The sequence below is a fragment of the Vigna radiata genome, chromosome 10, assembly GCF_000741045.1.
Source record: "Vigna radiata var. radiata cultivar VC1973A chromosome 10, Vradiata_ver6, whole genome shotgun sequence".
Taxonomy (NCBI): domain Eukaryota; kingdom Viridiplantae; phylum Streptophyta; class Magnoliopsida; order Fabales; family Fabaceae; genus Vigna; species Vigna radiata.
In genome coordinates, this window is record NC_028360.1 from 19,961,335 (window position 1) to 20,030,412 (window position 69,078).

Consider the following 69,078-nt stretch of genomic DNA (forward strand, 5'->3'; position numbering starts at 1 on the left):
ATTTTGAAATATATATACTTTCTGAAAAAATTATTCCAAAATTCTTGTTTTAAAAATTTCAAAAACTTGCTATGAAAACTTTTCAAAACATATACTTCAAAAATCATCTTTAAAAATTTTGGGAGGACAAAAAAATTATTTTCAAATTACAAATATTTTAATGGTTCCTTCCAAAAATTACAAAAATGTCATTTTCAAATTTTTCAAATTTTTGAGAGGAACCAAAGAAATTGTGGAAGTGCAAAAAGTGAAAGTCTTTCTCTCATAGCAAAATTCATGACTTACAACAAAATTTTCTTCACATTTTTAGGAAAATCCAAACTTTTAAAATACCCACCACTTCTTATTTCTCTTCCTTTGGTGTGTTTGTTTAAGAGTGTGTAGTGTTTGCAAGGAAAAAAAATGGGATGAAAGTGTAAATTTCAACGAATAAAATAACAACATTGAAAATCATAATACATTCACCTTTCAAACTTTCTATGCATTTTTGAGAAAATTTGAAGAGAAATTGTTGTGCAATAAATTAAATCTAATTACTGAAATTTTAAATTAACTTTATTATATATATATATATATATATATATATATATATATATATATATTTAAGAAAAACTGTCAAAACAAATGTATTAGTTATATATGAGTTTTAAAAAATTGAATTCAGACTCTAACTCTATACTTGATGCATCTAATTTTTATTTAATTCATTAATTGTAAACAACTAAAACAAATTATGATAGATTTAAAAGAATAATGATACTTTAATAATATTTTTTAACAAATATTTTAATCTCGTTTATATATTTTTTATGTAATTGATCTAAAATTATTTGATAATCAACAATAATAATCATAAACTCGTACATGAGTCATCACAAAATAATATTAAAATGTTATAAAAAATATTGTTAAAAATATCTTTACCGATTATAAAAACCAACGAGAAACATGATAACCTATATATAACAAGTTCCGAGAAATAACATGTATGTAAATTTTAAAAGAATAAAAAATAAATAAGAAAATAAAATAAAAAGAGTGTCTGTTAAGCAGTTACAAATAAGTGCTTTTCAAAACGCAAAAAGTTAAGCAAAAGGAGATATGCTGGATTAGACCTTAAAATGAAAGCATTTGATTGGTTTGAAAAGAAAAGGTACAGTGGGTCCAAACGGTTTCTCGCTTTCCCATTAAGAAACCGAAGGCAACGGTCTTGAAACATATTAATCTTAAATTTCCTAAGATTTTGGTGTTTGAAAATTCCTAAATGACAACTCTGTCCTTTTCTTTGAGACCAAGCCATCTTGAGAGTGGATGGAATGATATGATGTCCACACCATTGTTCCATTTAGGGTTTCTCTCTTTCTTTTTGGTCACTAATCACTTTTGTTTATGGCAAAAGCAACTAAGAGGTTGAGTATGGTGAAAACTCTACATGAGCAAGCCTCCACTCAACTCAACAATAACTATTATAATATGTATTATTCTCTCTAAGTCTTATTCCCATCACTTTAATTTCAATTTTAAATGTAATCAATTTATCCTGTTAACATCATGCCACTTCACAACCAATACTCATTCATAAAAAAAATATATTTGCATCTACATTTAATAAATGTTTAGTTTTATTTAAAATCTTTATTTATATTTTAGTTAAACTAACTAATCATTTTTAAAATGTGTTTATTTTATAAAATAATAAAAGATTAGTTTTATTATTATTGTTATGTTATTCGTGGAAAATTATTTGATGATAACTGTCTACTTATAAATTTAAATAAATTATTTGATTATACATAATATTGTATTATGTCTCACTCACTTAATATACATAAAAATTATATTTACAATATTACTACCTGAAATTTGTTAAAATGACCTTATTAAAATCGATTACTACATACTTTATATTTATTTTTTCAAGTTTTTAATTGACTTCCAATTCATTATGAAAATCTCACGTTACTCTATATTTGTTATATATATATATATATATATATATATATATATATATGTAAATTTACTGGGACCGAAGTACTAACCTCGAGGACGTCTTCTTCTATGCTTCTGCCCGCTTTTCCTGATTTCTGACCGTACGTCTTTACGTTGACTTCAGCCGTCCGGTGGTCTTCTAGCTTTGGCGGGGGGAGGAGGTACCTGAAAAGGCACTCCGACGCTCAAGTTAGGCGTGTATCAGAAATTCTCTGTTGGAAGAGAACTGATGAGAGATATGTTGTATGCAGTGTGAGTGAGGTGTATTCAGAGAGCGTACCTTGTTTGGAATCCTTTGGCCTTTATTTATAGGCTTTGGATTGATATAATATTAACAGTAATAACAGTAATATAAACAGAATAAAATATAATCTTACTTGACATATCTCTGTTATAATATCTTCGCAAGATATATCTGGTGAATATATCTGAATGATATATTTTTATGAATTGGGCTTTGAGCCCAGTGAGAATGTGGCGCTATAGTGGGCTGCTTGTCCACTAAGACCGTTCGGTTTCTAAGTATTTCCGNATATATATATATATATATATATATATATATATATATATATATATATTTCAAAAATAAAATCGCATAACATTTCAAAATAAAACATGACTGTAATTTTAAAGAAGTAAAAAGAAAAATTGTATCATCACACTTTTTTTTTTTTCCACAAAACTTGATAAGATGGGTGAAAATTGACCAAAATAAATATATATAATTAAGTGTCTTGGGATTGTATATAGATAAGCGCTATTAAATTCTTATCTAAAACTATCTGGTGAAAGACCAAATGCACCTTTGTATTCATTCATTTGGAACTAACCATGTAATCTTAAAAGAAATTAAAAATATAAATGATAAGGGTGTTTATAATGTATATACTATTTAAGATTAAAATAAAAGAAGTTAGGACTTATTTGTGAGTTAAAAAAAGGGTATGATATTTATATTGTAAATAGATATATACAACTCATTTATTTTATCATAAATTTTGCTGTGTATTTCTACTTTTGCATATTCAAAATGGATTATTGTAAAATTTATGATTAATAAATGAATATGATTGAATTAAATAAATTAGATGATATGATTAATTGGGATGTATGAATGTGTAATGAATAGTTAGTGATGAAATGATGAATAAATATTTATTATTGTAACTATAAATCCAATAATAACTTACTTGGTTTTTATCATAGGACTTTGGACTTAACTAGCATTTTTGTAGATCTTAACCTTATAGACTTATAGAAACATACATTATGTTGTTATATCTTAAAATATGTTGGAGAAAAACTTTCAAGAATTTTTTGTTAAATATATTGTAAGTTTTAAATATGTATCTATATTAAATTAAAATAAAGTTTTAATTATTGGTATTAAATGTTAAATTTAAAATTCTTTATTACTATTAGTAACACCCAAAAGAAATGTTACATAAAATACTAAGGTGAAAATGTAAGGTTTAAAAGTATTAAAAAAAAGGTGAAATTAGTATCACTCAAGACATTAAAATATGTTTATATTTTTATTTTTGTATTCATTGTTCTGAAAAAGAAAATATCAGGAGAGCATTGTAGATTTGAACGTGTTTACTTGTCAATGTATTTTTTAAAAATAAATTAAACACATGGGTATCTTTTTTACTTTTTTGAAACATTTTGAAAATAATTTTGAGATCTTAAAGAATATAATTTTCCATTTAATATTACATGAAATAGGAATATATAGATAAGTATATACTCTTACGTGGAGTATGATAGGATATAAAAAGAAAAAAGAAATGTAGAAAGGGTAACATAGACATTTTATAAAAGAAACCATTCTTAATTGTAGAAAGGGAATTTTGAGGATTGTTCTGTTCCAATCCTTGGAGGTTTGGGTGAGTAGAGCAACAGAAAACTCTTAATTTTTTCATTTTCGTTAGCAACTATGAATCTAGCTTCACGCGCGGAAGCAGCGCCCAAACTCCACGGCGAAGACTTCACAGGGAATACTTAATTGGGACCCGGTTTCTTACAAGAGAGTGTATATCACGCTTCATAAAACACATGTGAGCATATTATATTTATATTAATATTTATTTAATAAGAATAAAAAAATAAAAGGAAAAAGAATTGCAGAGCAGAGTGTTTGTTTGTTCTTGATGGGTGATAGTATATAACAGGAGAGAGAAAGAAAAAATGAAAGGGGAAATAGAAAGTGTAGAACAGTGACTCTTCTTGTTCTGCAAGTTTAATGGTGTGTGAGAGAGTGGGCACAGTACAGCCTCAGTAAACGAATGAGAATGTTTAATCTTTGCATGCTTCACCAACTCCTCACAGATAAAGCCTAATCACCCAGATGTGATATTTTTTCTTTCTTTTGTTTTCAAATGCAAATGCGATTGTGAATCCCATCATATACACGCCACCTTTGATTGTTCTACCTTACCCTAAGGAGGTCGTATTAATGGCGTCTTTTTCTTTTTTGGTGCTGTTCTTATGTGGTTCTGGATCCTCTGAGTGAACCACTTTTGTTGTTTTTTTTTTTGTTTTTTCTTTTGGTGAGATGGCGAGAGAGACCATAGAAAAAGTTAGAGGAGATGGGGAACTGGAGGATGAGTTGGAAATGCTGCTGGGTGAGATCCCTCACGCCACTTCGCACAATCTTCATCATCGCCGTCATCACAATCGGCATAGGCATGGTGTTGATGTCGATTGCGATTGCGTTTTTGGTACGAAACAGACACCATATGGTAATGGTAACTGTAACCGTCACGATTATGGTAACAGTGTGTATTACGATGGTGGCTTCAAATCCCCCGTGAGTGGGTTCTCTCTACAATCTGATGATTCTTCTTCCAGTTTGTTCTCAATGTCTCCTCCTCCTTTGGAGGACATCAAATCCAGGGTGGCTTCTAGAAGTTCCTATTATCCCAACAACCATCACGACAACCTCTACCTCAATTCTATGATCCCTGATTGCACTGTGAAGCTCAATGAGACTGAGAGGTTGGTTCATGAACTAGGTCTCTGCTCTAATTTCGGTAAAATGTACATTGCTGATAATACACACCAGAATCCTAATTTTGTTAATAATCTTCCCAACACGTGTGGTGGTGGTGGTGGGGACTGTGATAATTTTGGAAGAAGGTTTAGTGATTCTGTGGGGTTTCAATCCCCTGTAACCAGGGCAAGGAGTTCTGTAGCTGGTGTTGCTTCAGCATTGTCAGGATTGACTCAGGATGATAAAATGAGTAATCTATTTGGATCATTGCCGTCTTGTCCTGGGTTGCATGAGCACGAAATGCTCTCCCAATTAAATGGATTTAGTGGTGGTTCGATGGATTCTCGTAGGCGTGGAAGACCGCTGATGAGTAACTACTTTGAAATTGAAAGTGTGGTGCCGGGGATTTCTGGTTCCTTGAGCCAAAATTCAATTATTGATGCTGCTTCACTTTATGCACAGAAATATGGAATTAACTTATTGGAAGAAAGGGGTGTGTCAAGACCGCCCAACAATTCCGTTTGTCCTAACGTTAAGCCTTGTATGAGTGTTCATGAGTTGCTACAGTATGGCCTTTCTCAGCCTAATGCAAGAGTTGTGCCACTTTTGAAATCTAGAATTCCCCGAGGAAATCTTGATGCTATTAGAAGTGAGGGGAGTTTCATTATACAGGGGGAAGGTTTAAATTATGTTGCTAGTAGGGTTTCGGATCATTCAAGGTGTCAGCGTGCTGTGCTCGAAAGTGGCTTTGCTAAGCAGCTACACCCATCAGAGCTAGACATCCGACACCAGATTGTAGGATATGAAAATCCTAGGAGTCCCAGGAATGTGTGCACACTCCCTGTGCTACCTAAGTATAACTCCCTTGCAGAAGCTCGAGGGTCATTATATTTAATAGCCAAAGATCAACATGGCTGTAGATTCCTCCAAAGAGTGTTTGATGAGGGTACACCGGAAGATGTTCAAATGATATTTAGTGAGATAATTGATCATGTAGTGGAACTTATGATGAATCCTTTTGGAAATTACCTTATGCAAAAGTTGTTGGATCAATGTGATGAAGAACAGAGGATGCAGATCATACTTGCGGTTACACAGGAGACAGGGCAGCTTGTCAGAATCTCTTTAAACACTCACGGGTACTTATGCAACTTATGATAGCATTGAAATGATATATTGACTATCTGATACTGAATTTGACTTTACCTTTTATCTTTTTTCCAGCACTCGGGTGGTGCAGAAGCTGATTGAGACTCTCAAAACTAGGCAGCAAATTTCATTAGTTGTATCGGCTTTGCAACCAGGATTCTTGGTCCTCATCAAAGATCTTAATGGAAATCATGTGGTTCAACACTGTTTACAATGCCTAAGCAATGAAGATAACAAAGTATGACTTTTACTTTTTTCTTTAATTGTCTATTGAGTGATTTGGATTTATCCTACATTTGATAGTTATGGGTTAACAGAAACTGATCTGCTTAAATTACTTGCTACTATGTTTTCTTTGAGCTTTTGGATCAATCCATGATAACTTTACATCTTGTGTGAAAAAGTACTTTGGTTGTCTGCCAATTTTTCATTTCGTTCTCAAAAGTTTATATAGCTTATTCCCGGACTTGCAATAGTGTATAATGATGTTCTATTAATTGAAATTTCAATTTATTGCATCCTTATGCTTAAATTTGAATGCATGATAAATAAAATTTGAGCAGGCTTTTTTCTTTTTGTTATATTAGTGAACTTCTTAGTCCTTTTTGAAAGGAGAGGGATCCCAGGAAGCATTATGGTTGCTTGCTGTTCTGCATGATAGATAAATGGAACAACTTGGCCAAATTGTTCAAACTATCTTGTGTTAACCTGATCAGGAACTTGTTTTTATTATTCCTACGTATGTAAGTTATTTAGTGAAAAGTTGTGTACTCATCTTTCTGATACGGTCCGCTGTGTAGAATAATTATGTTTTTATCAGGACTATGACTTTACAAGCTACTAGTAATACCAAGTTCATTATCTCAAATGGCTAGTTTTGATACTTGATATTAAGAATATACGTCATGGTATCAAAGCATTTGAAACTATTTTTTATGATCACGTACTTGACACTCTTCTCTTGCAGACAAAAGAGACTAAGACAATTTTAAATAATTCATCGTACATTGCCATGCCTGTTTGTATTTTTCTTTTCTTTTCAGAAATACAAATGCAGTGACATAATTGCTCTTTCCGTGCTTTTGCTCTTCAATTTTCTTTAACATACTGTTCTATTTTTCGAGATAGAAATTTTAATAGCTCTTAACGCTGGAAATCCAATGTAGCAGTAGGTTATAGAATCTTGTTAGAATTTAGGTTTATATTTACATACCTGAGACTATCAAGAGCTTATTTAAAATAATGGTTGCATGAAAATGCTAATAAACACTAACGGTTTACCATCTGAAACATAGTTCTTTATGGGCTAAAAACTTCAAGATTTAATCCAAATGCACTCGTCTGTTGGTCTATACAGTGGAAAACGGCCTATGAACCGTGGTTGATGTTGATTATGCCGTGGAGCATATTGTAAGTGTAAGGCTACGTATATTTTGTGCAATGAAAATGTTGCGCAAACTAAGTAACAAATATCTGCTAATTGATTCAGGCAGATCACAGTCACAAATGTAATTTCTTCAACATATCAATGTACGATGAAATTGCAGAAAATGTATGCAAATATGAATAAGAGTTACATTTCCCATTCTTTGCATTTGTCAGTTCATATTTGTTGCTGCTGCCAAGTATTGTGTTGACATTGCCACTCATCAACATGGGTGTTGTGTTCTACAAAGATGCATTGGTCATTCTCGTGGGGAGCTTAGAGAACATCTGGTTGCAGAAATATCTACTAATGCACTTCTGCTGGCTCAGGATCAATATGGGTAATTATTTGAAGCGTATTACTTAAAGTATATATTATATCTTGCATTGCATGGATGTTTTTTTCCATTAAGCCTGTCTACCTCCTTGCCTACAGACATTTTTTTCCTGGGACAAAAAGTCTTAGCTGTAGCAAATTGTCTCTTGTGATTGGTAAATAAATTCTTAGCCTATGGACAGACTTTGTGGAAAGGTGGGTGGTCATGAAACATTATTTTGTTTACACCTTTTGCAAATGAACATTCCATGTCTATATTGGAGATGGTGCGACTATGGAAGAGAGAATGTCAAATAACTTGACCAAGGGGGTAATCTTTTTTAACAAATATTATATTTAAATTTGAAATAGAAATCCATCTATGATCATCGTTTTTTTTTTTTTTTTTTTAATTAAGCCATTCGTGAGACTCCTTAAACCAGATGGCACACTACAATCCAGGGTGTTTTTCTCTGTTTGTTCCTGTACGTTTTCTTTTTCGCGTTTTTCTGCTTTTTTTCTGTGCTTGGGACGGGCAATTAACGAATACATTTTTAACGGAGGGTTTATCTACAGGCAGGTATTTGGTCATATATAGAAATAATATGTTATTTTGAAACAGATAAATTTTTGTTTACCTCATGATTCTCCACTATATGATCTATTCATTCTTTTTGTCTTCCTCAGAAACTATGTTGTTCAATTTATCCTGGACTTGAGGATTCCTTCAGCGACTACAACTTTAAGTTTGCTATTTGAAGGTAAATATGTGCACCTGTCAATGCAGAAGTTCAGCAGCCATGTCGTTGAGAAATGTCTTGCTGTATTCAATGATGAGAACCGATCAAGAGTCATTCGTGAACTACTCCGTGCTCCTCACTTCGAACGGTTGCTTCAAGATCCACATGCAAATTATGTTGTTCAATCAGCTCTGCGACATTCTGAGGTTTGTAACATGACTGCTTTATATTCCATTCTCTTCTATTGCTGCGTCCTGTATCCTTAAGTGCATGAAATTTCCACAGTCGTGTCTTAAGCTTTTTGGGGCTTTGTCAATGAACATTTTTATTCCTTTTTCATATATTTGCTCGGTATTTCTTTTCTCACATTTTCCCTTTACTTCTAAACTAGGGCCATGTGCATAATTCACTAGTTGAAGCAATTGAGTCCCACAAAGCAATTTCACGGAATAGCCCATATTCCAAGAAGATTTTCTCGCAGAAGCTTTTGAAGAAATGATTCATATTCCTCCCCGTAGTAAGCACTGTTGTTGTTCTACTATAAAAATCATTTTGGAGTTTGCCACTGAACAAATGCATTTCATGGTTATTTAACTGTAAGTCGGGATGCTAATAACCATACAAAGGAGTTAGTCTGTTTAGAAAAACTTATCCTTCTGCTCAGATAATATGTGAAAAAATGGAGAATAAGAAAGAACAGACAATTTTGCTCCCGTCTAAATTTTAGACTTTTGAATGTACAATGTTGTCTTGTATCTGTACTTCTTGGATATTATTATCATCCTGCTAATTATGGTATTCTCACTGGCTGATAATGTACAGTGTATATATAGTATTAGGATGTTCGTTGTTACTGTAAAATACTATGAAGAATCCCTCAGAATAACTTCCCTTGTCTTGTGTGCAAGGGAATGAATTATGGCTGCTGTCTAGTTGTATTTACAATTATTATATATTATATTATAAATTCCCTGTTCTTAATTTTAGAACCTCATTTGCTGTTAGAGAGCTGATATTGATATTAGAAAAAGTAGAAAACATCTACTTAGAAGTTCAATAAATTAATATTTTAGTTGTATGTATATTTTTATATTCTTTAATTTAAAATACTAATATATATTATAATATTATTACAATAAGTTGTCAAATGAATGTTTTTATTTTAGAGAGTATCAAAGTGTTTGTTTTTTTGTTATACACTAGGCAAGCATGCCGAGACATATCATTAAATAAAAATGTATAGAGCAAATATTGTAACCTCTAGTCTGAATGACCATATGCATTTCTATTGAAGTGAGTAATAGTGAAACGAGGGAGAAAACTTTTAGAACAAATCTATTTAAGGAGTGAGTTATGAGTTAATTATATATAAGAAACCATACACTATATTCAATCTATTTTATTAAAATAATGAATTCGTAGAGCTTTCTTTTTATATATATTTAATCACATTCATCTTCATTCATAGTGGAATTCTAACTTCTAAACTTGAATTTCTCATTTCTAATAGAGATATCAGATAGAGTTTAGTACTTCATATGAAAATTGAAAATATAACAAGTCTTGAATTATGAACTACTCCCCTATATGGAACCTAATATAATTTTCCACTTAAAATGTTAAGACATTAAGTATTAAATTTAAGAGGTTCGTTCTTGTTGGTATTTTTATTTTATTTGAAAAAGTCCTGAATTCATTTTTTTTTTAAATTTTGATTTAATTTATTCTCTTAATTTTGTTTGATTTATATTTATTTGATATATTTTTATTTCAATATTACATGAAAAATATATTTAAAATATTTGGTTAAAATAATTAAATTTATACAATTATAAAAATAAAAACTAAAATTGTTCAAAAGTTTTTGAATTAAAATAATTTAAATTTTTACTTAAAAAAACTAAAAACATATTTAACTTTTAGTTTTATAATATATATATAGATAGATATAGAATTCAAAAAGTGTTTAAAAAGCGGAATATAATAAATTTATTTATTTATTTGCATTTAATATTGACAGGGTCTAATACTTAATGACTCATTACTTGCTTATGAGATAATTGGAAAATAATTAAGTTATAAAAAATTCTTTTACTGTATTGTAATATCTTTTTTCAGAACTCTTATTTTATTCAATTAACATTGAATAAAAAGACTCCTTTCATTTGTTTACTTATATCAAGACAAATTCATTTGTTATACAAACTATTAGCTTCTAATTTTAATTATTTAAATAGATTTTTAAATTGATTAATATTCTTCTATTTAATGAAGTTGACTTTTCAAAATTATTTTTAAATTAATTAATATCTATGTTTTTTTAATCAGAATAATACATTTATTGAAGATTTATAACTATTTTGATAAAAAAAAAATTCTTTCTAATTTTTCTTTTATCTAATATGGGTGAAAGCCCTAAACTATGAGAGGAAGCTAAAAATATAATGAATAAGAATAAAAAGAAAATATTTAGAGGTAGCTTTATTATGTAAATTTACCAATGATAGATTATTTATAAGAGAATGTTGGATTATAAATGCAAACAAAAATGTATGAACAAAAATAGTTAAAACAATAATATCCCAGCAGAAAGACAACATGTCTCACAACACAACAAAAGCTGCTCACTTTGATAAATAACACAAAACAAATAATTTTTATCCAATATTCTTTTATTATTTTATTATACACAGCATTATATATATATATATATATATATATATATATATATATATATATATATATATATATTTAGTTGTACAATCTGACTATTTAATAAATAAAAATAGCTTATCTGTTTAATAAATAAATGATTAAACAATTTATTTCAAAATAACTAAATAATTTTCTTTTTAAACAATTATCACATGATTTTTCAATACCATTTTTATAAAATTATATTATTCAAATAAATATAAATATAAATACACGTATACATACATGTGTATATACGTGTAATGGCTAGTTTTTATAGCAACATTATCTGCATATTTATTCAGGATTATTTAGCAATGTGGCCACACTCTTATTTCTAATTTCTAGTGACTTTCAATTTTCTTTACAAAAAACATTAAAATCAAATTTTATGAGTATTGCCATAGATGTTCTAAGTAAATTATTTAACAAAATATAAATTGTCAGAAATAATTCCATGGCAAAATAGTTTTAAAGATCATACATAAAACAATAATAACTTTTTTTTTTAAATATTCTTGTCTGGAATACAAACAAAAAATAATTTAAATTTTGGTCTTCACTATAAATCTATAAGAGATCTTTTTTTATATGGTTTTTATTCTTTATAATATAATTATTAACTACATCTATATATCTATATATAATATCTCATTTGATGAAGATGAGTTCTTCTTTAAGCTATTAAAATATTCAAATTTTATTAAGTAATTTAATATATCAATATATATACATATATATTATTTTTATTTTTTAGTTTTATAATAGTTATTTAAATTACTAAAATATTTATAATTTATTAAATGTACATATATATAATTTTCAGTTTTTAGTTTTATAACCTTTCTTAATTTTTTAGTTATAATATATATATTTTTTAATTATTTGACTTATCATAAAATCAATGTACATTTTTAAGATAATTTTCTTCTTATCATAATTATTTTCCAATTGTTTGGCTTATCGTAAAATCAATTAATATCTCTAAAATATTTTATCTTTTATCACGTAGTTATATTCAAATGATATATATAAATAAAATATTTTTTTATGTCCTGCATTTTAATATTTTTACTTTTTTAATAATTTTATTTATTATTTATCTTCTTTCCTTAAGAATGTTTATTAATAGAAATTCTTTATTTAATATGTAATATAAAACATTTATTTTAATTATTTTTTTATTCTTAATTTTTATTTCATCTTATCAAATATATAATTATTTTTATTTGTGTGATTTCATTCAATTCAATTGTATATTAAATTATTTTTTAAAAACTCATTTAACCTTTTTTCAAATATTTTAATTTATTGTTTGTTTATATTGTATACAATATTGTTTTAATATTTTTTATATAATTATATTTATTTTCCAACTCATTATCATAAGTGTTACTATAATTATATAAAGAATGTAATTTAATATAATATAATAATTTAATATGATTTTTGTTAATTTTCTCTATCAATATTTAATATATATCAAAGTTCAAAAAATAAAAATTTATACTAAATTTTAATTATTATTAATTTAATATTTGTTTTTTTGCCATATAAAAACAATACAGTTCATTAGAATTTAAAGAATGAAAATAAAAAAAATATTTTAAAAATTGATTATTATTTTTATTTTATATTTTTTTGAAATATTTTCACATTTATCAACTTTATTTTATTAAATTTACAAATTTAACAAATAAAAATTTTATTTGGTATTCTAATTTGAAATATATATAATTATAATTTAATTTTTTTCTATTTATTCCCATCATCATTTTAAGATTGAATATTTAATAATTTTATGTTTCATTTACAAATTTTTTTATTATTTTATAAAAAAAATTCATACATATTATATTTGAACATGTGAAAGAATTTTTTCTTTCGAAATGAATATGAATAAGCTAAACCCGTTGGCATTACCATCTTTTCATTCTCATTTTATCTTTTATAATAAAATTATTAAGTGATTTTAAAAAAATATAATTATTAACTAATTTATTTTTTAGAAGGAACTGTATTTTAAAATATTTTGTATAAAACCATCATAAATTTATCTTTTATTTCTCCTTTTTTATTATAACATGAATTTACCTATTATTGTTATTATTTTTATATATTAATTTAATTTTTGTACATATATTATTAATTTATAATATAATATAAATATTTAAAAAAAGGGGTACATATACATGTGTTTACACTACTTCCATAAAGTGGAGAAAAGCTGAATGGAAGTCTGTAAGTGGGAAACTGTGTGCCTAAAAATATGTTTATATATTTATTAATTTATGATTTGAACCCTCCAAATATATATATTTATATATATATATGTGCAAGAGGAGGTTCCAAAGGCGCAGAACAAAGACAAGTGGCACTGACGGTTGGATTGAAGTATCGGCACGTGCCTGGCGTTGTTAGTGGGTACCCGACACGTGTGAGGTAGCGGAAGCCAAACTCGTCGTGGACCAATAGAGAGACAGTAACTGATCGGATCTCAAGCACCCACCTCCCATCCACGAACCTGATTTCATATCAATCTGGGTGCCACGTGTCGGTTTTTGCGTGATACCTTTTGGTCACATTAATTAATTAAAAACAATATTATTTTTAGAGAGAAGAAAATTGTGGGCAAGTTCAAGTTGGACAGTAAAGAAGGGTCTGGAAAGGAATCCCCACGCGTGAGGTGAACAGAGCACGAAGCCTTCTTACTTCAATTTCTCTCTGTTTTCTTTCTCTTTCTTTTCCCAAATTCTGCGATTTCAAACCAATCTTCCTTCTCAGGTCAGTTTCAATTGCTTTAGGTTCTTTCGTCATGCTGATTTCTTCTTTCGCTAACTTTTTCCCTCTTTCTTCTTTAGTCTCTGCATGCTGTAGTGTTTTACTTTCATCTATACCGAAACTAACCCTCAAATGGAAAATACCTCCTCAACAGAACTTCTTCACGCTTCTCTTCTTCTCTTTAAAGGTTTATTTTGTAGTTGTAGGATGTAAACTACACCAAAGTCAGTTTTAAAATTCCTTATCAATATTATGATAATTATTGTTTTTCAGCAACTAGCAGGTTGTTGTCACCTCCACATGCCTTCTAGTATATGTGATTTTTATTTTTTAATTTCTTTGATTTTCGTTTTTTATTTTAATTTTGGTATTTTGGCGTTTTTTTAGTATAACTTAACAATTCGGTTGGGGCAATATTTGTCAATTATGGGAATGGTGAAAATGATATTTTTGTTTTCTGGATCTTCAAATTTTTGGGTGTCACTCAATCGTTTTGTGTTTGGTAAGCTGATTTGTTCTGGATTTATGGTGTATTTTACTGCCTAAATTCGTAGTAAGTTGCTAAATAAGATGAAGTTGTATGAATTTTAAAGTTAAGAAGAGAACAACAGTGGCTGATTGATAAGTTGAAGGCATGAGGGCCTTAAGGGAATGAGATTCTGGGATCGCGAAAGTTCAACATAGGAGATGATAATTATACAATAAAGAATATCCTTAGATAATAAGTTCTTTTTGTCAAACTGGGCTGGTTAATGTTTTGGCCATCATGATCTACTTTACCATAAAAAAAGAATAAAGAATGTTTGTCAAGCTGTTAAAACTTGAAGCAGGAACCATTTGGATTCCCTTTTATAATTTTGAGACCTAGTATGCGTAGTGTGAGCTGTAATGCCTGTTATATGTATTTTTTGAACTAAAATACTTTTATTGGAAAATTAATAAAAATTTTAAATTATTGGCAAATTACTTTTATATTCAAAATTTCCAAATTTGATGTTATCATACTTATAGTAAACAGAGATGAGGGGATTGGTATTGGAAATTTCTAATGGATATAGAGATGAGGGGATATCTGCGTGTTGTGGTAGTGGTGATACAAGTACTAGCTGGCCTTGCTAAGACTCACAATGCCATAGCTAGTGTGTTAGCCTAACATTAAGAATTTACTGTTGGCTGCTGTAGCCTGTAGGTATTAATGGTAATTTCTATTCATAATTTTTAAGCTCCATGCATATGCTAGCACTGATTAGCATTGGTTCTGTTTCAATGATTTTTCAAACTTATGGTTTAAGAAGTTAAGCCATGTTTTTTATTTGCATATTCTGTAATTGAAAAGCCACCTTTGGACTTTGATGGCAGATATAATTATAGTAGCATGATATTGGATCAACCAGTTGAATGTATCTTTAATGGTGGATAAAAAGTCTCAGCGGAATATCAAACATCTGTATGTACGAGGTATAGACTATTATAGTTAAATTCAACTCCACTATTTTAAGTATAATATTCTTGTGCCATAGTAAACTGCTACAGTGCAATGACTTGTATTAATTTTCTCTGGTTCAAATTCCAATCTTTACATTATGCAGAATATATATTCGGCCAGGTTCCCAAGATTTTCATTTCTTTATACATCACCCTAAAGCTATGCACTCAATATTGAACAGTTTGTTGTGAGCTGGAAGAAACATGACTGTACTATAGCTAATACTCAGTGGCAGATGTATGTGATAACTGAAAAATGTTCTTTTGTTACTTGTATAATGTGAACCATTCTGTAATGTTATTGATTATATCTGTTTGGACTTCCTTAGATGTTTTTGTTGAAGTAGTATTGCTATTTCTGATTGAATATCACTGTTATATGAAATGAACTTTCTGTCTGTAGCATAATCTTATTAGCAGGCTGTTGTGCAATCCAATCTCAAAACAGCTAGATATAAAGATCTGGCTTGATAATTATTGATAAACTTCTGAAGTACTAGCCTTGAAAAGGTAGATGTTGATTTGTCATTGGTGGTGGGGGTAGCTAATGTTACAGTTAATTTGAAGTGCACAGTACTTGTTAATGATAAATTTGAACACTAAATCTGTACGACATTTCTTCTACTTTTTGCCGAAATCAGCAGCATGTGTTTCCTTGTTTGAATAGCCCTGTATCGGGCCTGAGTTAGGCTTTTGTTGAATTTCAGTTTGAATCTTCGATGACAAGGTTCTTGTTTTGTAAGGTGAACATTCTATTAAAAGTTATTCTAGAACTTATCCTTTTTTATGAATAATGAAAAAAGTTATGGTTGTACTGTTATTTATTGTTTCCTCTTTCCTGCCAATTCTAACAGAACGGTGGGGATTGTACTTGTATGTGCTTTAACAAATTTATATGTCTCGTGCTTGTTATTTCTCTCTTTATCAGGTTTGATGTCTTATGTTTATCTATTTGTTACAATATGTGATGCGTAGTTATTTGAGTATTTCTCCTATATTGTGCCTTTGTTTTACAGCTTGAAGATAACGTGTGGGATGGATTTGGTGAATGTGATGATCATACAGTGCCCCATGCCGGTGACAAGCATAATAAACAGTTAACAATACAGGGAGATATCTGTACGGATTCACTTCATAAATTACACGGTATCGGAAGTAGTGATTCTGCTAATAGCTATGGTACTCAGGATAAGGAGGAATTGTACTTAGAAAATATGACTCAGAACGAGAAAATGCTAGAAAAGGATTCCTGGTCTCATACACCGGAAGCTGTGTTTTCTTCTCGTGTTGGTGACTCAAGTAAAGAAGCCAAAAGGCCAACTTTAGATGAAACAGGCATGTCTGATCAGTGCTTCAAGAGCAGCAATTTAGATTCTGGTGGATGTGAGCTCTGTGAAGATGATACTATCTTGGGAGACAAGTGTGTGGTTGGAAATGACAGTGTCTGTCAATATCCAATCAATCACATATCCCAAGCTGACAATGAACTCAGTTTTCTTGATAATGATGGGTGGTTAGATATAGGAAACTTTGAAGATGTTGACAGGATGTTGTAAGAAACTCTCCTATTTGGCAGAAATTTCCTTATCTTTTCCTTTGTTTTGAAATGCTAATCAATTCATTGCAATCATCCTTTTAAATATAAATATCACTTTTTTAAATTTCAGAAGTTGTGATTTAACGTTTGGAACTGGAAGCCTCAACAATGAAGAAGAGTTCTGCTGGCTCTCATCTTCTCATGGTGCTGAAGGTTCTGATGATGCATTGAAGTCTGACTTTAAGTTTTCATATGCAGAAATGAGTCCATTGAAAAGTATAACAGATTATAAAATGGATTCTAAGGAAAATTTGGTAGGTCTTTCAAAAGATTCCAATGAAAGATCATCTCCTCTTGATGAAAAAAACAGTTCTCAAATGGATGTTATTGACGATAGTGTACCTGTTCCATTATCAATGTTCAGTGAGAATGAGTCAGATATGAAATCTGGTGATATAGTTGACTTGCTACCCAAAGAAAAGGTTGGTTACCCATTCATTTTATTTCATTATATTTTCTCTATCTTCTAATATAGGTTCTGAATTCCCAACTTTTTAATTATGGAGCAAAAACACGTGATGCGAATTCTTTTACCTAAATATGGGAAGTGGGGGAGGGTTCGGGATTGTTTGAACAATCTTCTGTAGTGGTCTTCTCAAAGTATGTTTTGACACATGCCTGTGACCTGGTAAAAATTATTAATGCCATTAAATTCAACTATTGGATATGGTAATACAAGTCTATCACGAGCTTTCGCAGAACTGATTATATTTGACATTTCAAGTATAATAATGTACCGCTGTTTGATATAGATTATGTTTTTTCATGTTACACTGCTTTTTATTTTCTGATTAAAATTGGGTTCGAGACCTTTATGTTATACTCAAAAAATCATCAATTGTTTCATTTCACTTTCAAGGGTAATTTGTTGGATTTACTGGGTTTCGTTGTAAGTTGTAATAGTAAACTGAAATATTCCAAATCCATTTTATTAGGGTGAGCCCTTAAACTGAACTAAGTTGACTCCTAACTATTACATCACCTATAATTTTTGTTTTACAGCCGCAGAGGAAGCTGCCAAAGCCATCAGCGGGAAGGCGAAAAAACTGTTACCTACAAAATGGAGGTTCTGTTCATCCTTACGCACCTCCTGAGCAATATGCAGATACAAAGCAACCGTTTGGAACGTCTTCCAGTGGAGTTACATCTCTTGATAGCATCCAGAAACATAAGGTGAATGTAGATTCTGATTCTCTAGGGTGTATACAGGCAAAAATTCCTACAAGACTCCCAGACTATAGTCATGCTCCAAATCACAGTTCCCTGTTTCCAACTTTATCTGGATCAAGATCTGAGCATGACGGACATCTGTCTCCTTCTGTTAAAGAGTCATCGTATGCGTCAAACATTGAATCTCATGGTCATTCTTTGGATGCTGCCGCCTTGAAAACGTTTGAAAACAGAGAAAAGTTGTACCAATGCTGTGATGGACCTCCGTTAACCAGCAGTTTCAAAAATGATAATACGCCAAATCAAATACCACTTCATAGTCCTGGTTCAGCTCAGCAAATAGGTCACCAGTTTGAAAATGACAACGAAGGTCATAGTGAAGTCCAGGGAGTCAGCCTAGGCTTTTCACCAGAAATAGATTCTTCAGCAGTGCAGGAAAGCTCATCCATGGGCTCTGTTCTGGACCAAACCTCACTTGAAGCAACTAGCTTTTGCCACCTGCAACAGATCATGGATCAGGTATCTGAATCTTATTCAAGTTTGCTCCTGTTTGTTCTTTACATATTTTTTATCTTGAGAGGAATGAGTATATTATATTTATCTGCTCAACACTGAACTCTAAACATGTATTGAAATGGTTAGCTTTGATTTTGACCACTAATACTTAGTAAGAGAAATAGCATTTAAGTTTATAGTTTATCAGTTGGCAATGTTTTATTTGCAAATCAAGAAGAAGTATTTTATCCTCTCAGGCAGATTCCATTTCTGGGAGAAGTATTTTTTCAAGTCTAGTCATAGGTTAAGTTTGGCATTGCCATCCACGTTTTTTAATATTCTATTACATATAAAGTCATTATGTAGTTTCTCCAAGGGGTATTGGATCGGTTTATTAGATGTATGAAGTCCTTATCTTGCACCCCCCTAATAACTAAAGCTCTTAGGGTAGAGTTGATGACAGTTTGGAATGGTTGAATATTGGGCATTGCATACAGTTCTTTGAAAAAATGAAAAAACTTCGATCTAGTGTTTAATAGCAATTACCTGTTAATGGTGTTTAACACATTTCCTAATTGATTTCGGAAAATATATGATGGTAATGTTTGAAGAATGATAGCTGCAATGATTTCCATGTACCCAAAGTGTTTTCTTACATTAGGGTGTCAGCCTGACTAAAAAAAAATTATATTCTTGATATAAATGAAGGGGGAAAGGTTTGTAGTTGTTCTCACAAGATATTCAATGGAAGGAACGGGAAAAAATCTACTCGGGGTTTAAGCAGCAGAAAGGATTATCAAATTTATTATTTTTACTGTAATATTCAAGAATTTAAGGCAAAGCCTGAAATGAAGAACTAAAGATTTGTACTTGTCATAACTATTAGTTTTCAGCAATTTTTCCATCTTTGTTTATTGTGCAAGTTTTTGTTATGTTCTTTAGTTGGAGTTGCTGTCATGTGACTAACAGCTCACAGGTTTGAGTTGTGGTGACATCCTCTGGCAAATGCAAGGTAAGGCTGCGGATAATAGATCTTTAACGGGTCACGGTTGAATCTATATAGCAAGCACTAGGTGGTTGCCTTTTTTTGCCCCTACCTATACAGGGAGTCGGCTGATATAATGCTTATTTGATTTACATCGTTGGACCTGAGTCTGCTTTGGATTGGTAACATATCAGCGTATGCTGTGTTTAATAATTTATTTTAAGTGGTGATGTTGCATACTAAATAAACAAAGCTGATGCCACGAAACTAGTAGTTAGCACTTTTCAAGAAAAAAGAAAAAGAAAAACTGAAGATTCGAAGTCATGATGCTAAGTTTACCTGCATGTGACTCGTTACTGGAAATTGTGGCTTCATTGATTGTAATTGTCTATCACATCACACCTAAAATTTGCTTGATGCAGTTGGATATTAAAACCAAACTGTGCATAAGGGACAGTCTATACCGCTTGGCTAAGAGTGCTGAGCAAAGACACAACAATAATGCTAATGGTTGCATTGGAGACAATGAAGCATGCAAAGCAATGATGGTGCAGGATGCAAGCAGGTATCACTCACTTTCTTTGCTTCAGACTTATATTTTTCTTCACTACAAGGTATGACATGACTTAGAATGTTCGTAGTTTTGTATGCTACGTATCTGGCCTTTGTAATGTTTCCAAAGATGTATTATGCTATTATTTTATTCACGTACTGACGTTATTTATTTTTTGGATCTATCTCAAAATACCATGTTTATGAATTAATGTTTTGGATAACACATAGCTTCATTCAGGTGTACCGGATTAATGGACATGGAAACTAACACAAATCCCATCGATCGGTCTGTAGCACACTTACTGTTTCACAGGCCTTCAGATCCATCAATTTTGCTTCCTAACGAAACTTTACCTTTCAAATCCGGAGCCACGGTATGCTTTCATGAATTTTTGACATTTTAGTAGAAAATTACAGTTTGGTCCTACTCTCATTTTCTAGTTTAATTGGCAGATACATCATGGATCAGTGGTCAATCTACCAGTAAAGACTGAGAAACAAGTCTGTCAAGAAGATTCTTCAGCCGGATTGGAGAACAAGTTTTCCGGGGGAAACAACACCTAATGAAGGTGAAACCAGCATTGACTGGTTTTGATGTACAATTTTTACTTTTCCAATCATCGTCGTACATGATGATGTATAATTATTTCGGGCTTACTCGGATCCCTTAGTTAATTTTGTAATTCATTTTTGCATTTAATGCCATAATACTGATGTAAATTTGTGCTAATCGTCGTCATAAGGTAGCATATACGATGATTTAGAGCAGTGCCACGCTCGTAATTATTTTCATCCGAATTGTCACTATCATCGCGCAGCCCACCAACTCATCAGATTAATCTGAAAGTAGTCTCTCTTGAATGTACCATTTATTTTTCTGGAAGGAATCACTTCTTTGACCTTTTTTCAATAAAATTATGAGACGTGAAATGGACTCCAAGACTTCAGTAGTAACTTGACCTTTTTTTGTTTTTGTAAGGTCTACTTATTTAAGTTCTTGTGTTTTTTTTTTATTGTCTGTCACTGTTATTTGTTTCCAGATTACCGATTATTGGACTCCCTAGTGGCAACTTTTAATCAGAATTTTACTGGATTTAAATCTGTCTTCCACCCTTGAAAGTTGGAACCTAATTGGGTTGCAACTCATAAACCAACTTTTAATCAGAATTTTACTGGATTATTTTGGCTATCTTACCACCTGTACGCATTAATATTATAAGTATTGCCTTAGTATTTTATAAATATTAAGAAATATTGAAAATATTTATTTTGAGGTTTTTAGAGGCAATAATTTATTTTAACTAGAAAGTTGGTAGATAACTTGTTTTATGCTAGTCTTGTTGTATATCTTTCAGTCATACATGTTCATGCAACATGGCATATGATGAAGTATTTCTGTATATTTTATTTCTTCATAAGGTCTTGGTAGAATTTTTGGGCCGTTAGGAAGTACTACTGTATACTTTGGTCAGGCTTGTTTTCAGACGAAAATACATGAGATGAAATCAGACCAAATGAATGCAATTTCATCTGTAGTAAATGGCGAGATAAGAGTGGATTTAAAAGTTTACTATGAAAGAGAAACAAACATGCATAATAACGTGTACCTTGATGTTAAAACAAGATTAAAAGTCAAATGGGTATCATAATCTATCTTTCATCTCCAATGATAGAGGTACTGGTTGAAAGAGAATCATCAGTTAGGGACCTATCCCCAGACACATCGTCATCATCTTCAGTGATCACTGGGGCCTGTATTTTCTCCACTTCTCTCATCACCTCTCTCATCTCAGGCCGCTTCTCAGGGAACCTCTCAATGCAACGCATTGCAAGCTGCAACAACCTCAGCATCCCAGGAAGTGCGCTCTTTTGCCCAGATATTTCTTTGTCAAATATCTCAGCAGTCCATTCTTCCCTCACAGCTCTATGAACCCAACTGCATAGATCCACGCCATTCGTTCCTTGTGGAGCCGAGTTAATAGATACTTTTCCTGTCAGAAGCTCTATCAAAAGTGAACCATAGCTCCACACATCGGATTGCATCGTCACCTTTCTTGCGTACCCATATTCAGGTGATTTGTAAACAACCATGTGCTGAGCTGCAATAGGTTGTGCTATCAAGGAGGCAAGACCGAAGTCAGAAACAAGAACCGCATCGTTTTCATCGAATAGTACGTTTGAAGACCGCAAGTTGCCGTGTGGAACAACGTTTTGGAACTTGTGGTTGAGGTGCAGGTACACCAATGCTCGAGCCACTCCTCTTGCAACTGACAATCTTGAGTTCCAACTGAACGGAGCCCTGTTTCCGCCTCTATCTGAAAATGTCATCAGCTTTTCAGGGCACATAAAGATACACATATCAAACTAAAAAAATGGAGCAAGTTGATGTAAATCACCATGAAGTCGGGAGAAAAGATTTCCATTCCCTGCAAAACTGTAAAGCATGAGCTTCTCATCTCTGGAATGGTAGTAAGCTAGCAAAGGCAACAAATTGGGGTGCTTCATATCAGCAATCGCATTCACTATCTTTTCAAATTCCTCCTTTGTAAATGGCTTCAAGTCCCTTAGCCTTTTGACGACAATGGTAGGTCCACCATTCAGCATAGCCTTATAACTGTTTCCCAAGATCCCATGACCCAGAGGCTCAGCAGAAGCTCTAAGAAGTTCACCCATTTGAAATTTCTGGTTATCATTAAAGAATATCAGCCCCTTTCTCTGTTCCACTGTCATAATCACTGTCCCCTCTCCTATCTCTATCTTCTTTTCAACACCGATCTCCACGTCATCCTCTTTTTCTATGACTGTGTGAATCTGCCCCTTCACTATTTTATTCAGCCTCGTGTATGTGTTGTAGTAAAGCAGCAAGAGCAGTATAATTGCAAGCAGAAGAACCACATTGATAATGAATGAAATATTCATTAATGAAGGTTTACGAGATGTGAAGCTTATTGGTATGAAGGTTTTACGAGTGAAAATGGAGTTAACTGGTAGATGAAACCATGTCTCCAATGAATGGAAGTAGGAAGCGTTAAAGTTAAAAGGACATAAAGAATACCTAGTTGCAGTGCAGACAATAACAAGGGTATCTACTCATCATATTCTCCTGAGAATACTAAAATTCTTGTATATAGATGTTATCAGACAGTGTAGGTATGAAGTTTATAACCTTGGAGCTGTCAACTTCTTCTTGTTACTCTCAATCTCAGGACGGCCATTATTGTCCTCCTTCAAGAAAATTAATACAAGATTCGATGCTGTTGCCACTTTTGTTTATGAATTGAACATAATACAAACAAAAATAAAACTTTTTTTTTAAGTAGAAATGGATAATTGTCTAAAATTTCCAAATAAAATTATTTATTTAAATTAATTGATTTCTATTTATAAAAGCACAGTAAATGTGTAAATTAATTAAGATTAATATTATATTAAAAAGTAAAATTGAAAGTCTATGTATTAGTATAAATAAAATTAATTTAGTAAATAAAAATTTTATTTTATAAACTGATTTAACTCGTCTGTTTTTATTATTTGTTCAAGCTATTATTCTATTAATCTTATCCATAATTGAATTTAAAGTTTTACTTATCAATAAAAGTATCAATCAATTTATTTTCTTAAATAAAAAATATAATATTTCTATGACGCAGCAAAAATGGATGAAATATTTAAATAGTAATATAATTATTAATAATGAAATTCTGTGGTACTAAGGCAAATGCTTTGGTTAAGAAGTTATACCATATTTTAATACAGACTTCTTCATAAAGAATCTTAGAAAATCAAAGAAGAAAAAATCAAATACCCTTCGTATGAGTTAAAATTAAGTTATGCAGAACTTAAAAGTAAAATTAGAAAAAATTATATGTATAAATTAGTTGTTATATATAAGCTTTTTTTAGTTTATGAAGAATTTTTTTTCTTTTTTTTTTCAAAAAGTCGCAAACAAGTTTATTCAATTGTATTACAAGTTTTTATTTGGATGATCTTGTGATCCATATTCAAAATTTTTTTTGTTCTTTTTAATTTAACAGATGGATCGGAAATACATACTAAAAAATCCAACCTAAATAACATTATTATAAATTTTATTTATATATTTAAAATAAATAATATCTATTTTAAATTTTAAATTTTAAAATAAACATGTATGACGCCTAATGTGTAAATTTTATAAAAACTTAACAATGAGTGAAATCTTGCAAAAAGAAAAAGAAAAAGAAAATCATTATTAGCTTGCTCACAGTGTCGACTATAGGGAGAGAAGACGAGAAAAAAAAAAAAACTAAATAGAATAAATATCATATAAATTATTATATATATATATATATATGTATTGTTTCAAAGAAAAAAGTGAGTGAAACATCATTAAGTAGTGTTATTATTTTTATTTTGGTTTAGAATTTTTAAAGTAGTTGTCCCATAAACATCACCCTATTATTAATTACAAATTGTGAAAAAGATTAGATCAAATAAAAAATGGCTCATCCATTCACTATTTGTCCCTTTTAATTAATTTATTGCTGAAAACTATGGTTGGACCAACCACTTCTCAAACGAAATAATATTTTTTAGTTGTTAAAATTAATTTATAAATAAATTAAAAGTATACTTTATAAATCATAAGAGGGGATTTTTATAATTTAACTTATCTCTCAACAACTTTTAATTTATAAGAATACTAATTTCATTTTCTTATAAATTTTTCATTTCTGGTGCTTCTTCAACGTAATTTCTGCAATAAAATAACATAAAAAAAAAAACTTCTTTATAACTTAAAAGTAAAATTTGAGAGAACTTTATATTGATTATGAATAAATTCTTTTGTGGTGACTTTTAATAAAATTTTCTTTTAATCCGTGTTTTTTTTATCCAAAAAACTTAAATACGAAAAAGAATATAGTTGCAACAAACTACTTATTTGAGAGAAACTACATAAATTTCTTAAATGCTGTTTGAACATGTAAGATTCGCAATAAATAAAATAACTATTGATTTTAGTATTTTATTTATTCGTGTGATTTATAATACTTTATGGTCAATTGTGATGTGTTATTGGATAATGAAATTATGGTAGAATGAATATGAATTTATTTAAATTTAGTTTTATTATTAAATCTCAAAACTTTTGAAGAAAACCTTATATACTAATATTTGTGTTATTATCTCAAAGAATTTGAGTTGACCTCGTAATAGATGAGTGGGCTTTTGTATGTGCATGACTCGTGTACAAATTCTTGCAATCTGGTAAGGCTTTTTATTCTGATGAGGTTATGGTAGGGACCACGAAAGTGTGATTGGAAAAGAGGTGGGTCATTATGGTGTTATGGGAAGTAAGAGAGAGAAAAGAGAAAACTCTTTATTTTTTTTTATGGATAATGATATTTTGGCAACTCTTTTCTCTGAATTTATGTTTAAAAAAATATTTGAAATGGACCAATCATAGACGGTCATTATCAAAAAAAGGTTATTAAAGAGACTTTTTCCATTTTGGATAAATGTTTCGTTTATTTGATAAATGTTTCGTTTATTTGATTGTGAAAATGGTAGGGAGGAAAGGGTTATTTGTGTGGCATATTATGAAGAGATGTGTAAGGGGTCATAACAGTAGTAAAAGAGAAAGAGAGAATGTTTTGGAGAAAGGTTTGGGTTGGAGTTTACGTTTACTGGTGGGGAAGTTGTCCGTAAGGAGGTTTAGTTTTCTCGCATTCTGCATGGGAAGGAGAAGTTCTGCATCATGGGCGCGTTATGGTTCACGTGAATGAGAGTGTTGTATGTTAGAAGGGAGGATTGGTTGGGGGTTGGTTGATGTTCAAAGTTGTGTATGTTGTAGTAAGTGAGAAACCAGTGAGTGTATAAGAAGGAAAGGTGGTAGGTATGATAGGTATTTTACAATAGAAAAAATTCTCTTTTACAACTCTTTTTTGACAATTTTTTGATAACATATACGTGACAATTTGTGGTTGGTTCATTTCAAATATTTTTTTAAAATAAATTCAAACAGACGAATGAAATAGTGACATGTACCCTGTTGTCAAAAAAGTTATTAAAAAGTGTTGTTAAAATATCATTGTCCTTTCCAATAGGATGTAGACTTTTGCATGCAAAATAGGAAAAAAAAAAGGGGGGGGGGGGGGGTCATTTAGATTGAAGAATAAGGAAAAGGTAAAAAGGGTATGAACCTTTCATTTTTGCACGGTCATTTTAATATTGGAAAGGCTTTACTAGTTTAGCTCTAGAGAATAATATACTTAAATTTATATAATATAATATATTAATATATTATGAATTTATAAGTATATATATAAGCAGGAGGTAGTTACGTAACTTAACATTATTATAATATAAATTTTATATATATGTAATAAAGTGTGGTTACGTGATAGATAAGGAATTTTTTATTTTATGTGTTAGTCAGGTGGTAAAAAGGGGTGCTTTGTTGTGTATCTATAACATGATAATTGTGTTTTCCGTTTCTTTGCTTCGATTGAAATTTTGTTATGTATTACGTTTCGAATTTAATGGTTATATGTATATTACTGAAAGTACATGTGAAAGGGATTGAGATGTTAGTTATAAATCTTATGATTCATTAGCGATGTGTGATATTGGAAATATGTATGAAAAATATTAAGGTTGTATTATGAGTCTTGTAATTGGTGAACAATGTATATTATTGAGATTATGTATATTTTGAGAATAGTGAGATAAATTTTATGATTTATGGAAGGATGTATGATAATGAGAATGTGCATGAAATTGTGATATAAACATGAAACTGTTATTTCCTCATACTTTTGTCGTTTTGTGTGGGCCTTTCATGTTGCGATACAATAAGGATGGTGGGTCTCATATAGAGACAGAGATTCGAGTGTCACTTCCTTTTGCGAAAGGAGGTGAATGTCTCACCTAAAGGACTTTTCGATAAGTCGGGGAGATAGGTCTGAAGTTGTGATGGAGGACGACTCGAATCGCCCTGTTTTGCGTAACAGGTTGGGACGACAAAGTACAAGGAAATGACATTGGTTTATGAATGAATTGATTGTGATATTTTCTTTGGAGTGGAAATGTGTTGTTTTGACTTGTTATAATTTATACTTAATGTTGATTTACAGTGTTAAAAGCTATGTTGATATTTCTGGTTACTCACCCTTGCATGTTTGTGGTTGTGGTTTCCACCTTCAATGATCGTACTTGTACGGGAGCAGATGGTGTTGCAGATAATGCTGGAATGCAGTAGTTCGTCGAGAGAAGGGAAAATATTCTTCTGGGATTTTATGGATTTTTTTATTTAGATTTTCTTTTCAAACTTATGTTTCGATAAATGTTTTGTTTTGAATTTTTTTCATTTTGTAAGTACATCGTTTATGATTCTTGATTTTTGCACCAGTGATACTATATGAATAAAGTGGTTTGAATGTCCAAAAAGAACGAGTTGACATTAAAAATTATGTATGGAAGCATTATCCTATTTTATAGGTAGACTCCTGGGTGTTACATTTGGTATCAGAGTCTAGTCTCTCCCAATACGATGTGGTTCGAGGACGAACCAGTGTGGGCATGTGACACCCGGGCACTAACGAGGGCGGAGAGTGATCGTCAGTGCAAGAGGCATGGTGCAGGGGGCACGAACAAGGAACGACTCCTGGCAAACTTTCAGTGGAAGGGGTACATGGATAAATCGAACATACATCGAAATGAAATGAGAGGGATCTAAAGATTGTATATGTATGGGAATATACGGTTGAAGGATTAAAGAAATTGATTTGGCTACTCATATCACCAAAATACATTTGTTTTTCGGTAGCCTAACCCATAGGAACTCCATGGTTAAGTTACCGGGGCGTTACACCTTCAAACCAAAACAAAGAAGAAAAAGAAAAGACTTATCTGGAGAAATTCCAAAACATCTAGAAAATTTTACAACTCTTAAATATCTTTATGTTCCAAGCTCTAGTTTAATTATTCATATTTATCCTAGATATTATCCATCCTCAAGAATGAGGTATAACACTAACCTCTTCATTTGTCTTGTTTCCTATTAGAATGCTTGAAATAAGGAAAACAAAATACAAGAAAACACACAGTAAAAACAAAATGCATATATTTAATAATTGTCATTCAAAAGAAAACAGGAAAAACAAAATAATTTAATAATTGTCATTACATCATATTTGTCTCAAAAATCTAAACTCTAGATATGACTTGACTTAAAGAAACTCCAGATAATACTTTAGAAATTCCTGTTAAATAAAACTGAAAGGATGACTGATAACACAAACATAACGACAACTACAGAACAATAGTCAACATATGATTCCTTCCTAAAATAAGTTTCTATCCTTCCAAGTATCACTATTGCAATAATTGAAATTATTAAAATGAAAATACTTCCAAGTTTATAATGATAGAAAAAATGAGTAGGAATAATGACTATCATACCACCTGCAAAAAATGCTAAACTCATTGTAAAACCGTGTGTCAATATTTTGAGTAGACTTTGTTGTGAGAGGGTTATGTCTTCTGTGATGATAACCTTCGGAATAACCACAAGAGCTGAAGCAATTATTATCCCAAAACTAAATCTGATAACTTAGTTGGTGTCCGTAAGACTTAAAATTACCACAGCGGCCATACAAACACCTTCAATCATTTTTCTAAAAAATTGGGCTTCTGCAGGTATCCACTTTTTGTCAAAATTCATTGTTAACTTTGGAATCTCTTTAGTTACCTCTGGAACCATCTGTAAATAAAAAAAAAATAACCACTAAAACAATTATATAAATAAGTATATTAATGTTATTCTTTATGCAGTTTGTGATAAGTAATCACATCACTTACTTCCGAGGACTTCTAGACCAACAGTATATTAATGTTACTCGGGTTTTAAAAGACTTACGGTGGGAGGGATTGGCAGAGAGAAAGAAAGGAAAAGATACTCAGCGACAACAAATAAAAAATAAAAATTGAAGACTATATAATCTTGAAATTTGTGAACAATTAAAAAAGGTTGTTAATTTAGCCAAGATAATCCCAATTAAAAGAAAAAAAAAAAAAAAAACTGAATTTAAACATATCGGATATGGTAACCTAATTGAATTAAAGATCTCACCTTTAACACGATTTTGTGAGAAAATGTGAGAAAGACGCAACCCGCTATATATACACAGTCAAATCCCACTTTTGCCCTCTCTTCTTTCCCTTTTTTTCTTTTTTACCCTTTAGGCTATTTTGTTAGGTAAACAATGATTTTTTTCCTCCAAAATTATTTTTTTTGCATTCTGTTTTGCTTTAGAATTTTTTTTATTAATACTTATTTATTTGAAAGTATATTTATCATTTATTTCAATTTATAAATTAGTTCACGATATAATTTTTAGTTTATAGTTTTCTCATCGGCATTTTTAGTTTATAGCAGATAAATTTGATTATATGTTGTAATTTAAATAATTGATAAGTCTCTTTTGATGATTTGAAACCCGGAATTTTAGCCATTATTTTCTATAATGTTATAACAATATTTATGCATTACATATCCTATTAAACATTAACCTTTTCTGTGAAATGTTAACATGGAGTTCTTCATCTTTTACGGTAGGTTCATATCAATCAAGTTAGAAATTCACTTATGTCCTGTTCTGAAAAAAAAATATTGAGAAGTGTTTTTCCTAAGACAAATCTAAAAAAATATAACTAATAAAAACAAATCTAAAAAAATAAAACTAATAAAAACAAAATCTAATAAAAACAAATCTTAAAAAATAAAACTAATAAAAACAAATCTTATAAAATAAAAATAATTAAAAAAATTCAAATACGTGAAATCTTAAAAGCAAAACGGATAAAAAAAATCTTAAAAAATAAAACTAATGAAAACAAATCTAAAAAAAATATAACTAATAAAAAAAAATTAAAAAAATAAAATTAATAAAAACAAATCTTAAAAAACTACGTACCTCCCTTGTCGCTTTTTAACACCCGCCTCCCTTTTGTTAAAAGCTCCCTTTTGTTAAAAGCTCCGAAAGAGCACCATCACCAAGTACACCACCAACCACCAACCGTACAGATATAATTGAACTTTGTTCTTCTGAGGATTTTTTGAGACAATCTTTTTAAGCAATCTCTCACTTACCACACTTTCACACCACAAAAATAAAATACGACGAGAAAATACGATAAATAATTTCAAAGAAGAAAGAATAAAGATGAAATATGAAAGCATTCAGATAAAAAGAAAATAAATAGGTTATGTGGAGGTGAGTGAATGAAATCATAAAATTTTAACACTAAATATAAATTTTTACTTAAGGATAAAATAGGAATAGAAAAAATAGAACAAAGACTAGAAATGGAAGAGGGAGGTGTAGGAAGCAAGTGGAGAGGTGCAGGGAGCAATGCCCAAATGTGGGTGTTGATCCCTGTACTTTTACATTTTGGGCCTCCACCTCTCCATCCCACTTTTATCCCTTCTTTTATTATTTATATTTTTATTTTTTATCTATATTTCTATTATACCCTTAAGTAAAATTTATTTTATATGTTAATTTTAATTTCACTTAAAAAACCTAATTTTTATTTTCTCACCTTATGCTCTCTCGTTCGGTTTCATTTGTTTCTTCCAATCCTTCTGTGCTTTGGTTTGAACGGATGTCGATATCCGTCGACGGATGTCGATATCCGTCGACGGATATCCACATCCGTTTCAGATGCCTGGCGTCTTCTTCCTCCTACCACTGAAACACTGAAATACATAACAACACGCAACACTGAAACGTTGTATTACATATATTAAAAAAAACAAACAGAAATGACAACACTCAAGAAACGAAACGAAAAAATAAGCTCTGGCAGAAATAGCAACATATATGCGCCAAGAAGAAACCGAAACGAACAAAATTTCTCTATCAATCGGAAGAAGAGACGAAAAACTAACCTCTCGAGGCAGAAGCGAAGCACCACCGCCACCCCACCGTCGTACAAACTCGCCGCACCGCCGCACACCCAGGCCACACCACCACTGAATGCACAGATGAACAGAGGACTGGAGTTGGGAGTCAGAGTTTAAAAAAAATGAAAACAAGTAAAGGGAAGTGAAATTGAAAATGGGAGTGGGGGGTTTTGTGTTACATGAAGAAGGGAGTCAAATGGGAAAGTAAATCTAGGATTAGATAAATAAGAAAGGATTAAAAAAGTAAATTAGAGAGTACAAAAAAGGTTATATTTGTAATATAACAAAAATTAAAAAAAATGGGGAGGTAGAAAGCAAAAAATGTGGAGGTAGAGGGATCGACCCCCCAAAGTATTCGATCCGATCATTGCATAAATTGGATTTTTCCGGAATCGACAAGATTCGGCCCAAACCAGTCTGGAAAGGTAGTTAAAAAAGTACCTTCTTGTAAATACAACTATTTCTAAATAATACTCGTTTTAGAATCATTTATATTTATTATGTTAATTTTTTTTTTAAGTTTTATTATTTTTTTCCAAGTTAATCTCCCTCAAAATCATAAGGCGTGAATTAAGGGATAGTTTGGGAGACGTTGACGTGTCCCACAAACATATATAAAGTGGATATGCTTAACTTAGTATTTGTCAAAAAGGACCCACCTGTTACCTTTTGCCTAACTACTTAATTAATAATTACAGGGAAGAAGATATCAGAAGTCGTGGGTTCATACATGCAATTTAAAATCACGTGCATGTTATGCTTGTAATCATGAATATGAATATATACTATCGCACAATTATTTTCTCAATTATTGTCATTCTTTATATAATATCAAAATGTTAGTGCTTTTCACTTCTTCTTTTTTTTTCGGATTCCTTCTTCTAGTATATATACTTAACTTGTCTAGTTTGTAACCAAATGTGCAAACTTTTCAAGCACTTACATTTGCATCAATCAAATAAATTATTACAAACGCTCATGTGTTTTCTAACATTTAACGCGATTAATATTCGGTGATTCTGTACTAATTGATTCACGCACTAAGTGATCATGACAACAAGATGTGTCGAGAAAACATGAAAATGTGATTATATTTTAAAGATAGAAAAGAAAGTGCGTGGTGAGCTAAAACAAGGTGGAGAACTTCTTTGCTACTGTTCATGCCAGCTTCCATTTTCGTCGCCTACGAAGGTGACAAGCGAAAAGCAATAAGAAAGATTCCACTTGCAAGTGCTGTAAGAAAAAGTAAACAATGTTTGACAAACTGCACTCTCACGCGGAATGAATCTTTTTGCATTATCACTGCATCACACAAGCCAAGCTCATAGTATAATCTCTCTTCGCCATATCATTTCAATATTATACACGTCAACTTTCGATACAAAGCCGACTTTGCTTACTCACTTTCTCAAGGTTGACCAAACAAGCCCTATAAAACACCTCTTACTCTCTCATTCTTTTCCACACTCCCTCTCATATATTTCACTTCACTTAGGCTGCTGCTTTTGCATATTTGCATTTGCAAAGCTTTCCTCACAAAAAATGGAGCCACGCAGTTTCTACTCTCTGCTGTTTCTTTTGCTTGCTTTAGCTTCTGTAAACTCAGTGCATGGCCAAGGAACACGTCAAGGGTTTTATTCTAGTTCGTGTCCTCGTGCCGAGTCCATTGTTAAGTCAACAGTTCAATCCCACGTTAAGTCTGATCCTACTTTGGCTGCTGGATTGCTTCGGATGCACTTCCACGATTGCTTTGTGCAAGGTTGTGACGGTTCTGTTCTAATTTCCGGTGCTAACACTGAAAGAACAAACTTTGCTAACCTTGGTTTACGAGGATTTGAGGTTATCGATGATGCAAAGACACAACTCGAGGCTGCATGCCCCGGTGTTGTGTCTTGTGCTGATATCCTTGCCCTTGCTGCTCGTGATTCCGTTGTTCTGGTAATTAATTAACATAAACTCTATGCACTATAAACAATAGTTTATATTTTAATCAATTTGCAAGTTGATGAGATTATATTTTATTTGTGTCATTTTTTGCATGACAGAGCGGTGGACTGAGCTATCAGGTTCCTACTGGACGTAGAGATGGACGCATATCACAGGCCTCTGACGTGAATAACTTGCCTGCTCCTTTTGACTCTGTTGATGTTCAGAAGCAAAAATTCGCAGACAAAGGCCTCAACACTCAAGACCTCGTCACCCTTCTTGGTAATAATCACCCATTATAATGGCATGTTTACACACTTCAAGTCAATGAATGAATATATCATAATTAAAGTTTGAAAATTGAACTCATTTTCTCACATATAATATAATAGTATCAAGCTTGCTTTGTGACAGCTAAGTTATTACAATAAGCATAGTTTTTTACACATTCGTATCTAATACCCCCATTAGAGTAACATCTTTTTCTGTCTTTTTGTCATCATTGTCAAGTGATTTGACGTTGTTTTATATCATTATGTTTATTTTGTTGAATATACAGGTGCGCACACCATTGGAACAACAGCTTGCCAGTTTTTCAGTAACAGATTATACAACTTCACTGCAAATGGTCCTGATCCTTCCATCGACCCTTCATTTATTTCCCAACTACAATCACTTTGCCCACAAAACGGTGACGGTTCAAACCGCGTTGCCCTAGACACGGGTAGTCAAAGAGCATTTGATTTATCTTACTATAATAATTTGAGGAGAGGACGTGGAATTCTGCAGTCTGATCAAGCCCTCTGGAACGATGATTCCACTCAGAAAATTGTGCAGGGGTACTTGGGCTTAATAAGAGGGTTGCTTGGATTGAAATTCAACGTGGAGTTTGGAAAATCTATGGTGAAGATGGGAAACATTGAGTTGAAAACTGGCACTGATGGTGAAATTCGCAAGATTTGTTCTGCCATCAACTAGCCACTTCAAACAATTAATATATTGCTTCAAAAGCTGGTTTTGTTTGTCTCTGTTATTGGTATATGCAAGTCAAGTGCATCATGTACCAATATGTTTTCATCTTGGAAGTGTAAAATTTACAGTGATACAATAAATATAGTCTTTTTAAACGATTTCTTAAATTTAAATCTATTAAATAGAAATAACATCCACTAAAACTGATCAAATTTAATTTTTTTCGTACAAAAAATTAGTTATAATTAATTAAAGCCAATAGATTCTACGTGCCAATAGATTCACAATATTTATACATTTAAAATGACGATTATGTGTAATCTCAAATTGCCGATAAATTAATGTTAAAACAACTTCACTTCCTATGTTGAGAGCTTAAAATATTAATATCCAAACTAACAAAAAAAAATTTAAATGCTTTGTCGGGTTCTATCTGTAAGTTAACTATTGTCTGTAAACATTGATGTTTCATTATGTTGGATGAGCCAAATCTAATAACTATGACAGCTTCTGTCGTTACAAGAAAATGAAAGGTAATATGTATTATTTAAACCCACATAATTTCACGATGTCCATAGTTTTCTTTTTTAGGTGTTCTGCACAAACATTTGCATTAATTATAAACAACATTATAGAATACGAAATTTCCATATTGGTGAACCCAAAGTATATATCGAGTCTGTCTCAGGTGATTGATGAGAATGAGTAGGATACGAAATAAGGGACGAAAAGAGACAATTGCTTGGAAGTTTCAATCTTACAGTGTCATGTGTGTGTGGGAATGGAATATTAACTATTCATAATTCGCATTGTGATTCTAAAATAGAGATAGCATGATGTTGACTTTTGTAGTAAACTTATACGAAAACCATTTTATTGCATTTATTACATGTAAAAAATGGAACGCACTTGCTTAGAAAACATGTACCAAAATATTGATAGACACCAATGACTGCATATCCTTTTAGAGTAAGTAATATAGAAACGAAATTCTGAATCTTGATCCCACAATACAACAAATAGTTTACAGATTGGCAAGAATATTAAGTTAATCAGTAAACATTAAACGCTGTTGTTTAAATTTTGTTAATTACCAATGGAACATTAATTAGGGAAAAAAAAAGTATATGAATTTGAGTTATTGGTTAATTAGGCCTTAGTTTTAACTTACATATGTCAAATCAATAACCTTTTTTTTATTTTATCAAGAAAAAAATTCATAGAAACCATATCATTCCTTTTCATTCTACCAATCTCAAATTTTATATTCAAATAATTTAATTTGAAATTACATCCAAATTTATTCATTATAAATTCAAATAATTTAAATTGAAATTACATCCAAATTTATATTTTCTAAAAAAATTAGTTTCACATTTAGAGGTTCAAATTCAAATAATTGGATTAGAATCCAAATCCACATTTTTTTTAAAAGAAGCTGTTTTGGATATTTATTACAAATCCATTTGATACCCATTTGTAAATGATTCTTTTTTCAAAATTGTTTGTAAATCGTACATAATTTACAATTAATGATAAAAAATATTTAGTGAATACACACTTTATTCAACGCAATAATAAATAAATGATATAATAAAAAATAAAATAAAAATAATAAGTAAAATTTGCATAGAAAATTTATATACATACACTTACTAAATAAATATTAATTAAAAATATAAAAAATATAATGTGATAAAATATACCTTTGATATGTATTTTACCTAATTAAATGTTACAATTATTGACAACATGAAGAAAAAGAGCAAGTGATGACAAAAATTAATGTCAACCTTTAGTTTAGTTAAATCAGTGAATTTGGATTAGATATGACCACATTCATATTTTCCATCATTCATCAAACTTTTATCATTGATTTGAAATTTGAATTATTCAGTAGTTTGAATATTGTAAGAGAAAATTTTAAATGAATGTGGATAACGAATTGAGGTGGATTGCACATAAAGAACACGACTCTTGTAGTGTGTTTCCACAGACCAACGTGTGATTTTTGTGCAGTTTAGCTTTTGCTTTTGACATTTAGATGTTTGAGCTTTTCCTCAGAGATTCTACCTTTTTGCAAGTGGTGGTCGTCACTGATCGTTATGGGAAAAAGCATACAAATAAGCTTTGACTAAATATATATATATATCACCAACGCGCTATCATTTGTACTTTTCCATCGCATAACCCAAAGCTAAACAAAACCCGTGACTCTCAGCACACTTGCGTTGCATGCAGTTTCAACTAGCCGGCTTTGCTTACTCTTTATCCAATGTTTGACTTTTTTGTTTATATCTTCCAAAAAGTTCATCACACACTCCTATAAATACCTATACATACATCACATTGCATTCCACAGAATCATACATCCAAACAAATATTTATCATCTATTTCGTATATTAATCTTGCATTTCATTTCTCATTGAGTGGTCCAGAAAATAATGGAGGGACGGAGTTTGTGCTCACTGATGTTTCTTTTGCTTGCTAATTTGGCCACTCTGAACGCTGTGCATGGCCAAGGGACGCGTGTGGGGTTCTATGCTAGAACATGTCCTCGGGCTGAGTCCATTGTTAGGTCCACAGTTCAATCCCACGTCAGGTCTGATCGTAGTTTGGCTGCTGGGCTGCTTCGGATGCACTTTCACGATTGCTTTGTGCAAGGTTGTGACGGTTCTGTTCTCATTGCCGGTGCTGGCACCGAGAGAACAGCCTTTGCAAACCTTGGTTTAAGAGGATACGAGGTTATTGACGATGCGAAAACGCAGCTAGAGGCTGCATGCCCCGGTGTTGTGTCTTGTGCTGATATCCTTGCTCTTGCTGCTCGTGATTCCGTATTTCTGGTAATTAACTCAAAAAACTAATTGATATTAGCATCGTAATATAGCAAACAAGAAAAGATGCTCATTCTTTAGTCAAATAATGAGTACAAAGTACTTGTTATTTACTATAGTTAAAATTTGGCGTTTTTTTGCATGGCAGAGTGGTGGATTGAGTTGGCAAGTGCCTACTGGACGCAGAGATGGGCGAATATCACAGGCTTCTGATGTGAGTAACTTGCCTTCTCCTTTTGACTCTGTTGATGTTCAGAAAGAAAAGTTCACAGCAAAGGGACTCAACACTCAAGACCTCGTCACCCTTGTTGGTAATTACAGTAGACTTTGTTTACGTAGACACACTTTATCATCGTTAGAATTCTCCACCTTTTCTGATTTCACTTTTCTTGTACCCTTAATGAAACATCTTTTTCACTCTTATCAAATCTTATCTCACTGTCTAGTGATTTTGACATTTTTCTATAGAATGTCTTAAAAAATCCAAGGGACTTCTCAATGGCTGCACGTAAAAGTCTAATAATAAACACTCAATTTTAATTTAACTTGACAAACGTGCAGTTTTGTCTTTTTTATGTGAAAGGAAAAATTTATATGAAATTAGGGTACGACAAGTTGACAATATAGAGATTTAAGACTAACGAGTTTTTGTATATTGATAAGGTGGACATACGATTGGTACCACAGCTTGTCAGTTCTTCCGTAACAGATTGTACAACTTCACTGCAAATGGTGCTGACTCTTCAATCAACCCTTTATTTCTTCCTCGGCTAAGAACATTGTGCCCGCAAAACGGCGGTGATTCAAACCGAGTAGCTCTTGATACCGGTAGTGAATACAGATTTGACACGTCATTCTTTGTCAATTTGAGAAGTGGGCGTGGAATTCTGCTGTCTGATCAAGCGCTTTGGAACGATCCTTCCACCAAGTCATTTGTACAGGGTTATTTGGCCTCCAAACCCTCGTTTTTCAATGTGGAATTTGCAAAATCTATGGTGAAGATGAGCAACATCGAGTTGAAGACTGGGACCGATGGTGAAATTCGCAAGATATGTTCTGCCTTTAACTAGCTAGCTGCCATGGTTTAGAAAAGTTATTTTGTTTGTTCTTGACCAAGTGTTAGGTTTTTTTTTCCTATTGGATAAGATGCACAATCAATAGTTATAATTTTGGAAATTTTCTCAGATATTTCCATATTGGACAAGCTAAAATGTGAAGATTTTGATCTTTTCTTGGTTAGGCAATGGATGGAGTTGTTGAATAGACAATTGAACAATTGCGGAGCCAAAATTATGGATGAAAATATACAGCTGATTAGAGTTTTCAATCAATGCAAAGCCGTTCTGATGATAATGATTTTCCAAGAGAGAAACATAATATTGACTTTTGTATGACTGAAAAATTCGTTACATTTATTCATAAATGATATTTTTTAACAGAAATATAATATGTATGTACTGATTATCATATTCACTAATTAACTTGAAATAAAAGTTATCATAAAGAAACGAAGAAAGCAAGTAATGAGGAAGGAAACTACAAATGCTATTTATTGGAGTTCAATTTTGTTACCTTGTATGTATCTCTGTTATTGGAGAGTTTATCATAATGAACTTTCGGTTTCAAAAAGTGATGTTAAGAGAGAACATATACTATTGTGATTTTAGAAATTGAAAAAAAGAGGTTCTGGGCTTCAACAGATCCAACAGAGATTGGGCTAAGAAAATAGTGGGCTTGGGCTGGGTCGATTGCAAGAGTGAGTGAGTATTGCAGCTTTTATGGTCCAACACAATACTGAATCTTGAACAAACAACAAAAACATCATGGATGCCTCCGCCCTAACTGTAACTCAAAAGGTAGCATTAGCTTTTGGAACTCGCACTTTCAACCATTTAATTTCATTGTTCTTGTCGCCATTCTTTGCTTTTAACGTCAACCTGGAATTGCTATTGCATTCACATTCAATAACTCACTCTTCAATTGCAAGCTTTGGTGTGACTCTTCATTTCACACTTGAAAGCAAATGGCAGCGTCTGCTTTCTCCAACGCATTGCTTTCTCCCGTAACATTTCCTTCCAAACCCAAATCTATTTCCTTTCAACCCAGATTCCCACTTCTCAAATTCCCCAGCACCAGATCCCACCCCTCGTTGAGCAAAACGACCACGTTTTGTTCCTCGGATGCCGCCGATGCTCCTAAACATGACACCCCAATTGAATTAAGTACGAGTTTTAATTTTGTTTTTCCCTTTTGATTCTCTATTCGTTTCAATTTTCTTCCTTGATAGTGTGCACTTTGCAGGGTATCCGGCATTTCCAACAGTCATTGATATCAACCAGATTCGTGACATTTTACCCCACAGGTACTCTCAGCGTTTTTTTATTCTTCTCTTGTTTGTTTTTTGAACGCTGATGAGATTCACATTCACCTTTTTTCTTGATTCAGGTTTCCTTTCCTTCTGGTGGATAGAGTGATTGAGTACACTCCTGGCGTTTCTGCTGTCGCCATAAAGAATGTGACAATAAATGACAATTTCTTTCCTGGACATTTTCCAGAAAGGCCAATCATGCCGGGTGTTCTCATGGTTGAGGTATTAAGCTATACACTATGCTGATTACAGGCCCTACCTTTCTATTTTGGTGTTGCCTTGTCTGTAATCATGTGATTTTAATTCTTGTGTATCTGCAATGAGATTATCTATTTATATGATTAAATGTAATAGAATGAAATCAATTTGTTACAATGTCTAGACTGAGATTAGTGGTGTAAAGTTTCTGATATCTCATTTATCTGTATTGATTTACATGGATATATCGTTATAGTAGCCTGTTTAAATCTATAAGGATGAAAAACCTCTTGTAAACTTTGCTTTTTGAAAAATGATATAGGCATTTATTTGAACTTAAAAGTGTTGTGGTTGCAAACTTGCTAATATCCTAGAGTTTTTTGTGCTTTTTAAACTTGCAATTATCCTGGAGAGGAACTTCTTTAATATAAAATTTGAAAGATACTAAACATAATTGTATCAGGCATCAAATTAGATTAAATTAGTTCTTATGAAACCTTTCTCAAATTGATACACGGCGGCGTGATTGCTTGCGTTCACAATTTGCCATATTGAAATGTGCACCTCTGTTGAAAGTGGTCTGACTGTATTAACCAGTGAGAAAACCTATGAATTTGACTAAACACAACCAATAAAAATTTATTGATGTTCATTTAGATGTTTTACAGCATTTAAAACATTCTTCAGTGCTGTATGGAGCAGTAATTTGATTGTTTTCTTTTTGAAAACGAATCAATGTTATTATTATAATTTCTATCTTTCCATGCATGTCTCCTTAATAGTGAACTCATGGATATAGTACAGGATATGGTAAATGTAAACATTTTCCTATATTTATCTTTTTCTTTATTATATATGTTGTCATAAATTCAAAAGGCACCAAAAGAATGAAGTAGTCAACTGTTGATGCTTTTGCATAGGGTAATAAAAAAAGTTTTGAATTAGAGGACAAATACTTTTAGTCGGATATATAGGAATTTTGAGATCTTCGGAATTCTAGATTAAGATTTCCCACTCGTGGTAGTTCTTCGATTCACCCTGCAATGGCTCAGCAAATCAGTTAAGCTTGTAGCTCTTGGATCATGAGTTTTGATTCGAATTTGCAAATGAAAACAATCTTGACTTAGTTTTACGTCATTGGTTTGCTTCACAAGTCCTGAATGTGGGCTGGGATTAGCAAATGTTAATGGTATATAGATGATGTGGCCATCTATAGGATATGTTCCTTGCTTGTTTTCACGGCTTTTAAATGTTTGGTTGTATCTGTTTTTCAGTCTTTCATTTGTTAATGCATATTTCTCTGTGCTAGATTATGAGACATATCAAATGCTCTTATCTGCCATATCGAGATCATGTTTGCATTAGACATGTGTCTTTGCATCTACTTGTTCAATTAAACACAGAAACTACTTCCATGGCATGTCTGGTGTAAATAATGACACATTCTCGGATTCACGAGCTTTTGCTTCGAAAGTCATCTTAAGTAGTGGAATTAATTTGACATTCCTGCAACAGGACGATGGGACTGTGAAAGAGAGACATTTTCTGAGTTTTTTAACAAATCACGTCTTAGCTTGCTAAAATTTAAAAAATGAGTAATTTTTGAAAAGCTACTCCATTGGGGAACTTTAACAAATCCGGTGTTATATTATAGCTTGCTAAAATATTACTTCAAAAAGAAAAAAAGCAAGCGGAATATATTAGCAAATCGTATGTTTGTACATTACAAATATTGAAGGTTATTCTAGGTCATGGCATCCACTTGAGTCCCATACTTTATTAGCAGGTCTGCATTTCACTAAATGAATGGTTTAAATGTTATTAATTAATTTTAACATGAAGTTTGGAGAACGAGATTTGAGATTGATAAGTTCGTTTGCCTAACTTCATGTTCATATTTTTTTCCTTGATTTTGAAAACCGATGCTCTTTCGTTCTTTCTTTTTTCCTTTCTTTCTCGGTCAAGTTTCATGTCTCACTTATGACATCTTTTGTCCATGGTCAGAAAATAAATTTAACTGTGTAGTATGCATGCATTTTTCTGGGTTGAGTGCTTTATGCTCCAACGAAACATTGTCCCTTGTTGTCTACCGTATTGTCAAAATTTGTTTCCCTTTTACCATTTTAAATGTGATGAGAACATCAACAAGAGACCAATATGTGCAGTCTCTGAAACTGGTTTTATATCGTTATCTTGATTAGATCGACATACATCAGACTACGATAACTTGTTACATTGTTAAGCTCATTTATTTTCAGTGAACTATAATTCTTAGGCTTCAACTTCTGTAGCACTTCTTTTGTTGAGATGAACAACCGGCCTCTTTAAGTTTCTAAGGTAGTTGTAAGCTTTAGAACTGCACGCAAAAAGACTCTGTAATAGCTCCATTTCACTACGAACTATCTCAACTCCAATGTAAGAATGTAAAGAAAAGAGGGAAAATTTTATTTGATTTCTGTTAATCTGCTATAAAAGTGGGCATGAACATGTGGTCTTTTGCTGCAGGCAATGGCACAAGTTGGCGGTTTGGTCATGTTGCAACCTGAAGTGGGAGGTTCTCGTGAAAACTTCTTCTTTGCTGGAATAGACAAAGTGCGATTTCGTAAGCCAGTGATTGCAGGGGACACCTTGGTTATGAGAATGACGCTTACTAAGCTGCAAAAGCGGTTTGGAATAGCAAAGATGGAAGGGAAGGCATATGTTGGAGGTGAAGTTGTGTGTGAGGGTGAATTTTTGATGATGATGGGGAGTTAATAAGTAGACACATTCCTTCCGACTGGAATAGAGTTCATATTCTTCCATCTTTAAATTTAATTGCTTCTGCTTTTGAATGCAGAACATTGTGAACATTTAGATTAATGTATGCATTTTCAACGAAATCTATCTGAACCTTCTGTTCTAGTTCTCCATATGACTTTGCTTTGGTTATTTTGTTATTTAATGCAAGTTTATCTTTTAGATGGATGAGCTCATTGGCATTTGACCTTGTGCTCTCTCATCCAAATTTGTTTTCATTCAGAGTACTTGTTTATGGCAATCCAATATTGTATACATTTTTTTACCCAATTGTGCATTAAAAAGATACTTGAAACTCCATACGACTAGGCTACACAGTCAGGCACTAGCAATATTTTCAAATCTCCCATATGACTTCAACTACTCCTGGCTTGAGAATGAAAAGTAAATGCTAGTATTTATACGGTGGCTACATTAGAGTACTGATATAAAGTGAATGCATCCATATTAGAGCATAGAATTTGAATTTGTCATGGGGTAACACAAACAGGACAAAGGTTCATTTGCAACTCCAGCCTCTCAATTCAATTATCTACATGAATTGTGTAGTTTACAAGCCAAGTGCGCCTAGTGGGGTCTTTCCTTGTCCAGCCTCAAAGTAGAAAATCAGCATGGCCAACATAGCAATCCTGGCATGCTTAATCTCAGCTAATTTCAATCTTTCCAGCTTCTCTGTATCCGGGATGTAAACTCCATCCTTGAGAGTACCAGCGAAGCCCAAAGGGTCAAAGAATTTGCCTCCTGGGTACCCTTGTTCACCAGTAGCATTGGCAAAGTTCTCAGCAGTTTTTGACCATGGAGTGGCCCATTCCACTGACTGTGAGTCTGGGTTGAAGAAATCCACCCATCTCTTGCTCTCAACCCATCCCATAAGAATCAACTGGGTTCCCAAAAGAGAACCAAAGGAAAAAGGAGCAATTGCATTAGGGTCAGCTCCAGCCTCAAACCATGGCACTCCACTCCAGGCCTGCCCTACAAAGATACCTAAAACTGCAGCCATTGCCCACCTCCCATGAATCAGCTCAGCTTCTCTGTACCATTTCAGGAATGCCGGGTCCTTCCCCAGGCCCAGTGGGTCAAAACCAAAGTCACCTGGTAGCCTGCACTTGAAACATTATAAATCAATTTCCAAAGTGAATTTTGGAGGAAAAAGTGAAGAGAGAAAATGGGAAAATTTGTTTTCAGAATTCAAAATATGCAACTTCACCAAGTTCATGCCCCACCACATTCAACATCGTTCCAGATTACTCACCCTTAAGCTAGGACATCATACAACACCATTTCATGGTTTCAAAAACACTTAAATTTAGAAACATATTTTTCAGAAAATGAAAAAAAAAAATATTTCTGAATAGCCATGGAATTATTTCAGAAAACACATTTTGAAATAAAAGAAGTATGAAGGAATTTGGGTGGACTCACGATCCATCAAGCCATTCTGGGTCGACGAGATTGCCACCACCTCTAACACCAGGGATCCATGACTTCTTTGGTGCTGCCGCAGCTACCACAATGAGTCTTCTAGGACTAACTGCAACACCGACTTTGCCTCCAATAGAAGTGGCCAGAAGGGTTTGGCTCCTGCTTCCTCCACTCAAGAAGGAAGATCCCAACCCATTTAACACAGCACCAGATGTTGCAGCTGCCATCACTCTATAAAGTTCTCTGCAGACAGTGAGAAAATAGAGGCTGCTTTTGAGGTTTACTTGTAAAATGCAGCACTCTGGGAGATTTTATGTGTGTGTGGATGTGAAGTGTGAGAGAATCTAAGGAGTTTTCATAGAAGGCCAAGTAGGATGGTGAAATCTGTAGAAGAAATCTTATGGAACAACGGATAGATTTCCGACCAATAGGAAGTAGATGTCCATCCTCATCCCAAGTTGCTTCCTGCCACGTGGACTACTCAACAATCTATTCCCTCCACTTAGGTTGTTCTTGCAATAGAATCACGTCCCAACAAAACCATTTTAATGAAGCAATATGTGGATCACTACATACCTACTTCTTCACCTCACAAAACCTATAGCATATTCGTTATTTTAACTAATATCTAACCACCAGCAAACAAGTGATCAAATTTATAGGTTTTTTATAATTCATAATATATATATATATATATATATATATATATAATTTTATTCAAAGAGTTATTATGAGGAAGATGAGTGATGTATATTACACTTCTCACATTTTTTTTATTATTAGGTACAATTTATCACAATTAAAAGATTATCAGAGTACCTATTGAATAAAACATGTAAAATATATTTTTTGATCAAATTTTCATTCAATGAAAAAATATATTTCCTTTTAAAAAAGTTATATTTAATAGAGTTGTTAAGTAATAGACTTAATTAAGTCAAATTTGATTATTTTTAATTGAATTCTTATTTATTTTTTTTAATTATTTGATACTTGAAATTTATGATTTTTAATTGACTCTCTATTATTTATTTTTTTTAATTGAGTTACATGACTGTTATCTTATTTCATTATATTACATTTTTCATTGTATCACATTAAAACTATGAAATTTTATGATTAATAAAATAATATTATGATTAATATAACATGATTAACATTTCACATGTATGATAAAGAAGTAAGGTGATAAAAATATAGTATAAAAATTATAAAAATTTCATATAAACTCAATTAAAAAGTATAATTTTTTTTAGTATTTAATTAAAAAAATAATATAAACTCAATTAAAAATGATTAAACTTATGAATGATTTGAAATTTAATTAAACTTAAGTAACATTTTATTAATATTTCTTGCAATGAATATCAATTAGATATGTACTCTGCTCACGATAAATAAGAAATATAGCCCGCAATTAGATAAGTTAATAGAATAAATACGTTTCTATATATATTATTCGAATAAAGGAGAAAACTAGCATAATATTCATATATATGTAAATGTTGTTCTCGACTTTGACCTTAATAATAACATCCTACTAAATATATTCCATGTTATTTTGAATTTGGTGGCTATCCATTATAAATATATGTGTTTTATATTATTAACAAATAAAAAAAAGAGAGTCATACTGATTGGTACGATTTTTAAGATAATTATATAAAAATCGAAAAAGAAAAAGTGCATTTAGGATGATGATTTTTAATTAAATAATACTATTTATTATATTAAATTATAATTATGATATCTAACAGTAATATAAACGAGTTTATTAGAAATCGTAGTCTTAGTACGCTCTCATTTAATTCAAAATGTGATCCGCCTTGTCTTCTATCCAAAACGCAGCGTTTAATCATTTTAGTTTTCAAGTAATATTTGTTGTTTTACTATTCTATCATAAAATAGTTACACAAATAGAAAATTTTATTTTATATAAAATATAAGTAATATGCTTATAGGTAAATTAATAAGATAAAAAAATACATTTTTAAAATTGCTGCTTTGTAAGTAAAAAAATGTTAGTAAAAAAAATAACTCGAGATCTTCAATCCAAAAATTTTAAAATAATAAATTTTTGAGTTTTTATTGTTCCATATTATTCATTTTATTATTCTCTCTTAGACTTTTAATTTCACACTTAATTTTCTTGTTTAAATTTCTTGTATAACTTAACTCTTTTAAAAAAAATTGAAAAGGATAAAATAAACAACTGTAAGAATAAAATGATTAAATGAGACGAAATAAAAAATATTATTAACTCGTATTTTAAAAATAAAAAAAAAATATACTAAGATGAAATAAAATAATCTATAAAATAATATTTAAAATAATAATAATAATATGCAAAACTTAGGATGGTAAAAATATATCAATTAAAAATCAATAAAAATTATTGAAAAAAAAAACCATAAATTCATAAAAAAAAACAAATACATATTTAAAAATTCTCCTTTTCACTCTTATTAATAATTTATAAAAAAAATTGCATTCTACTTCACTCATTTATGTTAATTTTACGTTATATCCTCACTCTTCCCCGATTTAGTGAATATTAATTAACAATAAAAAACTATGCTTTTTTTTAAAAAAATTTAGTTGTATATATTATAAGCGTCGAAACTTTGTATACGGCTAACTAATAAATCGCTAGTAAATACTTGGTCAAATAATAAAATGAATAGGTAGAAAATAATTGAATTAAATATGTTTCTCTTTTTTTAATTTTAAATAAAAATAAAAATTAGTTTTTATTCAAAATTTTAAATAATTTAGTTTTTTATTTTTAGAATTGAATGAATTTAATCATTTTAATTAAATTTTATTAAATTTATTTAAAATTTTAAACATATTTTTTATGTGTTAAATAAATTTAATAAAATTTGATTAAAAAATTAAATTTAAATATTTTTAATATTTAGAGACTAAACATTTTAAAAAATAATTATATACTTTTATCTTGTAACAGTAATTATTCTACTTCACATATTTGTTTTTGATTTTGGAAGGTAATACATTGCATAATCATGAAATGGATGGATGTAAGGTGCAGAAGTTGCATGAATGGCTCTTCCTCTGTTTCTGTCTGTAATATGTTGTTGTCCACATGTCCTTCCTTTACTCCACCCTCCTCCTCACTCTCTTCAATCAACCCACCATGCAAATCATGCCTAATACAAATTTCAAAAACAATTAATCAGATTTGAGAAGAAAAAGAAAAAGAAAAAAAATCCAACTTCATGAAATGGCTCATCTCTTCTGCCGAAGCTTCCATGGTCTCTGGTTACCATGCTGCAATCTTCCACCGAAATCTTCTGAAAGGCTTCGAATTTATGCTCCAATTCCACTTCCTAAACCTTGGATGAGCTTTCCGCGCCATACCCACATGCTTCTCAATGCCACTTCTTCCCGAAACTCTGGTTCTGAGGATTTTGATATTCTCTCTTCCACTGGTATGCCGCCTTAGCTCTCAAAGACTTACTTTTTTTCATCTTTATCTTTTGGGTTCGATTTAATTTTCCGTTTTGGTTTGTGGGCTTTATTTTATTTTTCGGAATTGGTCAATGCCCTACTGGTTATTTTGACAGAACATTCCGATGGTACTTTTCTGTTCCAGTTCGCCACTGCTAGCGAGATCAGACAAAAATTAGATGAATTGAACAAAAAGAAAAAAGCAGATGAACTGAACAAAAAGAAAAAATCAATTGCATTGAACAAAAAGAAAAAACTAGATACATTGACCAAAAAAAAGCTCGCTCCGGAGGTTGTTGTGGAAGAAAGCAAAGCTGGTGTTCGAGCTTTGGTGAGTGATAGTGTTGAAGAATCGAACACTGGTGTTTATCGTCCATCGGGGTATGAAATCGAGTCTTCTCCGACTGTAGTAGTTAGTGTTGCCGATCAAGAATCTCTGCTTCCCGTGAAGGAAGAGGAGAGTGTTGTTCTTAATAGTGATTCTGGGAATCCAGTGATCAATAATAGGTATTTGAAGTTGGATTCCGTGGAGGATGGTGATGGTAATCAAGGGATTTTAAGTGAAGATATTGGTACTGAGTGTAATGGTTTCCTGAGTGCCTCTGAGGAGGATTCGAAACTTGATACTCGTCAAGAAGCTGTAGTTTCAACTGTTGTTCCAGAGTCTGATGGATTCTCTGATTTGAAGAGTGACGCTTCTGCAGAAGTTGAAGAGGAAGAAGGTGATGTTGTAGCTTATTTAATGTCTTCTAAGTCAACGTTATCCATTGATGTTTTTAATAGTGATTGTTCTGTTTGTCAGGTAGAAGGCTAACATTGAAGTTGCTCATCTCTCTACAGCTGGCAAGAACTATGGTGTAGATGGAGTGACAAATAACTTGGCCACAGCGGTGGATGCTGATTTAAGTCAACTGGTGCAAGAATCCACTTCTTTAGGGTCTGAACAAGTTGGTTACAGTGCAACAGACAACCCGACTGCCATTGTTGCTGCAGAAATTAGTGAATTGGTGCCAGAATCCATCTCTTTAGAATCTGACTCTGAACAAGTTGGTTATACTGCAACAGACAACCCAACTGCTTCTGTTGCTGCAGACGCAAGTGAAATTTTGCCACAATCCACTTCCTTAGAGTCTGAGCAAGTTGATTATAGTGCATCAAACAACCTGATTGGTGATGAAGATACTGGTGCAAGTGAAGTGGTACCAGAATCCACTTGTTTAGAGTCTGAACAAGTTGGTCATAGTGAGTCTGAACTACTTGCTAATGGTGAAGAAACAACTCACCTCATTGTAGATGACTTAATTGAAGCAAGTAAAACGGGAAAGTCAGAATTGGTTAGTCTTATTCCCTTTCCTTACAAAGGCTAGAATTTACTTTTTCTTTGCATGTCGTTTTGTTTGAGTGCATTTAGCTATCCAACTATATTGACCCTAACAGATCAAAGCATTCCCTTTAAGAACTGCTTTTAGTTGGATTCATATGCTACAGTTTCTAATACGATTTCTGTGTTAATTTTGTCTTTAGTTACATGATGAGGTTCCGTCCTCAGATTTGGAAAACATCACAAATGTTGACAATACCAAAAGAAGTGATTATGAAAGCACACCACAGCTTACTATCCCACAGATACATTCAATTGAGGTGGCTAGTCATCGGTATGCTAACAATAATTATATATTTCCACCCAAGGAAACTTCCTCAGTTTTTCTTCAACATGAATGTTTATCTTACTGAATTTGGTGATAAAAGCAATGACAATTAGAAGTTGTATATGGTGCAAGTAAAGTAATACATTGCTGTTAGTGATGAGGGAAGTACAATAGCTCCCCATGATTATCTTATTCTTCTAAAAACCAAATCATTAAAGATGCAAGAATCTAGGTTTGATGCATGGCAACTTCTTGGAATTTGGAAATGACACCAGTTTCATGTACACAGGACCGATTCTTCAAACACGGAGCTTTTCCTAGTTTCTGGTGGTGCTTGCTTGCCTCATCCCTCAAAGGTACATTCCATACTTGAATATCAAGACTCCTTCATACAAATGACGGTGATGAGATTTTAGTATCCTAGTTAAATCAAATTCTAAAAAAATAAATTATTCAAGTTGTGTTTTCTATATTATTCTAGGCAATAGAATCAGGTTTGCTCCTCCGTGATTGTTTCCCAAATCCAATTTTGATAAAATTCTTCATTTAAAAAAATAATTTCTGTGATAGTTCTTGTTATGTTTTGGAATCGTTGATATGTTTGATGTTTTTAAGTGAAGAGTTTCACCCAAATTTATGATAAGACTGACAATAAATAAATCTGGGAGTGCTAGGGTCAAATGTGTTATGCAGTCATAGAAGAATATGAGAATTGTTAAATTCTACAGGAAGGTAATGACAAACTTCTTTTTGGTCGGTAGGATATGCCATCTTGTTGTTAGAAGCTGGTGCTCCCAAATGCTTTATTTGGTTTATAAATATAAAAACAATGTAAGCAATAACGTGCAAATACTTCTAGCCTAGGAATCTGACTTGTTAATAGTATGTATATAATGATGAACCTATGCATGACATTTTGAGTGATGTTTGGCTTGCATCCTGAATGAAAGATGATAAGCCAACTAATAACAAGTTTCAGGCATTGACAGGTCGGGAGGATGCTTATTTCATTTCTCGGCAAAACTGGCTAGCTGTAGCTGATGGCGTTGGTCTGGGGTCTCTTGAAGGTATCCTTTCAACAATATTTGGATATCCATTAAAACTATAGCACTAATATGCCTTTGTTTTTGTCCCTTCTTTGTGTCTACTAAATGAAGTGCACTCTGGTACAGACTCTCTGTATAGAATGTTAGTTTGCTACTTAGTATAATGGCCCCATTTACTTGTTATGCTTATAACTTTTACACCTTAGATAATTATGCAGGAAATGCTGGACCGTATATCAGGGAACTCATTGAAAATTGTGAAAATATTGTGTCAAATTATGAAAACATTTCAACAATAAAACCTGCAGAAGTTATCACCAGAGGTGCTGCCGAAACACAAACTCCAGGATCATCTGCTGTTTTGGTTGCTCATTTTGATGGACAGGTATACGACTAACTTTTTAGTTAATTGGGTTGCTCAAATAAATGATGGAAGTACAAGATCAAGTGAAGTTATTCATTCAAACGATACTACAATTTTCACTGCCTAAATAAATGTAAAACTAAACCTCTGAAGTATATTTTTCCAATATGTTAATCATCTTTAGCAATTTATTACAGGTGCTTCATGCAGCCAATGTTGGGAACACCGGATTTATCATTATAAGAGATGGTTTCATCTTCAAAAAATCAACTCCAATGTTTCACGAATTCAACTTTCCATTACAGATAGTTAAAGGACATGATCCATCAGCACTCATTGAGGTACAAAATCTAACCTTTAGCATCTAGCCATTCACCGACATGATTAATATATTGAAACCTTTATGCACCGTTTGAACAGTGAAGAGAAGTTACGTAGGAGGACTTTAGATTACCAAATAATTAACATTCGTTAAACCATCGTTTCAGCCTTACACCATCGATCTACAGGATGGTGATGTGATAGTTACTGCCACGAATGGCCTCTTCGACAATCTTTATGAGCAAGAAATTGCATCTATTATATCAAAATCACTACAAGCTAGCTTGACACCTCAGGTGATTCACTTCATGCTCTTTTTCTAATCTTGGATCTGCGTATCTTTCCCTTTTCAAGGATTTCCTTCTCAGCTCTTTAGGTGAGTAACACAAAAGTAGAGTACATTTTTGAAAAAAGTCATCTATGAAAACAACCTATTGCTAACTAATACCTTTTAACAACATTTGGGAATATGCTATTCTAAATTACCCTGTTGAAACGTATCTTCTCATAATCTAGGTCAATATTATGATTCCCATGTGCTAATGAAAGTGTTCTTCTGGAGTCTAAAATCCAAAACACGTAACTTGCAGGAAATAGCAGAATTATTGGCCGTGAGAGCACAAGATGTTGGAAGATCAACATCCATAAGAAGTCCTTTTTCTGATGCAGCGCAGGCTCTGGGTTATGTGGGATGTGTAGGTGGCAAGCTTGATGATGTAACCGTTATAGTGTCATTAGTTCAACCTAGATAGCTCTCCCATATTTTTGTCGTGTTATATAATCTGTATGTTCCATTTGTATATACAAACAAATAGATATGTGAATTTATCATGATACTCAACGGTGGTAACTTTTTCTTATGATATCTCCTCTTATTTGGGATCGCAAAAACATTTTATTTTTCCCATCTAAACTTCTTCAGTCTTTTTCTTCTTTTACATTCATTTGCAATGCACTTTTTCTTGTAGCATAACTCTGCAAAATTATACTCAACTTTTACACATAACAAGATACATTTCGTTTAAAAAGACTAAAATCGAAAATCATCTAAAAAAAGAAACATATTTAATCACTAAATTATACAGTTTGATAATCGGAAACACTGAATTGTGCTATAATGGAGCACAAATGTGTAGTTAGTGTGGACTTGAATTTAAAATAGAAAATATAAAAAGTTATCGTAACTTGTAAAATGATTTAAATTTAAAGTTAACTTTATCTTGAATTAGACCAAGAATAAAATGTGTGAAGTACATTAATAGAACGTTGAATTAAAAGATTAAGTTGGTGTAAGTGAAAAATGAAAGGGAACATTAATAATAATAAATTCTGACATTAAACACTGATGCATGTGGAGCATAAAGAGACACTTCCAAGTTCCAGCTCACATTCACTGACTAAGAGAGAAGTGAAGCAGTGAGAGCTCAAACTCCATAACGCCTTACTCATGGCAGCCAAATGGTTTCTCATTGCGTGCGTCGTGGCCGTCATCTGGTCTGCTGACGTGGCTCCCACCGTCTCATCGTCACACCACGGTCACGCCCATGCCCCAGCACCCTCCGTCGACTGCTCAGCCGTCGTCATTACCTTAGCGGATTGTCTTCCCTTCGTTTCCGACGACGGCGCCCAAACCAAACCTCAGGGGACATGCTGCTCTGCCTTGAAAACTGTTCTCGCCACCGCTCCCAACTGCCTCTGCGACTCTTTCAAGAATAGCGGTAATCTCGGTATCGCCATAAACGTCACAAAGGCTCTCACTCTCCCAGCTGCCTGCAAACTCGCCACCCCTTCTCTCTCCAACTGTGGATGTTAGATTTTCCTCTACCCATTTTCTTTTTTCTCGCATTTATTCCTTTTTTCATACAAAGTTTTCTTTTTTACGGTCTGTTGAAGATAAATTTTTGTCCCTTTCTAGTTTTATGTCAGTAATGAGGATTTTTTTTTTTTTTTTTTTGCAGTGTCTCCTGCGCTCACTCCTGCACCTGGTATGTGTACACATTTATGCCATATACCATCATCTTTGCTTTGCTGGTTCCATGTTCAATTTTATGCCAAATTAAATGAGCTGGGGGCGGTTCAAATATACACTTGTTTGATCCCAAAGTTTCAAGGGCCTTTTTTTACCTGCGTTCTTTCTACTGTCATTTAATCATCTTGGTATTCTTTTTGTGGACAGTTTTTAAATTAACCGAGCATCGTCAATCGTTAACCAGGCATGATTAATCGTTGTCAAGAAATTAATTTTCTCCACTTACTTTGGGTTCAGTATGTTTTTATGACAAAGAGTCTCTTGATTTTCATTGTTACGATGTTTGGTTTGGTTGGGAGATTACTGGATTTATTCATGTTCCTTATTAATAGTGAAATGTAGTATCAAGCTGTGATCTGTTCTATATCTTCAGCGTGTCATTTATGCAGGTTTACTCGTTTTTATCCCATATATGCTATCCGTGCATTCATAATTTATAGTGTGTTGTGTGAAAGATTTTGAAGGTCTATGATCTTTGGTGTTAGGTTCTAAATTTCTGACATGATTGGTGTTTCTGATTTGAATTAGTACAAATTTTGTTGCAGGTTTGTCTCCAGCATCTGGTGCAGCAAATGGATCTCCAGGTGGAGCTCCATCATCAACTCCTGGGAACGCAGCATCAGCACGCGTCCCTACTTCTGCTGGATCCTTTATTATTTGCCTCTCTGTGGTTGTATCACTCGTTGCATTTTGAGGTAAGGGACATCAAATGAGAGACTATTTTCCTGTCTTTTGACTTTTCCATGTTCTGTGAGACTTAATGAAGTACACTGTGGGAGTTGAACCTACTCTATGCTTGTATATTTATGTTGTATGATGTATACGAATGAGCATACCATTACTATTATTATTATATGAAGTGATATTGATGTGGGTGTGATTGGTATTTTGTTGACTAGTACGTGTACATCATACTAGAAGCTTCTTTCTCATATGGTTTTTATATCGTCAACCAACTCCCTGTGCAAAACTATTGCCGGACATGGATATTGCAGTTAAGTGTGGTAATTTTTTCTACTGGAAGTTCATATTTTTTTAAGGTTAAACTGTTGTTTTTTTTCATCTCCGACAAACTATGTTGTTGATGGATTAAATTTATGACAACTAAAACAAAGAAATTGTCCAAAAGTGAGCCTACGTTGTGGTCCTTTATCTAAGCCGAAAGGCATCTCTATCCCGTTTTGGGCACGTACGTGAGGAAAGAGTACGTATGGCAGATAACGTTTGTATCTATATCCAGAATTGGAAGATTTGGAGATCAACTCTATAGGGCTAGAGTTAGGTGTTACATATTCTTTTATCTCACCTCATCAAGGGGCTTTCTTTCCGCACCCATCTTTTTCTTCCTCCACCTCCAAATTTTACTGTATATTCATTATAACCCTGCTGAATGTATATATAAATTATTAAACTAATTACGTACTATTTACCCACTTGTATTTACCCTCTCATGAAATTTTGGAAATATATTTTATAATATAAAATATATGTTATATGGAGAGTTTGTTACTGTATTTTATTAAAGAATTATATGTTTAAAACAAAAATGTGATAGAATATTAAATTTAACACTTCCGTACCTTGACTGTTTATGTTTTCTTTATTTTATTCTTTCAAATAATCTTTAGTGACTTTATGATAATAATTATGGTGAGGATTATTTGTAAACAAAAAAAAAAACATAATTTCTCCTTTGTTTTTTTAATTTTTTATTTTCATTGATTTGGACGGTGATAGGATTTTTAGACCAAGTATGAACAACGTAATCTTCTTTCATTCGTACAGTCCTTCATCAAAGAGTGTTACAGTGACTTGTGGAAATTTTTCTTATGTTATATAGGTACAGCAATAATGATAACTTTTGATAGAATTTTTAGAAATATAAATAAATAAATATTAAAGAGATGTTTTAGATAATATCGCATAAAAGTGACATCCTTTTGAAACATTGGAAATAAAGCACAGCCTAATCTAATTACAAGTAGCTAACTGGGCCACAGCTTTTCTTTTTCTTATTTTGGGCTGCCCAATGGTTTTCAGCCCATACAAATTTCATCGACATTTTAGTTTTGTCATTGAAAGGTTGGTTTTGATTTTGAAGGCACTGATTGTGTCATTGTAAGGTAAGATACGGACACTGTGACAAGGAAAACTTCCTAATCATCTACTTTTTCTCAAATTCAATATCTTCAAAATTTATATTCCATCTTTTCATTCATTATTTAATGCAATTATTTAAATTTTAAGTTATTACGGATGCATTATTTGGATTTAATTTATATTAGACCATTTTTTTTCTAAATTTAGTTTAGTTTTTTTTTGTTTTAAATAATTAAATAAATATATCGGAAGCTTTTGAAAAAAAATTGTGTGATTTGAATAGTTATTTTATAATGGACTATAGTTTTTGAATTTTTTTACCAAATTTTAAAAAAATATATATTTAAATATACTTTTTATATTGAGTTTTAATCAAACTTATTAAGATAAGAGTATTTCAGGTAAGGTAAAAAAATAAAAAAATAAATAAAAAACATTCAATGCATATTTCCTAGTTCCTATCACTATCATGCTTTCATTATGCTTAAGAATTGAAATAGGTTCACGATATTATATTGAATTTGTTTTAATTTTCTTAAATAAAACCATGACATGCTCTTTCAACATTTAACATAAAACATAATAGGTACTTGTTGTTACCTATTAGTTTATCATTCAACTCTCAACCACTTAATTAAATATTTAATGGTAAAAAAACTTTATTTTTATGTTATAAATTATATATTAAATTTGTAAGATGAAATTTATATTAAATTACATATTATAAACTTATTTTATTTTTAATTGATGTGAAAATTTTGTAATATTTTGTGTATACCACATTGATAAGTGTGAAAAAAAGATGTTTTTACACTTATAAATGATATTAATCTTGTAATTATTTATGTTTTTAATCAGTGAAAAGTTGTGATATGAAATAAATTGTTACGTAAATTATTGTTCAGAGAAGGGTGTATAATTTGTAATCTCTTAGCCAATTCTCGCACAGCGCAAGAAATTCGCAAAGCCAGAAAAAGAAATTCGCACAGCGCACCAAGGCTTGTGCGCTGAGCAAATAATGAAAATTAAAAGAGGGCAGCATTTTGAAAATTCGCATAGCGCACTAGAGACTGTGCGCTATGCGAATTACAGCAGTTGAGTGTATAATTAAAATTAATTCGCACTGCGAATACACTCTTCTGCGCTGAGTTAATTAAAATAATTAATTGCTCTTAAAATATATGACAGAGAGGCAGAAACGATCTTCTGACATACGAAAAAATAGAGAACTGCTTAAGAGGTAATGGCTGACAATTGATGTAATTTTTCCTGTTCAATATAAGTTTTGTTCATATGCTTTTCTTGTTTTGTTTGTGATTATACGGAAGTATAATATATTTAATATGTTCAAATTATACTGGAAAGTAAATTTTAGTATGAACTAAGAAAAGCAACTAGAAGGAACGATGCTAGGAATAATTTCAATTCTTCTGGTCATTTATAAACATCATATCTTAATGCAAAGGTTATGTTTAATTACTTAAGGAATTAATAATTGAACATAATTCTTTAGAACTTGTTTTAAGGGATTAAACCAAGATACTGTGATGTTAATGTTTGAACGCAAATTATATTGTTTAGAATAGTTACTGTAATGGTAGTCATGAAGTCAATTCCAACGAAGCTTTCTTCCAAATTTAATTTTCAAATTTTAATATTCTGTTAATTTCTTACTTTCAGTTCACTTATTCAGATTATCATTTGTTGTCAAATTGATTTTGATAAATAATATTAAATTGAATAACGTAACACAAATTTCCTTGGGAGAACTATACTCTTAACTTTATTACTGTATCACTCGTAACGATTTAGTATACTTACTAAAAAGTTATCACACATCTCAATCATATATACTATTAACTTTTTCCTTGTGCATACCACAATTCAATCATATATCACGATTCAGTCTATTTAAAAATTTGTAGCCCATAGTGAATTTGATATTTTGGCCTTGATACGTACATGTAAAAAGTATGGAGACGTTAAAAATGTTGTGTCATGAACAACCACCTTATGTTTCTTATCCCATGTATATGTAAAGCAAACAATGGACATCTAACTTAATAACATACATTGCGTGAAACTTCGTTTAGTGTAGGAGAGGTCCACACTCTAACAGAGACCTTAACTAGGACGAAAGAATTCAGGAGGGTACACTCCCCTCGTGACATCCTAATTATTTGAGGTCTTTTGCTACAGACAAAAATGTGGCACCTGTCCATTATAAATATATTCTTTTAATGTTTTCTTTATACATATTTTGACCAATAAATTATTTTATAATACGGTATAATTAATCCTTCTATAATCATATCCATATTTATTAAATTTTATTTTATATGTTCCTCTCGTGTTAAGTTAGATCTTAATTTGAATAGCTCATCCTCCCCAACAAACACAACTGAACCGGAAATAACATTTAATCGGTCCAAACAGGTAGGAAAGGGAGAAGTAATGTACGGATTTAAGAACCAAAAACGAGGTTGCAGTGATGCTCTATCTTCGTCTTTGGGTTTTCACAATGCAAGTTCAATGGGCGCAAAAAAATATCCATACTTAATTCGGAATGAGAAAGAATATATGCATGGCAGACCTAAATGCAATTCCAATTTTATCAGTATAAAAGCTGGATATTATGCAAGAGAAAACGCATTATTATTATAATAATAATAATAATAATAATAATAATAATAATAATAATAATAATAATATGGAACGGACACAGCGGTGACGTGCAAGAAAATGTTTTTCGAAGAATTAATGTATGTTGTTATAACAGCTGAATAGTTAAAATTTATATTAATGATTATTAAGAGAAAAATTAATTAATCAAATTCTTATAATTTTATAATTAGAGATTTAATTTTAAGATAAACTTACTTTTACTCGATCTCATCCTATTTTATCTGAAACAATAATATTTAAAATATTAGGATGTTAAACGAATATTATATGTTAATATATTTTTATATTTGTGAATTTATAAGATGTATAAATACAGCAAAAAGTATTAATTAAATACCGCTACTAAAATATTATTATAGATTTATATTCATCAACTTACTTTTATTGACTAATATGTGAAAAAGTCAATTTTCTTTTTATTCTCGTCGGTGAGCTTAAACCATAGTCACTGTCACATGATTCGACTATTAATTAAAGATCACTTATTCATCACAGAAGTTTTTACCTTCAAACTTTCTGTAAGAACGCCAAAGCAAGCTTTTTTTTTAGATTATGAACAAAAGCAATTACTCTGATAAACTCTTATTTTATATATGATCTGGTTTAGAGTGATTTTTCACAATATATCCATTCTCTGGTTATGTTAGACTATTTGTTTTTAGGATAAGAACTAAATTTGTGTCCAACGGCCACCAATAATTGTCTATTTCCAATGTACAAAACCGGTTTCTCGCTTATCCAAAACGTACGTTTGAGATATCCAGTTTGAAATATTAAAATATTAGACAGAGAGACATTTTGATTTTTTCTTTACCAAATTAAATTATAATATTTTCAATTGAACCAAAATAAATAACAGATCTATTTTTGTGTGTATTTTTTACTGCCTCCCTTTTGGATACTTTCGGTCTCATTTTAATTTTTTTCTTATATTTTTCTCTTTTATGAATCGATCAACAGTCTTTTACTATTTGGACAAAATTCGGTATTGCATCGAAATTAAGTAACTATTCATTGTTTATATTTCTTCATGCAACGAATGAGGGCTGAATTAATTCGATTTTGGTGGCGGACAGTGGAGAAACACAGTATGATGAGGTTGATGCACATGGATTGGTGAAGGAATTCATCTCGTGTGTTAATTAGTATTGTATTGTACAGTAGAATACAATCACATATTTGCTTTATGCGTTATCTTACATACCGTTGAGTTGCTTGAAAAGAAGACAAAGCGAACCTCATCCATTTCATCCTCGTCATGAAGTACATGACACCAATTTTCACTCACTTTATAACTCCCCATCATTAGGTCGGCACATTATCTGCCAAAATAATTTTTCAAATCAAACATAATTATACTGCAAAATGAAATAGTAAAATCTGACACGTCAACTAAAAATAAAATTAATTTATGATATATAAATAGTTATAAATTTCATCTTATAATTTATTATATATAAATATTTTGAGTGTAAGTGTAAGATTGGAGTCATTTTTAATACCTGCACAATATTTCTAAAACTTAGTTTGATAGCTATTTTTCTGTTTTTTTTTTCTTTGTTTTACACTGTTTTAAGGTATACCGGTTAAAGATTTTTTTAATATTTAAGTTAGTAACTAAATAAATGTTATGGTAATAAATATATATGATCATCTATATTTTTTTACTTATCTTTGTAGTTTTTGTCATAAAATTAAGAGGAAAAAAACCTTAATTATAATCGAATCTCAATCCAATATCTTTAATCATTATTTATCTTAATCCTTACGATAAAACCTATTTTTTTACTAAGATTGAATGTTTTTGCCTATGATTGGTATCCTCTACTGGTTTAGCTACATCCAATCACTATTTGACTGCCTCTTAATTTTTATGACTATCTGATTGACTTGAATTGGGATAAATGTATATTTGTCGGAAGTATAATAAAAATTATTTTAATTTTTTTAATTTTTTTTAACAATGACAAGCCAACCCAAGTATTTATTTATTCTCTATAGTATTCTTGGTATATCGAGTAGTGACATTGAAGTACATGATATCCGATAAGATGCAATGGGTGTGTAGAAAGATCGGTGCGACGTCGTTGGACTTGAATTCAGTCAAAACACCGGAACCAAACCTGTCGGTGGATTTCAATAATTAAACATGGAATGAGGATGAAAAGTTTAGTTTGTCTTCCTCAGTTAAAATTACTTAGGAGGACATTTCCGCGACAGGTTTCAACAAATATCTGAGCCCGCACTATATATACCACACATTGTAAAAGGTTGAGAGAGAATGAAGCAGAGCAATGGATGTTCTAACAATAGCCTCAACTCTCACCATTTCCAAACCCTTTCAAACGCTCTCACTCCCAAAGATACACCACACACCACCTCCTCCTCCCACGCGCTTCTCGGTTTCATGCAGAGCGACCAAGCAGCAGCTTCGAGGTGTGGAAGACAACCTGTACAAGATTCTAAGTTTGAGTCCCAACAGCGCCACCGCCGACGACATAAAGAAAGCGTACAGATCAATGGCTCGCCAGTACCACCCGGATGTGTGCCATGATAGTTCCAGGAAAGAGGAGTTGACGAGGATGTTTGTGCAACTGAACGCGGCTTACACCACCTTGTCCAATCCAAGGCTTCGAGCAGAGTATGACTACGAACTGGGTTTGAGAAGCAGAATGGGCGTTGGTGACGAGAGTTGGAGAATGAGATGGATGGAGCAACTGGCCGAGTTGAAGAGAAGATCTCACAAGCGTATGCAACGAAATCATGGATCGTGGGGCACCAGAGTCAGAGCACAAACCGTGAACTCAAATTAGTGTATTTTTCGTCTCGTGTTCTTCGACAATTCAACATTTTAGGAATTTTTTTCTTCAGTTTATTTTAGAACAGTACTACGTTGTTACTATAGTATTGTACATTATCCATATCTATTGGTTCTAAATAATTCCAATCGAGACACACAAAATAGTAACCTGCCTTGTGTTGACGACCGAGTCAAGTTCAGTTTTCAGAAACCTCTTTTTTTTTCTTTGCTATACATTATCTATACTATATATATATATATATATATATATATATATATATAGAGAGAGAGAGAGAGAGAGAGAGAGAGAGAGACAGAGAGAGAGAGAGAGAGAGAGAGAGACAGAGAGAGACAGAGAGAGAGAGAGAGAGAGTTTAAATAATTCACTTTTGGAAGCAGATCACCTAGAAACTTTACTAAAGAGGTCCTTATCTTTGGGGCCACTACTTTGGTCCTGTAAGCTATGCCACTTTCTAACATTTTCTGATAGAATAATAGTTACTTGATGCATGAAACAACAAAATAACAAAAACTTAGCCAATTTTCATGAATATGATGTTTTTTACTCAAAACTCAAAGAATAAAAAGTGGCGTTTGCAGAAGCAGTTTTGGAGAGTGTTGAGTTCCTATGGAATTTGTTCCATTTTTGCGAAGGAATATGTTACAGCACCTACCCAATGAAGAATAATTTGTAAACACTTTATAAGTGGTATTGTGTGTGAGATTTTGGAGGATTCCAAAAGCAAGAGGGAAGTGTAGTTATGGCACATGGAGTGTGGGCCGTGGTGAGCTGGACTTTCATATGGAATGTGACTGTGTGGAGACTGTAAGTTCTGTCCATTCAAATTGTATTTAGCATGTTACATTGGTTGTCTTGTAATTCCATAAGCGGATTCAATTTTCTTTAGCATCCATTTACTTAGTAATAATGAAAATAAATCAGATTAAATTTTTAATTCAATTAGACTTGCTAATACAGATTGTAGGTAGGTAATTCACCTATTATGTAGACCGTGAAATCAAATATAAAAACCTCATTAAAAAATCTGAGTGATCAGTATACTTTAAAAAAAAAAATATGTGAATCTTGGAAAGAGTAGTCCTAATCACAGTAAGAAACTTTTTTCAATTAAAGTTGTAATTTATGGAAAAAGGTGGTGATGTCTAGAAGGTGGTTGCGTGGATAAAGGTGTTAAAAATGATATTTCCCTCTAGAAACTTAAAAGTCGACAGAAAAAAGAAGGATGGTATTGTGTTGTATCATTACTGTTTTTTATACATTACGTAAAGGAGTTGTCAAAAGAACTAGAAACAGTGACAAAACGAAGCTACCAAATTCAATTTCTCTTCTCATTCCTATTCCTATCCTCAATTTTCACTCTTTATTCTTTTCAAATTTATTTATTCATCTTTTCATCAAATAGCATACTCCTACTTTTATTATTTAAATACACTGTTTCAGATAGTCACGAATGCTGATCCTCCTATGCCTAATTTTATAAAATTATTAATTAAAAATATTCTGGGTAGGTCAAGTATTGAAATGGACTAGATTTTTTTGTTTATGTTTACGTATTCTACAAGCTTAAAGCAACTTGGCTATGATTCTGAAATTATTAATTCAATAGTTTATTTATGCATGATAGATAGAGTTCAAATAATTCATCAATCTATTTAATATGTATTATTCTCTAAGAGCCAATACTATTTTTAATTTCATTTTTTATATATTACTTTCATTTTAAACATCGTTTAAAAAATTATTAATTCAATATTATATTTTAAAAATTTAGTAATCCTATATGTTTTTATTCTTATTTTTTAATATGTTTATGTTTAACTGCTTCACCAACACATAATTACTATAAATGTCTCACGTATACATATATTTAACTTTATATTATTTTGTACTTAATTTTAAACTTAATTATACATGTTTTAAAATAAAAAAAAATGAAATTAACAACACCATACAAAGATATAATAATAGAACTTAAAAATTGAATTAAAAAAAAAATCAATTTATAAATAAACACATAAAAATATCATTTAAACCTTTAATTTTGAAAATAACTAGATGAACAACTTAAAGATGTAACCTTTGGAGTTTAAATCAATAAATATATTATTGAAAATAATTAATAACGATATTTATTTAATGAAATTCATACTGATTAAAAAAAATATAAGATACGTTTAATAGTAAACATATTTAAAATTATTAGTTATAAATAACAAAATTTAAATACATCACATAATATCAATAATAATAAATATTTAAATAATTACATGATCCGTTTTATTCATTCTTAATTTACATTTATTTGAAAAAATATATAATAAACTTCGATAAATTTATTTCAATATTTTTCAATTTAAAATATAACTTTATTATTTATTTATAATTCTTCAAAATTACAATTATACTTTTATTTATATAATTTAAATATATAGAAATTTTAAATATAAATAGGGAGATGTTTTGGTAGAAAAACTTTCAAAATATAATGTTGTGTGCTTAAATTAGGTTATGTTGTTTAGGAAATAAAAATAAAAAATCTTATTCTAATTATAAGTTACAAATATAATATCATTAATTAAATTAATCACTCACAAAATTTGGACTTAACAGAAAGCGTTATTTCATACTGTTAGAATTATTCAGATTTACTTTTATTTAAAAATATAAATTAATCTAATGCATAACTTGATAAATATGAAAAGAATCTTTCATGTGACAATTATTTATTTCACGTATGTTTTTAATTACATATTCATTCATTAAATTAAACCTTATACTAAATTCAATAACATTTCTAGGGTGAGGTTGAGTTTTTTATTTTTTTAGGTTGAGTACAAAAAGATACATACAGAATAAATTTATTATATTTTTAAATAAACAATAATTTCATTTAAATGAATTATAACAACAAAAATATTTGTATTTATGTAGTCTCATTAATAAAATTAATAATAAAGAATACATCATACCATAACAAAACCTATCCCAAAATCTTTTATTATAACCACAAAATAGATTTGATATCATAAATAATTGGAGACATGAGAATTGTCTTATTGACCTTGTGAAGTACATACCACTCAACTACCACAAAATATCGACTTAAAAGTAATCAAGAATAATGATGATGTTTTGAGCTAAGAGTATTTTAATATAAATAAATTAAGATTAAATAATTACTTATTAAACTATTATTATTATTATTATTATTATTATTTCTCTAAAATCTAAATTGTTTATATTTTTTCTTATATTTTTTAATAATTTTGTCATCATTTTCCCACAATTATAAGCAAGGAATCAAATGAATAGATATGAAGTAACCAAATATAATCTTGTTCATGGTTTACCTTAATGTGATTTAAATTTTGAGCTCCATTTTTTCTTTATTTGTTTACAAGTGCTCGTAAATTTGTCCAATGTACAATTAATTTAAAAGGATAATTTTTTTATAAATTTGCGGTAAAGTGATATTTTTACTTTTTATTAGGTTCGTCTTTTTTAAAAGTAAACTAAAATATATCTAAGCATCTTTTTTCAAATATTTCAATGATGGTTTATTTAAGAATTAAGTTATTGTAACATAAAAAGTTTATTTTGCATGTGTTTTTTTGGTGGAGCGTCATCGAAGTCGAGTGTCTTACATTCCAAAATTTTGTAATTCTCTATATTATAATAAAAAATTATGAATTAAATTAGATAAATTTTTAATTTTTTATGAAACAAAACATCTAATATTAATAACTAGTAAAACATAAACTTAAATATAATAAATAATAAAATTATTAAGACCTTTATTATTATTACACTGCCATCTCACTCTGCAAATCAGAATCTTCCTTGATTTCAACTTTTCAAAGCTTATTTTTTCTTCACGCGCTCCTTCCAGAATTTAACCCTTTCCCATTACAAAAGTAAATTCGACGCGGTGCAGATATAAATCCAACCGTTAAATAACATTATTTAATGGACCAGATTTAAAATTAAATAGTATTTTACTGGATTACAGTTTGCAGTTCTGCTACTACTAAATGCAGAGGATACGAATTTCTAGAAAGACTATGCAATAAACTCTGACGTCAATAAGCATTTTTTGACTACTGACTGCTGCATGTACGCGGAGAATAAAGACAAAGACAAATAAAAAAATGTATATTTATTTTTTATTTTTCATCACATTTCAATTTAAATCTTATTCTTGATTAAAAAATTGTAATCCAATGTTTATTTTTTAACTTTAATTATTTAAATTTCTTTTTAACATGTTAAAATCTATATAATTCGATTGAATCAGAATAAAGTGTGTAAAATTGTAATGTTTTTTAAAGTATAAAACGAAGAAAAGAAAAATAAAACAGTGCTTCTAGAATCATAGAAAATATATGGTATAATTAATGTAAAGAGATATTGAAAATTGACGGTAGTTAAAGACGAAGATGATGGCATGATCAATCAGTTACTTGCTTTTTCGTAAGTTTTCTTGTCAAATGACAGCAAAATTTTCTCCTGCTTTTCTTTCTTTCTTTCTTCAGCTGATGTAACAAAAACAGAAGATTCGACTTGGACTGAAGACCTTTCCTTAATGCGTGTTTGGAAAATCATCCATTTTACTTTTTTATACTATTTTTTTTCGTTAATTTTAATGTTGAAAATATACTGACGAATTAAATATATAACATTTTTTTTTAATTCATAAACATTAACCCAAAAAATTATATAATAAATCATTATTTAATCAATTAATTAGATAAATATAAAAAGATATACAACAAGTCACCCTATATATCAGTTTAAAAAGTTTGGTATATGATATTGCTTCTTTTCGTTACACGTGTCATGGATATCCGAATAAAAGAGTATCAAACAATTCTACTGAATTAAAATAAAGCTAAAAGAAAAAAATACATTTGAAAATTACCTCACTCATTCCCTACTCGTGTTCAGAGGTCCCTCCTACTTCCTCCAATTCAGACTTTTATTTTGTTTTTTTCATCTCTTTTTCGCATTTGGCGTTTTACGTGGATTTTATTTTTAAGTTGCTATTTAAAAAATATCTTTTATATTTCACATTTAAGAAATATGTTAACTTAATTCTTTTAACTGTTATTTATTATAATTATTGTTATTAATTGTTTCGTGTTAACATTTTGCTGTTCAATGTATGTTTTACAAGTTTCAGTTTTGGTTTTCGTCACGATTCATTTGTTATGTCAAATTAAGAAGTTATTTGTAATACTAAAATTAAGAAGGTATTTCTAATACTAAAATTAGTAAAATTTGGATTGTTTGAGTAATTGAACCTACCATATTTTCAATTATAGAAAGAGTTTGTCTGATAAATTGAACCTGATTGTCTGATCAATTGAACCTAACATATTTTCTTTCTAGAAGTTATACTAAACATATGTCTTACTTAATTTTTATATCAAAATACATCGAATTGAGTTAGTAAAAGATTATAAATATATCATTATCATTAGACTATTATAACTTTTTAATCTTTTTAATAATAAATTATGTATCACAATTTAATTTTATTAGTTTATATATAAAAAAAATATTTTCCTTGTTACATCACCAAAGTGCTTTAGTTTTGGCAATTGGCAAAAGAAGGTTAAAAAGAAAAGAAAACGTGTAAGAGTAATTAAATAATTCATTTGTTTGTTGAAAAGCTAAGCCTCTATTCTTCAGAATAATATTAATGAGCGTAAGATACGAACAGTGATTCTAGAAATGTCGTAGCTGTCTCTTGCACACTTATAAATATATACCCCACATACTGGAAAGCAGAACAGAGTCCCCAATACTACACAATCAATTAGATTCAGAGCAATGGATGTTCTCAGATTCACCTCAAACCTTAGCACCACTACCATGCTTCCAATCTCAAAAAAACATGAAACACAACCTCCTCGTATAAGGTTTTCTGTTTCATGCAGAGCCACGAAACAGCAGGCATGTGTGGAGGAGAACTTGTACAAGGTACTGAGTTTGAGTCCCATGAGTGCAACCACAGATGACATAAAGAAAGCGTACAGATCAATGGCTCTTCAGTACCACCCCGACGTCTGCCATGACGGTTCCAAGAAAGAAGAGTTGACCAGGATGTTTGTGCAGCTCAACGCCGCCTACACCACCTTGTCCAACCCACAGCTTCGAGCGGATTATGATTATGAGTTGGGTTTGAGAAGCGAGAAAAGTGTTGGTGATGAGAGTTGGAGATGTAGGTGGCAGGAGCAGGTGGTTGAGTTGAAGAGAAGGTCTCACACGCGTATGGCACAGAGGAACGGATCCTGGGGCTCTAGAGTCAGAGCACGAAACATGAACTGAAAGCAAACATCTGAATGAACCACTTCAAAATCTCAGATAGTTTTGGATTAGCTTGTGTTTTTATTTCGATGAATATCTGTAATATGTAGTTCAGTTTTTCAATACTACAAATTACGCAGGATTAGTTCAACTGCAGTCGTTGATGTATGTATAATAATTTCTCTGTAGTAATTCCATTTTTCTCGCTACTTCCTCATTATTTTTTGTGAAGAAAAGTTTAGGGTAAAGTATATATATAATATTCGAAGCTATTCACGCTAGTGTAAAGCTAATCTTCCACAACAAATTAAGATATAGACACAGAACACATTTTATATTTCCTTTTCCTTTCATACATCAGCATATAAAACATGAAATAGTAGAAGATAACCAAGCAGAGCTATGGAAGACACATCTGCATAACTCCCTGCTCAGAAACTTTCTAATGAGCACTTTGAACATTTAATTCCCACCCTTTGGACTTCAACGGCTGAATAGTTATAGTTATTTAATTTCTTCATAATACTCCTTCACCATTTGCACCAAAAGTTGAAACAACATCAGCCACTGTTGGAAATATGTTATTTTCTCCAATGACATCTGTTAACTTAGATGCACGGAGTTTCTCTATCACAATTGGTCCTGGGTTTGCCATGATAAGCTGTAAAAACACAAAAAGAAATGAACCTCTTCACAATTAGTACAAGTTGTTTTTTACTGTATTACAATTATACTATCATTAATTATTGTATTCTTTGCACGCAAGCAACTCAATTACTAAATTTGTCTCCTGTAATGGAAGAAAAGACCATTTAATTATTCATAAAGTATATGTATCTTCGTGAAGCAAATATTGTAGGACAAGACCTTCGAATTACTTACCATTTTTTGGCAAATTTTATCAGCATAAGTCAAAACAAATCTGTACCTAGAGACTTTAATTTCTACAGAAATTAGAAGTGACTAACAATATAAAAAAGGTTAAATTGTATGATTATTTAGTTATTTATTTATTACCTGCACTTTTCTTTTCTGAAGACTCTTGTATAACTCTCCAAAAGCAAGAATGCCACTTGTGTCAATATCAGTAACAGCTGCAAGAAGAGTATGGTTGGGTGAATAATTCATCTTGAAAAACACGATGAAAGGATTTCTTAGGAATCTTACGTGACATCTCAACAGTGAGATACTCTATTCTGGACAATCCACTTGTTATCCTTTGGGTTTCTTCATCACTCAGCCATCTCAAAATTCTGCAAATTACTTGTGATGGAATTATTCAACAGCCTAATCAGTAAACCAATATCTAGATTTTCTTCACCTAGAACTGAGACTGTCTACAAACTTAATAGTATTATATACCTAAAGCTCATGGTACCAATAAAACTTATCCATAAATCATTAACCTAAATTTTTGACCACATTCCAAACTGACCCTCAGTGTGAAAACACTATACAAAAAGGTTCCCACCTCACACTTCCAGTAATAATAGTTTCCAAGTTTCAACAAACAGTTAAAGGTTCCTAAATTATCATAATAGCCACTTGTAGCTTCCAATTTAAATCATGTGAGTGTACAATCATATAAATAATTAGGAATAAAATTAGTCATTTACCTCTCCTTGATATAGTTGGAGTTTGAGAAGTAGATTGCAGAGTCCACCCTGACAATCAGCATGCCATCAATTTGGGTTGCTTTGGGATATTGCCAGACGTTCCTATAAGCAGTAGTTCCTGGAAGCTTCCCTAATATTGCTGTCCTTGGTCTTGTCACTTGTAAAAGGATTTTAGAAAATGATATAGCCACCTGCATAATAGTGAAATGTCCAAATTGAATATGCAAAGAAACGAAAAACCCTTTTCTGAATCTTGTCCTGATTTTTCAATTACCGCAATTAGAAGGCCAATCTCAACATTTATGAACACCACACCAAAGAGGGCTCCCATGCAAGCAACAAAATCGAACTTGTCTATCTTCCATAAAAGAGTAATAGCTTCAATGTTCACAAGGCCAAGCACCGCGGCTATTATAATAGAAGCAAGCACCGCATTTGGAGTGTACTCGAATAGCGGCGTAATAAGTAGCAGAGTCAATAACACAACCATGGACATAACGATGTTCGATACTGCAGTTTTACAACCGGCCATGTTGTTCACTGCTGTTCGAGAAAAACCGCCTACATCATAAACAGCTCTTGTTCATGTGACAGTGATAGGTACAAGAAGTTTGTATGAAAAGATTAAACGTGCTTGGACAATTGTACCTGTAGACACATAACAAGATGTTAAAGAACCAACGATGTTCATTGCTCCCATTGCCATCATTTCTTGGTTGCCATCAAGTGGGTAGTCTTTCATGGCAGCAAATGTTCTCCCAACCGCTACAGCTTCCTAATAGTTAAGGAATTAATCATTAAGAGAAATGAAAGAAAAATGAATTT

General features: G+C 31.5%; 12 protein-coding genes across 23 annotated transcripts in view; 9 read left to right on the top strand and 3 right to left on the bottom strand.

Annotated features, from left to right (window-relative positions):
• The first annotated feature begins 4,166 nt into the window (after positions 1–4,166).
• Positions 4,167–9,552, top strand: LOC106775231. Its single transcript, XM_014662321.2, has 5 exons — positions 4,167–6,123; positions 6,209–6,371; positions 7,736–7,899; positions 8,562–8,820; positions 9,006–9,552. The coding sequence occupies exons 1-5, from the start codon at positions 4,547–4,549 to the stop codon at positions 9,111–9,113; spliced, it is 2,271 nt and encodes a 756-aa protein (XP_014517807.1). The 5' UTR covers positions 4,167–4,546; the 3' UTR covers positions 9,114–9,552.
• Positions 9,553–13,924: 4,372 nt separating this feature from the next.
• On the top strand, positions 13,925–21,263 carry LOC106775795 (protein LNK1). 8 transcript variants are annotated; one of them, XR_002669949.1, is made up of 9 exons: positions 13,925–14,092; positions 15,449–15,547; positions 16,282–16,317; positions 16,591–17,126; positions 17,242–17,593; positions 18,174–18,860; positions 20,244–20,386; positions 20,605–20,750; positions 20,830–21,263. XR_002669949.1 is itself a non-coding variant. In XM_022787076.1 (9 exons), exons 2-9 carry the CDS (start codon positions 15,539–15,541, stop codon positions 20,938–20,940), a joined length of 2,022 nt encoding a protein of 673 aa, XP_022642797.1. In that variant the 5' UTR covers positions 13,925–14,092; positions 15,449–15,538; the 3' UTR covers positions 20,941–21,263. The 8 variants fall into 8 exon arrangements, 6 of the variants coding, with proteins under 6 accessions (XP_022642797.1, XP_022642800.1, XP_022642798.1 ...); XR_002669950.1 differs by having other exon boundaries at positions 20,818–20,934; XM_022787076.1 differs by having other exon boundaries at positions 20,615–20,750; positions 20,818–21,263.
• Positions 21,264–21,277: 14 nt separating this feature from the next.
• LOC106774985 (probable inactive receptor kinase At2g26730) lies at positions 21,278–23,701 on the bottom strand. The gene is made up of 2 exons (XM_014662006.2): positions 22,773–23,701; positions 21,278–22,691 (listed from the first exon to the last, which is right to left on the bottom strand). Exons 1-2 carry the CDS (start codon positions 23,293–23,295, stop codon positions 22,027–22,029), a joined length of 1,188 nt encoding a protein of 395 aa, XP_014517492.1. The 5' UTR covers positions 23,296–23,701; the 3' UTR covers positions 21,278–22,026.
• A 9,070-nt stretch (positions 23,702–32,771) lies between these two features.
• On the top strand, positions 32,772–34,377 carry LOC106775136 (cationic peroxidase 2-like). Its single transcript, XM_014662201.2, has 3 exons — positions 32,772–33,262; positions 33,370–33,532; positions 33,810–34,377. The coding sequence occupies exons 1-3, from the start codon at positions 32,867–32,869 to the stop codon at positions 34,226–34,228; spliced, it is 978 nt and encodes a 325-aa protein (XP_014517687.1). The 5' UTR covers positions 32,772–32,866; the 3' UTR covers positions 34,229–34,377.
• Positions 34,378–36,571: 2,194 nt separating this feature from the next.
• On the top strand, positions 36,572–38,360 carry LOC106775225 (cationic peroxidase 2). Its single transcript, XM_014662314.2, has 3 exons — positions 36,572–37,066; positions 37,206–37,368; positions 37,721–38,360. The coding sequence occupies exons 1-3, from the start codon at positions 36,668–36,670 to the stop codon at positions 38,125–38,127; spliced, it is 969 nt and encodes a 322-aa protein (XP_014517800.1). The 5' UTR covers positions 36,572–36,667; the 3' UTR covers positions 38,128–38,360.
• A 530-nt stretch (positions 38,361–38,890) lies between these two features.
• On the top strand, positions 38,891–42,593 carry LOC106775788 (3-hydroxyacyl-[acyl-carrier-protein] dehydratase FabZ-like). The gene is made up of 4 exons (XM_014662976.2): positions 38,891–39,279; positions 39,359–39,419; positions 39,503–39,647; positions 42,129–42,593. The coding sequence occupies exons 1-4, from the start codon at positions 39,081–39,083 to the stop codon at positions 42,375–42,377; spliced, it is 654 nt and encodes a 217-aa protein (XP_014518462.1). The 5' UTR covers positions 38,891–39,080; the 3' UTR covers positions 42,378–42,593.
• A 197-nt stretch (positions 42,594–42,790) lies between these two features.
• On the bottom strand, positions 42,791–44,170 carry LOC106775787 (chlorophyll a-b binding protein CP24 10A, chloroplastic). The gene is made up of 2 exons (NM_001317323.1): positions 43,842–44,170; positions 42,791–43,519 (listed from the first exon to the last, which is right to left on the bottom strand). Exons 1-2 carry the CDS (start codon positions 44,066–44,068, stop codon positions 42,970–42,972), a joined length of 777 nt encoding a protein of 258 aa, NP_001304252.1. The 5' UTR covers positions 44,069–44,170; the 3' UTR covers positions 42,791–42,969.
• Positions 44,171–46,855: 2,685 nt separating this feature from the next.
• LOC106776070 (probable protein phosphatase 2C 71) lies at positions 46,856–51,599 on the top strand. Of its 4 annotated transcripts, none has more exons than XR_001376867.2 (10): positions 46,856–47,293; positions 47,429–48,034; positions 48,153–48,646; positions 48,837–48,967; positions 49,251–49,317; positions 49,941–50,028; positions 50,214–50,392; positions 50,569–50,712; positions 50,860–51,068; positions 51,283–51,392. XR_001376867.2 is itself a non-coding variant. In XM_014663375.2 (10 exons), exons 1-10 carry the CDS (start codon positions 47,086–47,088, stop codon positions 51,442–51,444), a joined length of 2,208 nt encoding a protein of 735 aa, XP_014518861.1. In that variant the 5' UTR covers positions 46,856–47,085; the 3' UTR covers positions 51,445–51,599. The 4 variants fall into 4 exon arrangements, 3 of the variants coding, with proteins under 3 accessions (XP_014518861.1, XP_014518862.1, XP_022642637.1); XM_014663375.2 differs by having other exon boundaries at positions 50,860–50,988; positions 51,283–51,599; XM_014663376.2 differs by having other exon boundaries at positions 50,226–50,392; positions 50,860–50,988; positions 51,283–51,599.
• A 463-nt stretch (positions 51,600–52,062) lies between these two features.
• Positions 52,063–53,616, top strand: LOC106775219 (non-specific lipid-transfer protein-like protein At5g64080). Its single transcript, XM_014662304.2, has 3 exons — positions 52,063–52,500; positions 52,651–52,677; positions 53,267–53,616. The coding sequence occupies exons 1-3, from the start codon at positions 52,140–52,142 to the stop codon at positions 53,413–53,415; spliced, it is 537 nt and encodes a 178-aa protein (XP_014517790.1). The 5' UTR covers positions 52,063–52,139; the 3' UTR covers positions 53,416–53,616.
• Positions 53,617–59,712: 6,096 nt separating this feature from the next.
• On the top strand, positions 59,713–60,496 carry LOC106775432 (chaperone protein dnaJ 20, chloroplastic-like). The gene has a single exon (XM_014662556.2). It carries the CDS (start codon positions 59,801–59,803, stop codon positions 60,317–60,319), a length of 519 nt encoding a protein of 172 aa, XP_014518042.1. The 5' UTR covers positions 59,713–59,800; the 3' UTR covers positions 60,320–60,496.
• Positions 60,497–66,095: 5,599 nt separating this feature from the next.
• LOC106776138 (chaperone protein dnaJ 20, chloroplastic-like) lies at positions 66,096–66,854 on the top strand. Its single transcript, XM_014663484.2, has one exon. It carries the CDS (start codon positions 66,161–66,163, stop codon positions 66,656–66,658), a length of 498 nt encoding a protein of 165 aa, XP_014518970.1. The 5' UTR covers positions 66,096–66,160; the 3' UTR covers positions 66,659–66,854.
• Positions 66,855–66,934: 80 nt separating this feature from the next.
• Positions 66,935–69,078, bottom strand: part of LOC106776137 (high affinity sulfate transporter 1) — a 4,010-nt gene continuing 1,866 nt past the window's right edge. The window contains exons 8-13 of one of the 2 annotated variants that reach the window (XM_014663483.2): positions 68,902–69,028; positions 68,528–68,814; positions 68,254–68,444; positions 67,805–67,890; positions 67,655–67,731; positions 66,935–67,298 (exon numbers count right to left, since the gene is read on the bottom strand). In XM_014663483.2, coding sequence (XP_014518969.1) covers positions 67,155–67,298; positions 67,655–67,731; positions 67,805–67,890; positions 68,254–68,444; positions 68,528–68,814; positions 68,902–69,028 — 912 coding nt within the window. In that variant the 3' untranslated portion in view covers positions 66,935–67,154. Of the gene's footprint in view, positions 67,299–67,654; positions 67,732–67,804; positions 67,901–68,253; positions 68,445–68,527; positions 68,815–68,901; positions 69,029–69,078 lie in introns of those variants that run through there. The other variant, XR_002669795.1, reaches the window with a different exon arrangement.

Coding starts and splice junctions, on each gene's coding strand:
- LOC106775231 (XM_014662321.2), top strand. CDS start 4,547: ATGGCGAGAGAGACCATAGAAAAAGTTAGAGGAGATGGGGAACTGGAG. Junction 6,124..6,208: donor ATCTCTTTAAACACTCACGG/GTACTTATGCAA, acceptor TCTTTTTTCCAG/CACTCGGGTGGTGCAGAAGC. Junction 7,900..8,561: donor CTGGCTCAGGATCAATATGG/GTAATTATTTGA, acceptor TGTCTTCCTCAG/AAACTATGTTGTTCAATTTA.
- LOC106775795 (XM_022787076.1), top strand. Junction 17,594..18,173: donor ACTTGCTACCCAAAGAAAAG/GTTGGTTACCCA, acceptor TTTGTTTTACAG/CCGCAGAGGAAGCTGCCAAA. Junction 20,387..20,614: donor ATGGTGCAGGATGCAAGCAG/GTATCACTCACT, acceptor AGCTTCATTCAG/GTGTACCGGATTAATGGACA.
- LOC106774985 (XM_014662006.2), bottom strand. CDS start 23,295: ATGAATATTTCATTCATTATCAATGTGGTTCTTCTGCTTGCAATTATA. Junction 22,692..22,772: donor TCTTTTCTCCCGACTTCATG/GTGATTTACATC, acceptor TGACATTTTCAG/ATAGAGGCGGAAACAGGGCT.
- LOC106775136 (XM_014662201.2), top strand. CDS start 32,867: ATGGAGCCACGCAGTTTCTACTCTCTGCTGTTTCTTTTGCTTGCTTTA. Junction 33,263..33,369: donor CTCGTGATTCCGTTGTTCTG/GTAATTAATTAA, acceptor TTTGCATGACAG/AGCGGTGGACTGAGCTATCA. Junction 33,533..33,809: donor AGACCTCGTCACCCTTCTTG/GTAATAATCACC, acceptor TTGAATATACAG/GTGCGCACACCATTGGAACA.
- LOC106775225 (XM_014662314.2), top strand. CDS start 36,668: ATGGAGGGACGGAGTTTGTGCTCACTGATGTTTCTTTTGCTTGCTAAT. Junction 37,067..37,205: donor CTCGTGATTCCGTATTTCTG/GTAATTAACTCA, acceptor TTTGCATGGCAG/AGTGGTGGATTGAGTTGGCA. Junction 37,369..37,720: donor AGACCTCGTCACCCTTGTTG/GTAATTACAGTA, acceptor TATATTGATAAG/GTGGACATACGATTGGTACC.
- LOC106775788 (XM_014662976.2), top strand. CDS start 39,081: ATGGCAGCGTCTGCTTTCTCCAACGCATTGCTTTCTCCCGTAACATTT. Junction 39,280..39,358: donor TGACACCCCAATTGAATTAA/GTACGAGTTTTA, acceptor TGCACTTTGCAG/GGTATCCGGCATTTCCAACA. Junction 39,420..39,502: donor CGTGACATTTTACCCCACAG/GTACTCTCAGCG, acceptor TTCTTGATTCAG/GTTTCCTTTCCTTCTGGTGG.
- LOC106775787 (NM_001317323.1), bottom strand. CDS start 44,068: ATGGCAGCTGCAACATCTGGTGCTGTGTTAAATGGGTTGGGATCTTCC. Junction 43,520..43,841: donor CCAGAATGGCTTGATGGATC/GTGAGTCCACCC, acceptor TTTCAAGTGCAG/GCTACCAGGTGACTTTGGTT.
- LOC106776070 (XM_014663375.2), top strand. CDS start 47,086: ATGGCTCATCTCTTCTGCCGAAGCTTCCATGGTCTCTGGTTACCATGC. Junction 48,647..48,836: donor AAACGGGAAAGTCAGAATTG/GTTAGTCTTATT, acceptor TTTTGTCTTTAG/TTACATGATGAGGTTCCGTC. Junction 50,989..51,282: donor AAGCTAGCTTGACACCTCAG/GTGATTCACTTC, acceptor CGTAACTTGCAG/GAAATAGCAGAATTATTGGC.
- LOC106775219 (XM_014662304.2), top strand. CDS start 52,140: ATGGCAGCCAAATGGTTTCTCATTGCGTGCGTCGTGGCCGTCATCTGG. Junction 52,501..52,650: donor TTCTCTCTCCAACTGTGGAT/GTTAGATTTTCC, acceptor TTTTTTTTGCAG/TGTCTCCTGCGCTCACTCCT. Junction 52,678..53,266: donor TGCGCTCACTCCTGCACCTG/GTATGTGTACAC, acceptor ATTTTGTTGCAG/GTTTGTCTCCAGCATCTGGT.
- LOC106775432 (XM_014662556.2), top strand. CDS start 59,801: ATGGATGTTCTAACAATAGCCTCAACTCTCACCATTTCCAAACCCTTT.
- LOC106776138 (XM_014663484.2), top strand. CDS start 66,161: ATGGATGTTCTCAGATTCACCTCAAACCTTAGCACCACTACCATGCTT.